Source organism: Colossoma macropomum, unplaced genomic scaffold (genome assembly GCF_904425465.1).
Source record: "Colossoma macropomum unplaced genomic scaffold, Colossoma_macropomum, whole genome shotgun sequence".
In the NCBI taxonomy this organism is placed as follows: Eukaryota; Metazoa; Chordata; class Actinopteri; order Characiformes; family Serrasalmidae; genus Colossoma; species Colossoma macropomum.
Genome location: NW_023494808.1, coordinates 1,237,254 through 1,295,502, shown reverse-complemented (window position 1 = coordinate 1,295,502; position 58,249 = coordinate 1,237,254). Strand labels below are relative to the sequence as shown.

General features: G+C 38.4%; 1 protein-coding gene across 1 annotated transcript; it reads left to right on the top strand.

Annotated features, from left to right (window-relative positions):
* Positions 1 to 8,049: 8,049 nt before the first annotated feature.
* On the top strand, positions 8,050 to 57,533 carry LOC118798245 (myosin-1B-like). The gene is made up of 46 exons (XM_036557645.1): positions 8,050 to 8,196; positions 8,911 to 8,948; positions 9,067 to 9,091; positions 10,037 to 10,105; positions 10,216 to 10,305; positions 10,953 to 11,021; positions 11,767 to 11,850; positions 14,041 to 14,142; positions 14,266 to 14,349; positions 16,307 to 16,372; positions 17,547 to 17,633; positions 17,740 to 17,817; positions 20,317 to 20,403; positions 21,113 to 21,193; positions 21,830 to 21,919; positions 23,361 to 23,423; positions 24,047 to 24,109; positions 28,771 to 28,818; positions 28,916 to 28,999; positions 30,127 to 30,213; positions 30,780 to 30,860; positions 31,175 to 31,237; positions 32,410 to 32,499; positions 32,758 to 32,847; positions 34,714 to 34,803; positions 34,914 to 35,003; positions 35,695 to 35,784; positions 36,487 to 36,549; positions 36,650 to 36,700; positions 37,466 to 37,525; positions 38,315 to 38,392; positions 39,455 to 39,541; positions 41,004 to 41,084; positions 41,193 to 41,261; positions 42,987 to 43,076; positions 43,201 to 43,272; positions 45,296 to 45,385; positions 47,607 to 47,696; positions 48,154 to 48,243; positions 50,555 to 50,617; positions 51,087 to 51,149; positions 51,839 to 51,985; positions 52,073 to 52,144; positions 53,404 to 53,475; positions 53,656 to 53,679; positions 56,849 to 57,533. Exons 1-46 carry the CDS (start codon positions 8,121 to 8,123, stop codon positions 57,406 to 57,408), a joined length of 3,987 nt encoding a protein of 1,328 aa, XP_036413538.1. The 5' UTR covers positions 8,050 to 8,120; the 3' UTR covers positions 57,409 to 57,533.
* Positions 57,534 to 58,249: the final 716 nt, after the last annotated feature.

Below are 58,249 nucleotides of genomic sequence, written 5' to 3'. Positions count from 1 at the left end.
TGTGTGATTGGTTCATTTTGGTTCATTTTTTTTTCGTGACTGCTTTGACTTATTACACTACTTAGCTTTTCAAGTTTTATTATGGCAGGAAAGGATTGTTGTGGACAAAAAAAGTGCTTTTCTTCGAGTGTTTACATCCAAGGAAAATAGTAAAAAGCAGCAAATGGATGGAGCTGCTGCCTACCATTTTGCAAACCTGCACACAGAAAAGTGATGTATCAGGAGCCGTTACTCCAAGGAAGCTAACCACCACCTTGGTGGCTGAAACTATACCTTGGGGAAGACCCTGCCTGCAGCAATGAGGCAAGTAGGACAATCCAAAGTCCTTGTAGGAAAGTATTTCCACTTAGCAGCTTTGCCACTCATACAAGACCAGACACTTATCTCTTTGAATGGGGCGAAACCTATGAACCTGAAACTGAAAGCAGCATTAATGTTTCGAAAGGGTGGGATGTCCCAGTAAACAGATGCCATGCTGAGCATTATAAGATATGCCATTCATTTTTTCAACCAGTGAACTGTCTTCTTCTACTTTATAATATCTTTGGATGCTGTTTCATCCTGTTATCTCTTACAGGTTGAACCATAAACAGAGGAGGCTATTTGTCACTGTTCAAGTCTAGATTGTGGGTACTATAGGCCGGTCAGCGTCCTTAATTTAGAATATAAATTATTCACTTCAATTTTAGCACGAAGAATAGAGAAGTTTTTGCCAAACCTAATTTTAGACCAGACAGGATTTATACAACAGAGACAAACACAGGACAACATAAGGAGAGCCCTACATATAATGAGATACATAACCAAAACAAACTTGAGGCAATGTTAATTAGTTTAGATGCCGAGAAGGCATTCGATTCGGTTAGGTGGTCCTTTTTATGTAAAGTTCTAAAAAAGTTTGTCTTCCATCCTGCATTCATTAAAATAATCCAAACGATACACAACAAGCCCAGTGCAAGAATTAAAATAAATGGAGACCTCTCAAGCTCATTTGTGTTAGAACGAGGAACTAGACAAGGGTGCCCAATTTCGCCTTTGTTATTCTCTTTATTTATTGAACTTTTCAAATAATTAGACAGACCAGAGAAATTAAGATATTAAGGTATTTGGTATCGAACAAAAACTTGCATTATTTGCAGATGATGTTTTGGTGTACCTAGGGCAGCCCACTCAGTCGTTCCTGACACTGATGAATACATCGGAAGAGTATGGGGCTCTTTCAGGATATAAACTCAATATACAAAAGACTCAAGTGATTACATTAAATTATGTCCCCCCTAAAAGTCTCAGGGATGCATATCAGCTCAATTGGCAGTCAAATGAAATAAAGTATTTGGGAGAGTTTTTACCAAAAGAATTGTCAGATTTCAAGTAAACTATGGTCCCTTAAGTATTACAATAAAGGCAGATATGCAAAGATGGAAGCTTACCTCACCCTAATCAAGAGGGTAGAAACAATCAAAATGAATGTAGTACCTCGATTACTTTATCTTTTTCAAAGTCTACCAGTAGAGATATCAGATCAGCAATTTAGAGAATGGGACAAATAGATTTCCCAGTTTATTTGGCAGGGGCGTAAACCTAGAATTAAGTATATCACACTACAGCAGGGAAAAGAAAAAGGAGGAATCTCCCTCCCCTGCCTGCGTGATTACCTTTATGCTTCAATTAAGGCCTTTAATATGGAGTAGTGAGCACTATACAGCAAGATGGAAGGACATTGAAAATGCATTGGCAGTAAGTTTCCCATTGCAAGCTATGATAGCTGATAGAACATTAATGAAACAGCTTTTGGACAAGGAGAATCCCTGGATCAATCTAACAATGAAAATTTGGGAAAGGATAATTACTTTATGTGGGATACAAGATTCAATAAGACTGCTGAAACGGTGTGCCTATGATAGTAATTTCCCCATAATAAAGAAGACAAAGGCTTTAAAGTATGGGTAGGGAAGGGTCTTATAACAGACATTACCTTTCTGCATAAAGGAGTACTCCGGTCATTCCAGTCTTTAAAGGGAAGATTATGGATTGGAACAGAAAGATTTTTATAGATATCTTCAAGTACGATGTTACTTCAATCGTCCTGAGACAGGACTCCTCAAAATGATTTGGTCAACTATTAGATTAGGTACTTGTTCTAAAATTCTCTAGGATTTGTAAAGAACTCCTTCTTTGTAGGAAGGATAATACAATTTATATTAAAGAAAAGTGGGAGAAGGAGGGGAAAATATCTCTGTCTGAGGATGATTGGGAAAAAATATGTCAGCTTCAGTGGGCAACAGCAAGTTCCTTAACGTGGGGAGAAAGTTTGCTGGAAAAATGTCCTTCGATTCTTTATTACGCCTGTGCAGAAACAACATCAAGGTTCAGGATCTGACTGCTGGAGAACGTGTAATTCAGCCAATGCAAATCATTTCCATATCTTTTGGTAATGTACGGTTATGTCTGGGTATTGGAAAGCTATCCATCAGGCTCTCTGTACTATATTTCAGATTAATATACCCTTTGACTTTGGTTTTCTTCATCTGGGAGATCATTCTTTAGACTTAGGTCAAAATGAAAAGAAATTATTGGCCTTGCTGGCTGCAAGTAAGAAAGCAATCACTAGAAAATGGCTGTCTGTTGAACCTCCTCAACTGGTTGACTGGTATGACATTGTTCATGAAATTTATATTATGGAAAAGCTAACTTATTCCTTAAGAATTCAGATTGGCAAATTCTGTCAGATTCGGTCTAAGTGGCAAGTATATAAAAGACCCCGGCGCCCAGAACTTATGTAGGTTTTTTTAATGACCTACTTTTTATTTCCTCTCCTCTTAATTAAAGAACATGCTTCACCTTTTGTAATGTAAATAGTTTTTGTAAGGAGCTAATTTGAAGGGAAAGTAAAACATTTTCATGTTTTTTAGGTGGTAACCCCCCCGTTTTTTATTTATTTATGTATTTATTTTTTAAATTTATTTATTCATTTATTTATTTATTTATTTCCCTTTTTTCTTTATAATGATTATTGATCTGGATGGTATTATCAAAATATGCTTACCATAAGAAAAGCAAAGACTAGAAAAAGAGGTTTGTGTGTATGTATATAATTATGTTTTTATGCGTATAAGTATATAAAAGTATACAAACATTGAAAGCAAAACACCTGAATAGGCCCATAATGGAACTGTCCTTAGACAACCATAACTGTGGTGCTAATTGATAATTGTCATTTGGTATTTTCTTCTATGTTCTGTTCAACCTCAGTGTTCACCGGTTTGTCTGTCGCATCCACTTAAGTCCTAAAGAGTCTTCTTGTTTTATCCGGTTGCAACTTTTGAAACAGCCGAGGCTGAATTGTCTTAACGATAACGTAGTATAACAAATGCATGTTAATGCAAGTGGTTCCTTTATTTTTGTTCTAGATGTGGCTGTGTCATTAGGCTGTTGTGACATTGCACCCTATCTGTAGTCAGATCAATGCAAAGTGTGCCATGTATTTCTCCTTTTTCTTACTGCTTGTGCACAAAAGAATGAAACTGTCAAATGTGAAATTCCGGGCACAAGTCAGCACAATTACACCTGTGCAATGTTTTTTTGGAGCAGTGCCTTTGAAGAAACACTGAACCTTTAAGTACCTTCAAAGAACTATTTTTCTAAATGACACCATTTAGGAACCTTTATTTTTAGGAGTGTAATTCAAGTAGGTATGTAAAATAGCACTCATAACTGACATACACTTCCGAATTTTCAATCAATTAAAATTCACTCTATCAAGTAAATATAAGTTATAAAAGTACTGCAGTATTTTGTCCACGTTTTTAATACATCTGAAGGATCAAGAGACTATCAAACCAATCCTTCACCTGAATTAAGGGCAGGCTCGAGCACAGGCATTCTGGGTGGGAAGGACTCGAGAGAGGAAAAGGGCAACCTGGTCTGAGTAACAATTAACCAGCCCAAAGTTTTATTACACACTTCTGTAATCTAAGGGTAGCTCACCCGATTTGCATTAACGTCCCTGTAGTTACTGCATAATAAGCCTTAGTATGTAATAAGCCTGAGATTTTAAGGGCTTAACTTACATTTTTAATTTTAGTCTCAAGTAGTGTGGTAAGACCGTGCAGAATATTGAACACTGCACTCCAGTTAAGGGGCGGTAACGTCCTAACTGCCGACATTGATTATTCAGTATAACATCCCTTTCCAGAATGTGGTTTTCTTGCTTTATCAGTGGGTAGTGAGGGATGTATCCATGATATGTCAGAGTTTTGGAGGTGAAATCTCCACTGGCAGTGGTACAGCCCCCAAGGATTGCCCAAGAGCACTTTAATTTGTGGAACCTGAGCCAAACCACGAGCTCTATATTTTGGGACAAACACCTTGCCTCCCCTCGCTGAAACAAATCATGAAAATTATCATATACAACACACTATAGAGCTAAAAGTGGAGACCTAAACATCACACTTATATGAGCTTGTTGGTCATACTCCAAAACCAAGGCCTTTTAAAACCTTAATGTGGAGTTGCCCTGAAAAACAGCTCGAGGCCATCATCCCTCCTCTACCAAACTTTACTGTTGGCACTCTGCATTCCAGTAGGTAATGTTCTCCTGACATCCACCAAATTCAGATTCATCATCAGACTGACAGATAGAGAAGCTGATTGGTCACTCCAAAGAACACGTTTCCACTGCTCCAGAGTCCAGTGGTGGCGCTCTACACCACTCCAGCCGACGCTTGGCAGTGGGCATAGTGATCTTAGGCTTGTGTGCAGCTGTTCAGCCATAAAAACCCATTTCATGAAGCTCCGGACATACAGTTCTTGTGCAGATGTTGTTTCCAGAGGCAGTTTTGAACTCTGTAGTAAGTGATGCAACAGAGGAGAGAGAGACACTTTTATGTGCTTTGCGATTCGGTACATAGTTCACTGAACTTTTCAGTACTACCCATTCTTTTGCCAGTGTTTGGAGACTGCAAGGCTATGTCTGACTAAATGTTTAGAGTAGGGGTGCCACCAAAAATTTTCATATAAAAATAGTCAGAAGTGACTTTTGGTTTTTAGTCGAAAATGAAGAAAGCTAAGGCTAAAAAAGAAAAAAATTAAATCAATTTAACAAATAATCTGAATGTAATGAAAATGAGAAATAGTGATTAAAACTGTGTCTTCGCCTTCCTGCGCAGGGCAGCACAGAAGCATTTAATAATAATAATAATAATAATAATAATTATAATAATAATTTTATTTACATAGCACTTTTCATGCCAGTGGCAGTTCAAAGTGCTTTACAGACAGGTGATAAAACATAGTTATAGAAAAGATCATTAGTACTTAATTAGAATCAGAAGAAGATTAAATTACAAGATAAAAACCACGAGACATTCAGTTTTAGTTGAATGCTAATTTAAAGAGATACGTTTTTAGGTGCTTCTTAAAAGTGAGCTCTGAGCTTGACTGTCTATTAAAAGGTGGAACTGAGCTCCACAGTTTAGAAGCAGAATAACTGAAAGAGTCTCTCCATGTTTTCTGTATTTTACAGAGGGTGTCTGTAGAAGGCCACTGTCTGCAGATCTTAGATTACGTGCCGGAACATAAACAGACAGACACTCTGTGATGTAAGCAGGTGCTTTAAGGTTGTTTTGAGCTTTAAAGACTGGTAGCAGAACTTTAAAATCTATCCTGAATGATCCAGACAGCCAGTGCAGCTCTTTCAAAACGGGACTGATCTGATCTCTCTGTGTTGTTTTTGTTAGGATGCTGCTGCGTTTTGTACGGGTTGTAAGGGATGTGTAGTTTTCTTAGGAAGTCCAGTCAGAAGATCATTACAGTGATCAACTCTGCTGTAACAAACGCATGAACGAGTTTCTCTGCGTCGCTCTGAGAGAGAAAAGGCCGAACTTTAGCGATATTTCTATAAAAGCTACTTTAGTGTCTGTGTTTACATGTGGGGTAAAACAGAGCTCAGAGTCTAAGATCACAGCAAGGTTTCGTACTTCAGGTTTGGTAGATGAAGCTAAAGAACCAAGTTTCTCAAAAATCATTTTCTCTGAGTTTCTGTACCAACAATCAGTAAGTCAGTTTTTTCATGATTTAATTGTAGAAAATTTTGCGACATCCACTGAGAAATATCTGACACACAGCTGGTTAGTCTGTCTACAGAGTCTTGATCTCCGGAAGGAATAGTAATGTATAACTGGGTGTCGTCAGCATAGCTATGAAAATTTATACTATTCTTCCTAATAACATCACTTAGAGGTAGCATGTACAAAGAGAAAAGCAAAGGCCCTAAGACTGAACCTTGGGGGACTCCACAAGAAATGGCAAATCGTTTTGATGAATGATTTCCGAATGAAACTCTGCCTATTATTTAAATATGAGAGGCCGACCCAGTATTCAAGATGCTGGAGTAAAATCTTGTGGTCAATGGTATTTACTTTGAGATGTCTCACTATTGAATCTCCAATTATAATAACACTCTCCTGACTCTCTCTCCGAGGCACTGAAACAGGCGACGAGCTGAGGGCTTCGAACCGGTTACTGGAGGTGAAGCTCGGTGGAGGAGGAATTGGTGAAAACCTTCTCTTTCCCCGGTCACGCTGGTGTTCCCAGCCCTGCTCTGGCACAGGCGTGAAGGCGGGCAATCCTGGTGTTAAATGTGGTAGTAGTGATCCATCCGGTGGAGTAGAAGTTGCTGCCGGGCTTGGTCTTGAAACAACCGTGTAGGACGCGTCCCGGGTTGCTTCCAAACGGGTTTTCCACTCGTGGAGCTCGGTCTGGCGCTTTAGGAGAGCCCTGATCTGCTGATCCAACTGCAGCAGCTCCCTGCTCAGCGTCCGGAGCTCGTGTTCAGTGGCAGCCGCCATTTTGTCGGCGTCCAAACAGAGAAATAAGGGTTAATTAGAACTGAAAACAAAAAACAACGTTGTAAGGGTAACGCAATAAGACACAGAATAGGTATTTAGTTAAAGCAGGTAACCAGAAGGGTTTAAACAGTTTGATCAACAGTGAAACAGAAACACGCCCCACTGCAGCTGTATTCTATACACTATTTAATTTCATGCTTTTGTCAGAAGTTTTATCAGAATTACCACTGTAAATTCCAAAGCAATAAAATGATAAATTATATATTAGAGAACCTCATGTTTCGGTTTTTATTTTTTAACTGAAAGTTTCCTAAAGTCCCAATTTCCCAAAACTGATGAAACCCAAGACTGAGGTTCCCAAAATTGAGGAACCCAAGACTGAGGTCCCCAAAATTGAGCGACCCAAGACTGAGGTTCCCAAAATTGAGGAAACCCAAGACCGATGTGCCCAAAATTGAGGAACCCAAGACTGAGGTCCCCAAAATTGAGAAAACCCAAGACTGAGGTTCCCAAAATTGAGGAACCCAAGACTGAGGTCCCCAAAATTGAGGAAACCCAAGACTGAGGTCCCCAAAATTGAGGAAACCCAAGACCGATGTGCCCAAAATTGAGGAACCCAAGACTGAGGTCCCCAAAATTGAGGAAACCCAAGACTGAGGTTCCCTAAATTGAGGAAATGCAAGGCTAAGGAACCCAAGACTGAGGATACCCAAAACTGAAGGACCCAAGACTGAGGAAACCCAAGACAGAGGTCACCAAGACTGAGTTTCCCAAAATTGAGGATACCCAAAACTGAAGGACCCAAGACTGAGGTCACCAAAATGAAGGAAACCCAAGACTGAGGCCCTAAACCTGAGGAAACCCAAAACTGAGGTCCTCAAATTTAAGGAAACTCAAGACTGAGGAGACCCAAAACTGATGTCCCCAAAATTGAGGAAACCTAATACTGAGGACCCCAGGATTGAGGCATCCCAAGACAGAGGGCCATGTGACTGAGGTCCCCAAGACTGAGGAACCTAAGAGACTGAGATCCGTTTTAGCTTTATGGAGCGTTAACTGTGTTGCTGACAGAAGATGACCTTGCAGAGCTAAGTCATCCAACAGTAAAGTGAGAATTGTGAAAGAGGTGAGAGGCTACAGCATTGCTCAGAAACAGAATGACATGATTGTGTAAGACGGCAGGGTTGGGGGCAGTGCAGGCACTTGGTGCAGTACAAAAGCCGAGGAGCTGATCTCGGTGGTGCAGAAAATCGAGAGTTATTCAAGGATGCAATGATGGGCTACGTTCAGCTGCTTCTGCTCTGCTCTCTGTGGTCCTCCTCCATCTTTACCTCCTTGGGCATCAGTGGTAAGACTAGTATAACACTTTATGCACAGAGATCTGCTTTGAAAGTAACGGTTTGAAGGAACTACTAACTGTGTAATATTCATGTTTATCAAAGTATCTTTTCCTTAAGTATGTAGAACAGGTTTTGCCTAAATAATGATTTGACAGTTTTATTTTTCAAACTAAAAGCTTGCAGCCATGTACACAGAACACATTTTATGTTTTATTTATGTTAGATTCCACAAATAAACAGTAACTGTGTAATAAAATCCACAGACGCATGTTTTCTGTAAAGGAAGTGTTTACTTATTTACACTTAGAAAAACAACAACATAAAATTTGACGCCCATACTTCTGCATGAAACTGTATATTGGAACATCTTTTGGCAAGTGATGGTTTAGGCTTTGTTGTTGTTCCTCAGGAAGGACTTTTATTATTTGTCCTTTCAGTTTTTGGTTGGTAAAATTGGTAAAATTCTTTTTTTTTAATATATATTTAAAAATGTACTCATTTAATAAAAACAAAATGAAAACCTACACATCCCAAACTTTCAGCAGGCAGTGCATGGTTAGTTGAGAAGAAGGTGCAGGTGAAAAGTTGGCAGAATATTAGCTCATATTAGCATATTAGAAACTGCCTGTTTCTCATAGAGATTAGTTCTTTTTTGTGTAGTATCATACTGGCTTTCAGAAATGAATTTGGTTTATTTTATTTAATTTCTATTTTTTTTTCAGTCCCTCGATCTCCACAGACTAAAGAAGATGCTGCAGAGGTAAAACTGCTACAGATTACTGCAGTGAAATAATGTTCTATAAATGTTCTATAAATGTTCTATAAACAGTCAAACTTAACGCAACTTTTTTGTTTCTTTTTTCTTAATCATATCACAGTCTACATACATACACACCTGTAAAGGTGAGTAGGTCACATTTAAATTCAATATGACCCAGAATTTAGTTGCATGGTTTTGCTGTGGCTTTGAGTGCAAAAGTTAGCACAAATAAAGTTGGATGGTCCATGAAATGCTGCCGTTTCCAGTGAGGTTGATGAAACCATTGGTTCCTACAGGAACAAAAACAAACAGTGGTACTTCTGCTGGCAGTGCTCCAGTTATGTTTACAGTACAGGTTTATGAAGAATTTCAAAAAGATAATTAAACGTAAAGGTCTTACCTGCAGCTCCACTAACTGGTAAGGTTAGCCTAGAACCGGTTGTATAAATGATTTCGTGCACTCATCCAGAACCTGGCAGGTCTGAAAAAAATGATGCCGAAATTGAATTATTGCCTGCGCACGAAATTTCAAATCTCTGCACCAAATTTTTTTTAGTTATGAATTTTTATTTTTTTATAAATTTTATGAATCAGGTTCCAAATCACATCTTAGAATATTGAGTTTAAAAGTGTCTGAACAATAACCTTTCATTGGAAATCAGCTGGTTTTACATATGAATTTCAACAAGAAGTCTAGTTTATTGGATCATCTTCAAAACTAATTGTTCTGTCAACTCTCAAAATTACGATAACGAACTTAGTTTTCATTTTGAATTCCTACATTTCTGTCAAATCTGTGAATTATTAGTTTCTGTGTGCAGTATTTGAAGCTAAAATTACTTCACAACTAAGTTCGTCAGAGGCCTTTTTGACAATACATTTTCTAAAAACTCTATATTTTCTCCTGATCTTTTTTAGGATGTAAGATGTGATTTAGAGTCTGCTGAAACAATCGTTAACAATTCATCAACCTTAAATTTCGACATTTTTCGTTGATTTTTTCCGTGTAAACCTGCCAGGCCCTGTTTGACGTGCAGTGGCTCAGACGTTGTGTTTGAGTGTCCTAACAGTGCTGCTCTCTGCTGCAGGTATAGAACTGCAGCTGAGAGACTGCAACGAGAGACTGACGGAGAAGAGTCTGTACGCCACTAATGCCGGTGAGCCGCTTCATAATGTCCTAACACTGCATTCTTAAATCGTTTGTAATGATACTGAAGTTGGACTGAACTAAGAAAGCTGAGTCTGATCTGCTCCATCTCATCTCCAGACAAAGAAATCTTTGACCTGAAGAGGCAGCTGAGACAGTGCAGACTGTCATGCAAGGGTGCAGCTCAGGCGGCCGAAATGCAGATTGCAGGTAAGACTTCACTCTGTGTGTATGTATATAAAAAATGGTAACTTTACAGGAGAAGGAAAAAACCTACTTTACTTTTAATGTAAGTCAGTGGACCCAGAATAGGTCTGAATAGACATTTATACTATATATACTATACATACATACTATATACATGTGTATATGTGCATTTAAAAAGTAATACTGTTATTTTAATATTATGTAATAAGGTTTCATCGGTCAATTCCAAAATGTAATTATTGAAATACTGCACCACAATTTCTCAGTGATAAATTCCATCTTAAATACTGAGTTTGACTGCTTACAGAAAGACTGAGCTGAGCTGAAATATTAACCAGATATAAACACAACGATAATATTTCATCAGTCAACTGGTCTCATATATAAATTCCCATTAAATTACAACGCCTCAACAATGAAATGTGATATAAAATGTATCAGTAATTAGTGTGTCTTATATTATTATTATTATTATTATTATTAATAATAATAATCATGTTATGTCAGGAGAGCAGCTGTCATTTCCAGATAATGTAAGATGAATAAATAAGCTGTTAGAACAGCAGTGCAGTGGGTTTGTCTTATGGCTGATGATACACACTGCTCTGTTCTGTGTATGTTCTCCTGAGTGGTTCTGTTTGTGTGTAAAGCTCTTCATGCTCAGCTGGAAAGTCTGCTGAAACAACTCGGAGATACAGCAGCAGGTCCTGCTAAAGACGGTACGTAGAACGTCATCATGTGTCTGTGTTTCCATGCTGTAGTAACTGAGTCAGTTAACCTTCTGATGGACCCTGGAGCTGCAGGTGCTCACGGTCCCCACTGAGTAAATCAGTGACACACAATACGTCACAGTGGGGTTCCCTCCGGACTGATGTGGACACATTCCACAGGCTATAGTAAGCAGAACAACACAGCAGAACCGATGAGTAACGGCACTGCAGATCAGACGACTGGCAGCTTCCCAAAACTCAAACACTTTGTTTTTAATGAACCACCGCTGACTTTTGGCACTGCTCACTGCCTCTGAGCGCCACTCTTCATCCTAGAGCACTTCAATCTAGGACCAAACCACACAAAACACAGTACACACTTAAAAGAAATTGTTCTTGATGTTATAAATGTGTTACGTAGACACTCTTCAAGTAAAGTGTTGCCATATTTTTTTGTCCCATGAAATCTTTTATCTTCAACCTTTATCTTTCACCTAGTATTGAAAGTTGTTTCTGCCAAATTTAGTTTTTATGTAGTATTCCTAATTTTTTTAAATAAAAAAGTGATGAAATATTAATGTCTGCATTAAGTATTTGAAGCTACACTTTGAGTTCAAAGTGGCTTGACTAAATCTAGATTCACTTCAGAGATTTTTATGACTCTATATTTCCTCAAAAGCAGCTAATCCTGATAAACAGAATGCACAGTTCTACACATTTCAAGAGTGTTTTAACCCTGAGTTTGTTCTCTTAGTCTTAGTCATTCTCCAGAAGTACGTTGACATAAAGAAGCTGGAGTTGAATGTCACCATGGAGACAGAACCAGCCAAGCTTGCAGGTATGCACTAACAGTACATGAATGAAGAGTCAGTATTAGGCTGGCCTCTTCTCACAGGGTACCCTGGATATTCAGGTTTTTGGGCTGGTCCTACACTGGGACACCTCAGCCCTGAATATTCAACCCAGAACAAACCAACAAAGCAGTATCCGACAAACACCACAAGACCCCAACAAACACCTAACCCCAACGAACCCCAACAAACCCCTAACAAACACAAACAAAAATCATGGTGTTTGGTGGAGAAGGATTTTGTTTGGTGGGGAATGTTGGTGTTTGTTGTAGAATACTGTTGTCTAGTGGAGAATGATTTTGTTTGGTGGGGAACGTTGGTGTTTGTTGTAGAATACTGTTGTCTAGTGGAGAATGATGGCATTTTTTGTAGAATGTCCATGTTTGTTGAAAAATGTTGGTGTCTAGTGTAGCATGTTGGTGTTTGTTGGTGAGTGTTGGTGTTTATTGGAGAACATTGGAATTTGTTGGATAGTGTTTGTGTTGGAAGGTGTTTGTCAGAGAGTGAAGGTGTTTGTTGGAGAGTGAAGGTGTTGGAAGGTGTTTGTTGGAGAGTGAAGGTGTTTGTTGGAGAATGAAGGTGATTGTTGGTGAGTGTTGGTGTTTGTTGGAGAGTGAAGGTGTTTGTTGGTAAGTGTTGGTGTTGGAGAGTTTTGGTGTTTGTTAGAGAGTGTTGGTGTTTGTTGGTGAGTGTTGGTGTTTGCTGGTGAGTGTTGGTGTTTGTTGGAGAGTGAAGGTGTTTGTTGGTAAGTGTTGGTGTTTGTTGGTGAGTGTTGGTGTTTGCTGGTGAGTGTTGGTGTTTGTTGGAGAGTTTTGGTGTTTTTTGGAGAGTGAAGGTGGTTATTGGAGAGTGATGGTGTTGGTGAGTGTTGGTGTTTGCTGGTGAGTGTTGGAGAGTGAAGGTGTTTGTTGGTGAGTGTTGGTGTTTGCTGGTGAGTGTTGGTGTTTGCTGGTGAGTGTTGGTGTTTGTTGGAGAGTTTTCGTGTTTGTTGGAGAGTGTTGGTGTTGGAAGGTGTTTTTTGATGGAGAGTGTTGGTGTTGGAAGGTGTTTGTTGGAGAGTGAAGGTGTTTGTTAGGGAGTGTTAATGTTTGTTGGTGTTTGCTGGTGAGTGTTGCTGTTTGTTGGAGAGTTTTAGTGTTTGTTAGAGAGTGAAGGTGGTTATGGGAGAGTAATGGTGTATGTTGGTGAGTGTTGGTGTTTTCTGGAGAGTGATGGTGTTTGTTGGTGAGTGTTGGTGTTTGCTGGTGAGTGAAGGTGTTTGTTGGAGAGTTTTGGTGTTTGTTGGTGAGTGTTTGTGTTTGTTGAAGAGTGAAGGTGTTTGTTGGTAAGTGTTGGTGTTTGTTGGAGAGTTTTGGTGTTTGTTGGTGAGTGTTTGTTGGAGAGTGAAGGTGTTTGTTGGTAAGTGTTGGTGTTTGCTGGTGAGTGTTGGTGTTTGTTGGAGAGTGTTGGTGTTTGTTGGAGAGTGATGGTGTTTGTTGAAGAATGAAGGTCTTTGCTGGAGAGTTTTCATGTTGGAGAGTGATGGTGTTTGTTAGTGAGTGTTGGTGATTGTTGGTGAGTGTTGGTGTTTGTTGAAGAATGAAGGTGTTTGTTGGAGAGTGATGGTGTTGGAAGGTGTTTGTTGGAGAGTGAAGGAGTTTGTTGGAGAGTGAAGGTGTTTGTTGGAGAGTGTTGGTGCTTGTTGGAGAGTTTTGGTGTTTGTTGGTGAGTGAAGGTGTTTGTTGGAGAGTGTTGGTGTTTGTTGTAGAGTGATGGTGTTTGCTGGTGAGTGTTGGTGTTTGTTGGAGAGTGTTGGTGTTTGTTGTAGAGTGAAGGTGTTTGTTAGTGTTGGTGTTTGTTGGAGAGTGAAGGTGTTTGGAGAGTTAAGGTGTTTGTTGGAGAGTGTTGGTGTTTGTTGGAGTGTTGCTGTTTGTTGGAGAGTGAAGGTGTTTGGAGAGTGTTGGTGTTTGCCGGTGAGTGTTGGTGTTAGAGAGTTTTGGTGTTTGTTGGAGAGTGTTGCTGTTTGTTGGTGAGTGTTGGTGTTTGTTGGAAAGTGAAGGTGTTTGTTGGACAGTGAAGGTGTTTGTTGGAGAGTGTTGGTGTTTGTTGGAGTGTTGCTGTTTGTTGGAAAGTGAAGGTGTTTGGAGAGTTAAGGTGTTTGTTGGAGAGTTAAGGTTTGTCCCCATTTCCTCTTTCAGCCCTTCAAGAAAAGCTGAAGAAAACACAAGAAGAGCTGAATAAATTGATGGGAAGTCTGAGTCCATCAAATTGCAAAGACGGCAGTGGCAGCGGCAGCTTAAGTACGGATCACTGTCTGTCCCTCTCTCTCTCTCTCTCTCTCTCTCTCTCTCTCTCTCTCTCTCTCTCTCTCTGTGTGTTACGGTAGGGCTGCTTCTACTCTTCCTCTCTCTTTTTTTGAGCAGTTGCAGAGATAAGTAAGCTGCAAGCGGAGATTGATAAACTGCAGAAAGGAAGTGGAGGTCCTGCACAGTCAGCACAAATCAAGGGTTTGTAAAATGACACATAATTTGTTTTATGTTCAAAAGATATTCTTTTTTATAATGAACTGTTTTTTTCCTTATGTATATATGATTTATTTTCCAAAAAGTGTATAGTAAATTGTTGGGATGCACAATGATATCACAATAATATTAGTATTGTCAGATACTTTGCTTAAAAAAAGACAAAGTCAAAGACTAAAATATCAGCATTTTATTCATTTTACTGCATTTAACGTGAAGTTTAAATAAATAATAGTTTCTCAATAAGAATATTTCTGGTACACATAGTCTAAAGAGCTGTCTAGTACATATTAATACTGCAAAATGTCCATATAGTTGAAGCAAGTTTGTCAAACCTGTGTCATTAGGTTATATAAATGCGTAGGCGATGTTGTGGGATTTTATTTGGTTTTGATCAATCTTAATATGCAGCACAGGTCAAATAATTCCCTATTACTGAAGGCCAACTGACTGACCAGCTCAGATTTGCTTATTTTCAACCTGCATCTTCTTTAACTGAGATAGAAGCAGGTTTTGTTTTAATAATTGCTTTAAACTGAATATTACACAAAAGGATATAAACTTGAAGTCGAACCTTTGGTCTGGTGTTTTAGATTCGTTTAAATAGGGCTGGGCGATCAATTGAATTTTATTTTTAGTTACGATTTTGACCACCAGTCAAAATAATTGAGATAAATTGATTATTGCGCCGCATTGTGTCCCATTGATGCTTTCACTTGTCTTGTGATATAAATCCAGCTTTAAATCCAACCTCTTTCCTTTACAGTGGTGCACTTTCACCCCTCCCTAAAAGCCCAAACTCATCTCATTTATTTTCGTTTCATTTTTTTATTGATTACTTTTATTTATGTTTAGTAGTTTGTGAAAATGCACTACAACAGAGTTTGATCTTATTCATTTATTTTTATTTATTATTCCTAATAAATTTTTAGATTTATTTTATTACATTTATTATTATTTATTAATATTGTAGATGTATGAATATTTAAATATTTTTATTTGTTATTTATAATTTTTTATAAATAATTTATCATTTATTTTTCATTTGTTTTTCTGTGGAATTATATTTAAAGTTCAAAGAAATCCACTGTTAAAATGACAAGTTTTTTTTTAAAGATAAAGAAATGCATGATGTTTCCAAAGTTAGTGAGTAATAAATAGTCATGATCTCAATATATATCATATACCAATACCAAAATATACCTATACAATTGTAATTATGATTTTTGCCATAATCAAGCTGCTCCCTGTTTAACCACTAAACTAAAGATGCAGCAATGAATCTTTGCCATGTTATGGCTTTTTTTGGGTATATTTCCACAAATTTGGTCCTCAATATCTCCGCACTGAAGTGTATCAGATCCTTCAAATTTTGGTACTTAGTACTCATTGCACAGTACTTTTTTTCCAATTAGGTATTGGTTTCAAAGTAGCACAGCCGTCTCATTTATGAACTGTTAAAATTGAAAACAGGGTCAAATACATCTAATTTCACAAGACATATTTTTCTCAACAAGCCAAAAATGGCATAAAGTATGTTCTATTTTGGTGGTTAAACATGCTTTAAACCAAAGAGTAATTCCTAAAAGAATTCCTGCTACTAGCATCAAAATTTCAAAAGTTATCACTTAATTTTTTTCACTAGAGCAGATTTTAAAGCAAAAAATATAACTCAATTGTCAAAGCCTCTGTATCTCAGAAACTAATGAAGACACAAGCCTAAAATTCGAGACATTGTCTGTCGGCCACAGTGACATTGTTTCCTGAAAGTATTGAGCAAATCTGAGATGGTGAGAATGGAAATTTGTTTTCAAATCGGGTTATTTTTGGTAGAATAAACTATAAATTTCACAGCAATGACATATAGATCCTGAAGTATTACATACGCAAGATATAACAAGATTTTTCCTTGGTCTAACTGTTTTCTATCATACTGAATTAGCTTTACAGAAACAGCTGGAGGAGAAGCTCAAACAACTGAACGCTGGTGATGGTTCCTCCAAACAAGGTAGGTTTGGTTTAGAGAAATGCAGACCAGAGCTTCAGGCCACACTGTAAACATCTTTCCTGTAAATCTTGATCCGGTTAAGAACAGTGTGAACACTAAGCCTGTTTAGAATACACTCAAAACAAACCAACAGGGTTGTTTGACCTGTGGAGATTAAATAAATGACGTGTGTTATTTTTAAATAACTGGTTAATGTAAGATGGACCGAAAAAGTATATTTCAGTGAATGAAAACTGTTTAGGTGGATCTAAAGAGAATTTTACACCAATAAAACCCAAATAAACTGCACTGAAATGTTTCAGATTTGTTCCATCAGCAGCTGAACTTTACGTTGAGATAACAAAGTGTGTGTGTACTGACTGATTGGATTGAATGGAAATGTGTGGCGTAATTAAATTAAGTTCAAAAAGTACAAATACATCAAGAGCTGACTGAGGTACATACTTACGTTCAGATCTGACAGGTCAAGATACGATTTTTCACAAAGTTGTATTACAGAACCAAATCTGATCTTAATTTAGAAATTGTATCTTATTTTACATCTTATCTCCAGTTAGGAAATCTTAACCTACTCGATCAAAGTCAACAATCAACTGTCATGTCTGTTACATAGCAACTAAGTGTAAACACACCGAACCAGTTACTGACACGATCTGGTTTTCTGCAGTTATCAGATTATTAAGTGTAAACACACCGAACCAGTTACTGACACAATCTGATTTTCTGCAGTTATCAGATTATTAAGTGTAAACACACCGAACCAGTTACTGACATGGTCTGATTTTTTGCAGTTATGAGATTATTAAATGTAAACACTCTGAACAAGTTACTGACACAATCTGATTTTCTGCAGTTATCAGATTATTACGTGTAAGCACGCTGAACGTGTTACTGACACAATCTGATTTTCTGCAGTTATCAGATTATTACGTGTAAGCACGCTGAACGTGTTACTGACACAATCTGATTTTCTGCAGTTATCAGATTATTGAGTGCATGTAAATGCGTTCAATATATAAGGAAGTTGATGGAGAAAAATAAAAATAATCGAACAGTAATAATTGAGATGAAAGGTTTGGTCCTGACAACGACGATATTATTCTGTGACGATAACGTTTATATAGTCAGAACATGTTCGGCTCCTCGTCTTATATGTGTTAATGTTTCATTTCAGTCGTGGAGATCATCAGACAACAAGAGGACTTAAAAGTCCTTCAGAGCAAACTGGCTGACCTGCTGAAGGCACAAGAAGAGTTTAAGGGTAACTTATTAGTGTTTTCACCACTTTTGTAGCTTTAAAACATGTTATTGTTCAGTTTTGCATTGTTATTGTGTTTATAGCCTGATGTGTTTGGTATGATTTACAGCCCTTCAGGCACGTCTGAGAGATCTGACGTTCCTGCTGTCCGATCTGAAAGAAGAGAAGGAGAAAGGCAAAGCAGTTGGTGAGTGGACATGGCATCAGTTTGGTCGTCTGTATGTTTCTTTAAATGGGTCAAATCTGAGAGCAGCGCAATTACCAGACATTATTGTCCTGTTACGATTAGTCTACATTCCTGCTTAATTGAATGTTTGAGGTGTAAACAGAGAGATTCAGAGTGGTTTGGTGTGAAATGGTCCAGATGTCTTTACAGTGGTGGTGATAGGAAACCAGGGGTCGCCATGACTACAACACAAATATAGACATTTTATTTACTGTCCAGAACCACCAGTGAACCTACACGAGTCTTCTGAGTTTATATGGAATGTTGATGATGGAAAATAGTGGAAAATCTGAAATAATAAGTTTTCTTTGGGGACTATTTTGCCTCACAGTGCCCTGCATGTATCCCTCCACCATGAATGGAGTTTAAGTTCTCTAAACTATCATAAAACAGTGTCTCAGTCATCAGGCAGTGAATTCATAACCATTTCATGTAGGAACTTTCGGTGAGGGAGCTTTTAGAGGGGGACGTCTGGTTCCTATCACCACCACTGTGAACAGATCTGACACGGTAAGTTTTTGTAGAACCACGTCAGACCACTCTGAATGACTTTGTTTACATGTCCCACATTAATTATGCGTAAATCTAAGGATATCCCGAGATATGAAAGATAGTAACCATTAAACCTTAAGGGCTTTAACCCTTAAATACAGCCGCCTGTACATTCCTCGGTGATTTATAAGCTCACCAGACAAAAAATTGGTCACTTGTGACTGAAACGTACCTAATAGTGTGTCAAAATCTCCACAAGCACAAACAAAAGCTGCGGCCTGGCCTGGACTGGACAATTTTCCTGATGTAGGTGACATCAATGTTCAGCCACTCTTGCATGAAAGAATCACACAGTTCAGCCAGATTTCGTGGAGCCTTCCTGGCGTCTTACTCGTTGCTCCAGGTTGTTCCACAGATTTTCAAGAGGATTCAAATCTGGTGATTTTGTGGGCCAGTTTAGATGTGTGAACACTCCTGAATGTTCATCATGCCAATCAGTCATGTTTGCTTCAATAAGATGATGAGGAAAAGGCAAAACCTGGTTGTCCAGCAGCTCAGTGTTGGCACTGTGGGTCAAATTTACAGTCACCTCAACCAAACAACCCATTTCTGCATAATTAAAACACCCCAGATCATCACAGTGCTCCTCCAGCTTGAACCACACCTCCACACAGTCCTCATTGAAGACTACCTGAGGTCTACGATGAACACAACACCGAGCGTCACTCACACACAGGCAGAAACCAGATTCATCTGAGCAGATAACACGTTTCCAGTCAAGAACAGTCCAGTTTTTGTGTCTCTTCGTCCACTGTAACCAGCAACTCTGTGAGCAGAAGTGACCAAAGGCCTCTTGCATGTCACTCTGCTCCATATGTTTATGGTATGCAGTTCCCCGCGGAGAGGTCTTAAGGCAATTGGTTGTGAAGAATCTGTGTTGACTTCTAGAAGCAATTCTTGCCTGGAAACAAAGTGATTTTTGTAGCGATGTTTATCTACAACCTGTTAAAAACACCCTGGCAGTCATTGTCCCTCAGTTTCATCTTTAAGCTACAAATAGACTGGGATTTTTGCCATTGCTGGTCAACCCGTATGACCGTACGCTTCGATACACCTGCAAATTCAGCTACGTTCTTCACACTGTGGCCTTTGACATGCCCAAATGTAATCACTCTTTTTTCCCAGTCATTAACATCTGTTTTGTGACGCATTTTCCACACATCGAATGAGACATTCACTGCACTGTACCACCTTTTCTCAATCTATGAATCTCGTCACACACCCTGCAGGTATTTATAGCCCGATCACCCTTGTGCGCAGGAGCCTGAAGTTACTGCCACCTTAATCAAACAAGGTGACACATTTTTTTGTCCGGAGAGCTTATCTAACACAAACTGATAAACTGACTTGATGGTGAAACCTGCCAAAATATCTGATTGACAATTGAAAGCTAATAAAATAAAATACTTTGTGCAACACTTTGACACTTACCTGTGAAAGCAGAATGCCGTGGATTGCAGCAGCCGTGCGTTTAAGGGTTAAAATTCCCATTTAGTGTCAGTAATACATTGTGTTGATATGGTGATGGCTGCTTCTTTTTCTTTCTATGAGTAACTTCAACAGCAGTAACATTTTGACACATTTTCATCGTATTTTACCAATGAAATGACTTTAAATCGTGTTTTAAGAGTATTATCATGAGATTGTTCAACCCATTTCCAGACATTGCTCTACGTTTCAAGTCATAGTGTTTTCAAGAAATAATGTTTGAAACAACCAAAACTATTCAGTTTTACTGCTGTAAAATACTTAATCAAGGACAAAAACTGTAAAAATAAGTGTATAAATCACATAATAGTCCTACAGCAATCATAATGAGAAATAATAATGAGAAATATTCCACATACTGACTTGAATTTAAGATGATTTCAGTCAAGAATGCTATTATAACCGCTTCTTTTTCCACAGATAATGAGATCGCGGCTACGGAGAGAGAGATTTTGGCAGTAAAGGGCCAGTTGGAGGTTCTAAACCGCAGCCTGTCTCAGAAGGGAGGTGCGACACTGGAATTAATCTGTTTGAACTGATGTTAATGCAGTGAGCTAGAGCCCAGAAAAGCTGGTTCTAATACTGGAGAACTGCACCTGATAGCAAATTAATTAATTAATTAATACCCCTCTCTTTCTGTTGACATGTAAATCCTGATATTGTGATAAATGTACTCACTAAATGCTAGATAATGTACTGTAGTGTAAAGTTTATGGTACATTCAGGTGCTTCACTGAAGGGTACACACTTAAAGATGGTTTATTAAGGGGTCTTTAGTAAATAAAATGGCTCTATATAGAACTATGAGCACTCAGAGAACCCTTTGCATGGTTAAAGGATTCTCTGCATCGTGGAAGTGTTCTTCAAATTGATGGAGAATGTGTTGTATATGGTTCTGTATAGCAAGGTTTCTTCCGTTGTGTCAAGCTTGGCATCATAACAATAGAAGAACCCTTTTTGGTGCTATATGGAACCCTTTTCAAAAATGTTCTATATAGAACCCTATACAGCACATTCTCCATCAATCTGAAGAACCTTTTATGATGCAGAGAGCCCTTTAATAGAGTAAAGGGTTCTTTGAGTGTTCATGGATCTATATAGAACCATTTTCTGTGCTAAAGAACCCTTGAAGAACCATCTTTTTTATGACTGTAGTTTACCAGGACTACAGCTTTAACATGTAGAGCTGACATCTGTACGTTCGTACGTCCCTCAGATCTGGAGAAACAGCTCTCGGAAAAGAGAAAGCAGATAGAGGACAAAATCGGCGGACTGAAGAATAGCAACCAGGATCTGCGTGAGTTTCTCAGATGAAACATTTTAACTTTCTTACATGAGGAAATCAAACACTGGTGGCCCTTTTCTTTACAAGCACTGAAATTAGTTCAGATGGTTATGGAAAAAACATCAGCTGTCAATTAAAAATTGAGTAAATTTATTTTTATTTATCTATTTCTCTAAATTCTATCATTCAATAGATCAGCTCAATTTACAAAGCTGATAATTTATTATTGCTGTCAAACATTAATTATACATTTCTAAATATTCCTGTATGACACTCACTGGTGATTTGTGACTTTTATTTTCTGGTAGGAACTTTTTTGTGGATTTTTCTGTAGTCCTAGCAATAAACTAAATGTCATGGCATAGCCACTCCCTAAAAACCAGGTTACCGTGTCTGAAAAAGAGTTTTAAAGAACCCTCATATAATGGATAGCTTCTATATCCTTTTTAGGGTTCCTCCTAGAACCTTTATATCATGCAAAGGTGACTGACTCTTTACACTCACACATCTCATTTTAATAAGGAAGCATCCACTGAAAGTTTTTTGGGAACCAAAAGTGGTTCTATCACTACTTTTAATGTTGTTTGTTTTCCAATGTTTGTTATTTGTGACTTGACTTTGACTTTGACTTGTTTGGTTTTCCTTCAGTTGCCAGAATCCTGAGTCTTCAGTTGGAGCTTCAGGAGACTCAGATTCGCGCACAAGCAGAGAAGGCGGCAGCAGAATTTCAAATAGAAGGTGGGCTGCTCCTTATTATACTTACAGGAATACTTAATTTGAACAATTCAGAGGCTCCATTTGTATGGACTTCCATTGTTTTCCCTACATATTTTAGTTTTAGCTTATTGAGGCCTTAAGGCATTTCATTATAGGCTCCGTAGCTCTGCCTGTGCTTCCCCGGGAGGAGGAAGGGTGTATGAGGCAGGAGAGACAGTTTGCATCAAGAATTTTACTATGTAATTTGCGCACAAAGTACAGCATAAACCGAACAAAAACAAAAACAAAAGCAAAGCTGGCCACCTTGCTGTGGCTTCCTGCACGACTTTTCAGGCCTTTTCAGCTCCTCTGTTCATTCTGTTGCTGCTGCTCTCCTCCCTCCTCCCAGATCACCTCCCTCGCCTCGCAGCTTGACCACCGTGAGGCATGGCACATTGGCCTCGGAGACAGAGTTCAGGACTCGGACGGCGTCTTCATGCCACTAGTGCAGGGGTCGCAACCCAAATGTTAAGAGGAGCCATTTTGTCCTTTGAACAAAAATCAAACCAACTTGGGAGCCACAATATTTTATGTCCATTTCACCATTTTGGCTGTAAACATGTCTCAGTATCTCCTAGTATAGGATAAAAGTATAAACAAAAACACAGGGTTACTTTGCTCTGCTTTAATCTTTAACTCAGCTATAACTGCTTTTCTCGCATCTCTGGCAGGAAACTTTTCCTCAAAAGTAGATCAGTTTCTTGTAAAATGTTTCTCAACGTTTGATTTTTACGAGGCTGAAGTCGCTTCTCATTCGCCAGCTTCTTGTTCTAATTTTTCCGTTCCACCTTAAATGGTGCCTGAGGCACCAGAATGTAACTGCTGCACCATTTAAGGCGGAATGGAAAAATTCGAACAAGAAGCTGGTGAAAGAGAAACTGACTTCAGCTTCATGACCTTTTAGGGTTTGACAGTTTCTCATTGCAGATTAAATGTATCAGGAAACCAGCTGGAGTGATTATAAACATAAATAAGTCCATTCGTCTCCAAATTATCAATGCTTGTCTTAAATCTCTCTCTTTGCCGTTTTGTTAGCTACTAGCTAGGCGAGACTGTTGTCTGTGTTGCTATGGTGACCAGCAGTCTGCGCTGATCTTCAGGGTTAAAGGGTGAATTAGCAGTTCTACAGTAACTCCAGAGTTTAAGACCATTTATTGTTAAACTGTGTTGAACGATCAGCAGAGCTTTATTTTACTGTAAAGGAGGATTATTTTATTTTTACCTACTAATCTGATTCAGCTGTGGAGCCACAACAGGGCAGTAAATGAGCCACATGTTGCCGACCCCTGCTTTAGTGGCTGTCGTCGGTCTTCCACTCACTCTGTCCTCCTCCTGCTGTCAGTTGGGTGAGACTCGGGTGCCGAGTTAGTTTCATCAACTAATCAATACGTTATTCATTCCACCTTCAACTCTGTCTTCCTAGATCTTCAGAAGCTGGTGAGAATGAAAGAAGAGAGGATTACCAAGCTGCTGGGCAGGAACCGGTGTAAGACAGTCCTCTTTGTGTTGGTTTGGAATCCCGTCAGGCAGTTCCTTTAAAGTGGTGCTCACCAACCGGGGTCCTGGAGAACCACCTTCATGCAGAGTGACAGGACGGTTATGATCTCTCGTATGGCTGTGGCATCAGCGAGGATCAAACTCACAACTGCTTAACGTTAGGGCTACCATTTACGCGAAGACCCCTTCTTTAAAAATTGCAATGAATATCCATTTACAGTGTAATTAGGAGAGTCAGTACTAGTCCAGCCAATGTGAAATTAGTGAAGGCATTAATAGTTCAAAAGTTATGGCTTATTATACAAGGCACTTATTTTAAGGCACACGTCCACCTTTTAAGCCTCCATATCTAAGAAACTAATGAAGATACAACCTTGGCATTTTGTACACTATCTACTAGAAATGATCACATGATTTTTTGAATGTATTAATCTGAGATGATCAGGATCTTCAAATCTGTTGAGTTGAGTTGGATTTATGCTCCATGAAAATCTACATTATTATATAATCAAGCAAAAGATGAGAGATATGGTGTGGGACAGTGTCCTGTAGTCTAACTAAAACGACATACGTAGTCAGAGCTGATGATAGTGAGACGTTTCTTTCTTCTAGATTTGGAGACGAAGCTGGAGGACCTTAGCGCGGTGTGTGATGACCTCCAGGCTTCCTATGACCGTGAGATGTTTTTCCTCCTTTGATGCTCTTAATCATGCCAGATTCAAACATCCATGTTTATTTTTTGTTTATTTGTTTATTTGTTTATTTTTAGGATCCCCATTAGCTGCTATTGTGATAGCTGCTATTCTTCCTAGGGTCCAATAGACACATCATACATAGCGAAAATAGTGCGGTAACAATTAACAATACCAGTCATACAAAACACAAGAGTAAAAAATCAAGAAAAACAAAAAAAAAGACTGAGAGAGAAGAAAAAAATACAAAGTAGACAATATAACCATAACATAACATAAGAAAGACGATTGAAAACTGAAAAATCACACTGAAGAAAATATCATGTGTATATTTACAAAAACTTTAGTGACTATATTCTGGTAAATATCTACATTCCTGCCCACCGTAGTGTTGTTCCATCTGTCAAGGACCTACCTACTGAGCTGATCTCTAAATTTGTTAAATAGTATTTTTTATCAGTTTGTTAAACATTATTTTACCCTCAATTCTAAGCAGTGAGACTGGTAGGGAATTCCTTCCCATTTATGGCTCTATAAATCACTGTTCCACACATGTAGTTAGTTTTCTGGGTAATTTGAAATAATTTTTTGTCGTACATCTTGTTTTATTAGTTTCTCTACCTTTTACTTGCTCCAGTTGATTAAATAGATCTGTTGGATATTTTTGTTCATAAGTATTTTTAATAAGTCGAGTAAGAATCGTCTTCCACCCGTCTTCAACCTTTAACCATTCAGGTTTATAATGCATTTTATTAATGTTGGTTCTATGTGGACATTGTAATGTAATTCTTGCTGCATTATTTTCAGTTTTGTCAGATGTTTCCTTGCTGGATTTGACCAGATTGGAGCACAATACTCTAAATTACACAGTGCCAGTGATTCTGACACTAGTTTTAGTGACCTCGGTGTTAAAAATGCTGCACGTCTACTTATAACTGATAAGACATTTCCCATTTTTTAAATTATGTTCTCAGTATGTTTTATGTTACACCTGTATTTAATGTTAACTTTGGTTCTCCTTTCAGTGATGATTTGGACCCGATTATTATACTTTTCTGTAAATTTAGTATCAGTTGATTGCCTTCAATCCAGTTCACCACCATCTTTAATTCTTCCTCCAGCATTTTTGAAAGATCCTTTACTGTGTGGGGAAGCTGACGCACAAGATTATACGTTTCAGTTTTATTCTGATTCATTTAAAATTATTTGAACAGGATTAGGGATTATTTCACACACATAACACATCCTGGCTACACATGAAAACTGTTTCCAGCTCCTACCATTTATGAACAATATAGTTTCAAGTTTATTTGTCATTTGCACAACATGTCAGGACATTCATGCATTGAAATGCTTGTGGTGAGGCTCAGATAGTCACTCTACAGAAAGTAAACAAAGTAAAAGGAAAATGTAAAAAACAAAGTGAAATATATTAAATAAACACAAAATATAGAGAAATAAACACAAAATATACACAAAATATGGAGACAATATACATTTTAAAGTGACTTAAGTGACTCAGTGTTATTGTTTTTAAAGTGACTTAGTGTTAAAGTGTTATTGTCCATATCAGAGATATGATATAATAATAATGCTGACAGAGTGACTGAGTGAGATGGTAGTTGTTGAAGGACCCACAGCTTCACAGCTCGTTCAGAAGCCTGACAGCCTGTGGGTAGAAACTGTTCATTAGCCGGGTTGTTCCAGCCTGGATGCTGCGGAATCTCCTGCCTGATGGCAGGATGGTGAACAGGCCGTGTGCTGGATGACGCTGTCTGACCGGATCTGTTTGATCTTCCTGAGGCAGCGGGACTGGTAGTCGTCCTGTAAGGCTGGTGGTTTGTTGCCTATGATGGCTTCTGCCGTCCTCACCACTCCTTTAAGGGCCTTGCGGTCGCAGGCGGTGCAGCTGCTGTACCAGACAGTGATGCAGCCTGTGAGGATGCTCTCTGGATGGTGCATCTGTAGAAGTTGGTGAGGATCTGAGGTGGCAGACCAAACTTCCTGAGCCTACGCAGGAAGAAAGACGCTGACGGGCAGATCTCACAGTAGTGTTGGTGTGGAGGGACCAGGTGAGGTCATCAGTGAGGTGTACGCCAAGGAACTTCACACTGCTGACTCTCCACTTCGTCTCCATTGATGAACAGGGGAGAGTGACCACCCCTCTGCCGCCTCCTGTAGTCCACTATCATCTCCTTCGTTTTGCTGATGTTGAGACAGAGGTTGCTGTCGTGGCTCCACTCTGACAGAGCGCTGACCTCGTCTCTGTAGGCTGTTTCATCTCCATCAGTGATGAGGCCTAGGATGGTCTATATAGCCAAAAGCAGAATGAGGGCAAGTGTTACCACTTACACGCACCCTCCCCTGTCTCAAAATGAATAGCAGCCATGTTGATGAGCTCTATATGCTTTTAGTTTACGTTATATGACAGCACTAGTGGATCTGGCCGGCTTCAAAACGCTCAGTAATGTTAGCTTAAATTCTACAATGTGTGAAACTGAAGGTGGAAGTGCTGTATTATTGAAGCAAAGCCGTGCAGTAGACGTGTTTTGAAAGTCTGACCGAGCTTCTTGCCATTGAAAGTTTGGCCAAAGCTTTCCTGACTAGTTTTGAGTACTGACCAGTTTTCATGGGACAAATCTCAATTTTTGGTGGGCTGTCCCCAGAAATGTCCCCGCTTTTAACAGTGAATTAAAAACACAGAGGAAGGTCCTAAGAAAGCTGGCAGCAAAGCAGACTTCTCACACTGTGCTTGTTTTGGCCAGCAGAGGGTGGTGCTGCTGCTGCTCTCTACTGACCACTTTCTCACCTAGTTTTAAAGAACACTGCTGTGTAAAACTCCGCAAGAAGCTCGCAAGTATCATAAAATGCTGCAAGATACATTTTGAATTTGTATTAACTGTAATTTCCATCATTTAATCCACTCAGAGGAGCATAATGGTTGAAAAATATCAAACCAATTGTTTAAAAAATTTTAGCAGTCAAGAGCTACAGGTGATGGAGGAAGAAACAGCCAACAGGAAAAATCCTCTTTAGAAAATAAGATAATTTTGTGACGACAATGGAAAACAAGAGACGAGGATGAGGAGCAGCAGAGGCAGCACTGAGTTTGATAAATTTATATGCTCAACTCGTCACTACAGCCTGAGACGAGTGGGAGTCTGTCATAAGATTGTGATATAAGGGGGGCAGTCGTGGGCTGGAGGTTAGGGAACCAGCCCTGTGATCGGAAGGTCGCCGGTTTGATCCCCTGAGCCGGCAGTACGTGGCTGAAGTGCCCTTGAGCAAAACACCTAACCCCCAACTGCTCCCTGGGCGCTGTGGATAGGGCTGCCCACCTCCCTGGGAAAGTGCGCTCACTGCCCCCTAGTGTGTGTGTTCACTAGTGTGTATGTGGTGTTTCACTGCATGGATGGGTTAAATACGGAGGTCTAATTCCTCTGTGTGCAAAACACAGTTGGCTAAAAGGTTCTTTTTCAAGAATAACACATGTTCACAGAATTATTCTTAGAAAAAAGTTAAGAAAAAATAAGAGAATTTTTATCTTATTTATTGTATTTATTCTTATATTATTTGCATTCATGATAAAATTATTTAAATGGTATAAGAAGAGTCTTCAAGGTGATTCTGGATAAATATCTGTCAGTATTCATAGAAGAGGTTCCTATAGGAGCACGAGAAGATGACCGAAAGTGCATTCGACTGGACTCTAACTAAATGAGTGGTAAACCTGTTTAGATGGTCACTGATAGAATGTCAGTGTGGGAAACATTATAAGGAAAAATCTGGACACAAGACTCTGATGTCATGCCCCAATCGAATCCTACCACTCACGGTGGACACTGAGTGTTGTCTAAAGCTCTTATAATTAACCTGCACCTAATAATTATTCTATTTCATATCCTTAAAAAACACTTTAGAAGCTGGCTTTGGTTGAAAATAGAAAAGGCTTCAATCTCTGGAAATCCAGTGCCAAACGATGTACAGAGTTCCCATTTTTATACAGGTTTTAGGGGTGATGAGGTAATCACCCCTCCCTCTTTAAACATTCCATTACCTGGTTGCCCACCATTATATCCAAAAAATGTTCCCCATTTTTGGGTACAATTAGGTCCAAACGAAATATGTTTTTATTTATTTATTTTTTAAGAAATGTATCTCCTGTTGAACGTAGCGCCAGCTTACACCACAAAGTCCTTACACACTTCTATAACGCTTACCACTGCTGTCGGAACAAAACCTTGTATCCCCAAAATAGTAACTTTACAGGAGAAGGAAAAAAGTCATTTTGGGCCGTTTCTTTTGATCAGATCATCGAAAATTCATGAAATTTACACACAATGTAAAGGAAAACAGGCATTTTCAAATTATGTCAAAAACTGAGTAACAACAAAAATGGGTTTTATTCCAACAGCAGTGATAAACATCTGGCCTACTTCTGACTAAAGTTCAAAAGTTCACTTACAGGCCTCTGCTTGGAGTTTTCTGGTGTTTTCTATACAGACTGTTTGGTAGTTTCCTACATATACCTGTAACTGATAGGAGAATGATGTACTCTTTAACCATATATTGGGAATATTTTCAATTTACTCCGATATTTTCGATTTACTCCATCACTGATATTCTGTTTGATATGTTTTCCAGAACTGTCGTCTCAAATTGAAATCCTGCCAGTAGAGAACCTTAAAAAAAGTAAGCGAAGCGTGGCTTGACTTCTTGAATGTTTATCGATTGGGAGAGAATCCTGTGATTTGGTGAATCTGAAATTCTGCTCGAATTCTCACCGCAGTTATGGAGATCAAGTCGCTGAGCAACGAGATAGACAGCTTAAGGAGCCGGATCGCCGGCGAGACGTCTGAGTCCAAGATTAAAGGTGTGCTGTTCCACACTCACAGTAACAAACCCAAAAGAGCTGCTTTCTTAAAGGGGAATTCTGCTGGAATTTCCTGCATAATGCAGTGCTTTACTGTGGTGGTGAAGGGAACCAGGGCATTCAAATACAACCATAACAGAAAAAGTTTTCACAGCTCTGGTCAGTTTACATGTGCACAGTGTCTGTTTATTTAACCCTCTATTCCATGAATTATTACTTCAAGATGCTAAAATTGTTTTATTGTGTTTTTTTTTATTTAAAATTGCTTAAAGGATGAAAATATTTGAACAAGAAAAAAATACACACATATATATATATATATATATATTTTAAGTGGGGCATTTGGCATTTTATTGAAAAGAGGACCAAACAAATCCAACTTATATTTCATAAAATGTACGTCCCAATATTTACAAATATTAGAAATTAATACAATTTTAATTGGTAATTGGATTGTATGGTAATAACAACATCATGTGATGTCATAAAGTATTTGTGTTTTTAAAGTAAAAGACCCCCTTTCCCCAATTAAATAGGAAAACACAGATTTTATTTTGCTGCTTTTTAGTCAAATTTAGATAACATAATTGCTGCCATAAGGCAACACCGTGTAGTAGAGGGTTAATATATTAGGGGGGGAAATCAAACATAAAATAAAGATCTACCTTATCTTTCGCACAGGCCACATTTTACGTTTTATTTTTTTTTCTAATTTGATAAATTAAGCTAGTAAACAGTAACTGTGTATGAAAACGTACAGAAGTATATTCTCTGTAGAGGATGTGTAGCTTATTTATGCTCAAGACCTATTCAGAGGGGATTCGTTCTCCATGGGGAGGTGGGTGATGCCAGTTCACCTCAGGATGTCTGTAATGTTTATGACCAATTCACACGTAATAGGAAATGTCAGTATAAATGACAGAGATAGAATTTCTGATTTACGCACCGCCTTCAATCCAGAAAAGAGCAGAAAAGACGTTACAACATTTCATTTAGCTGTTATTTCGTTTACTCTGACCTTTTACCTTCCTGTCTGAATGCAGTGCGTCATTAGCATCGCCGTTAGCTGGAAATTCACAACATGCTAAGTCTCTGTTTGTGTGCTGGTTAATGTGGGTTTCATGCAGAGCTCCAGAAACTGCTGCAAGACAAGATCAATCAGCTCAACACAAAGAAGCGAGAACTGCAGCAGAATGATCCAGACGCTGGCAAGTGTACGTAGAACAGAACACTCCACTCTGCACTTAAGTAGCATTTTAAGTCTTTCCTCTGAATCCATTACTATACTTAAGCACTATTTTCAGTGTTTGTAGTGAATTTACTGTTATACTTAAGTATTGTTTTAAGTATTTGTACTGAATTTTCTACTGTACTTAAGTTCCATTTTAAGTATTTGTACTCCGTTCCCTACTATGCTTAAGTAAACTTTTTAAATCTTTGTTCTAAATTCACTATTACATTTAAGCATTGTTTGAAGTATTTGTTCTGAATTCACTGCTCTACATAAGCATGATTTTTAAGTATTTGTACTGAATTTACTATTAAATTTAAGTACCATTTTAAGTATTTTTCTGAAGTTTGTATTTGTATGATTTTTCCTGAATTCACTTATATACTTAAGCATTTGTACTAAATTAACTACCGTATTTAAGTACAGTTTTAAGTATTCATCCAGTACTTCAGAACTATTTTTATTGTTAGTTCAGAATCCACTACTAAAGTCCCTTTTCAAGTATTTGGGCTGAATTTGCTGGTACGTTTGTCTGTCTGTTCTGGTCAGTTCTGGCCATACTAGATAAGATGGAAGAGATCCAGAAGCTGCAGGGGGTCGCGAACCTGGAAAATTTGGACCAAGTCCGCGGTGAGTCTCTCTAACACGTCTTAAAGGAGAATTCCGGTCTAACTTTCCCGTTTTAATATACAGCCCCACAAAACATTCGCAATGATGATGACAATCACAGATTCACACTGGTATTGACAAGACTGGCACGATATTAATATGTACTGATATCAACAGATTCATACTGATTGACTCTGACATTAATATAAACTGATTTTGACAATTCACGCTGATTTATTCAGCTCTAATCTGAAAATCTGCATTATGTGGGTTTTTAATCAATTACATATGAAGAGAAATATAATCTTTAATAAATATTGCATATGTTTTTTTAGCTCTGCAGCAGGACCTGCTCAAACAGATCAACGAACTGAGCGACTCCAGTCCTGTTAAACTGGGTGAGTTTTCAGAATCAGGACAGAAAGACAGACATAAGTCTGTTCACACATCTGATTCACAGACACACAGATGGAAGGATGGATGGATGGATGGATGGATGGATGGATGGATATATGGATGAGTAGATGGATGGATGGATGGATGAATGGATGCATAGATGGATGGATGGATGGATGGATGGATGAGTAGATGGATGGATGGATGGATGGATGAATGGATGGATAGATGGATGGATGGATGAATGGATGCGTAGATGGATGGATGGATAGATGGATGAGTAGATGGATGGATGGATGGATGGATGCATGGATGGATGGATAGATGAATGGATGGATGGATGGATGAATGGATGCATGGATGGATGGATGGATGGATGAATGGATGCGTAGATGGATGGATGGATGGATGGATAGATGGATGAGTAGATGGATGGATGGATGGATGGATGCATGGATGGATGAATGGATGCGTAGATGGATGCATGGATGGATAGATGCATGGATGGATGGATGGATGAATGGATGCGTAGATGGATGGATGGATGGATAGATGGATGAGTGGATGGATGGATGGATGGATGAATGGATGCGTAGATGGATGGATGGATGATAGATGGATGAGTAGATGGATGGATGGATGAATGGATGCATGGATGGATCGATGGATGAATGGATGCGTAGATGGATGGATGGAATGGATATATGGATGAGAAGATGGATGGATGGATGAATGGATGGATAGATGGATGGATAGATGGATGAGTAGATGGATGGATGGATGGATGGATGCATGGATGGATGGATGGATGAATGGATGCGTAGATGGATGGATGGAATGGATATATGGATGAGAAGATGGATGGATGGATGAATGGATGGATAGATGGATGGATAGATGGATGAGTAGATGGATGGATGCATGGATGGATAGATGGATGGATATATGGATGAGTAGATGGATGGATGGATGGATGGATGGATGCGTAGATGGATGGATGGATGGATGGATGAATAGACGGATGGATGGACAGATGGAAGAGAAAACCCGGTGACACATGAAAGATCCTGTAAATAGCAGCAGGTTTTTGCAGTGTTGATGTGGAACGTGTTCTGTCTGCGTTTCTCAAAGCCGTCTCTCTTGTCCACTCTGTCCCGTTCCTCTCCGTCCTCAGTGCTGAAGAACATGGCCCTGCTGGCGGACGTAAACTGGATAAAGAGGCTGATCAGCTCCGTCACACAGCAGTCGCAGAACCAGATCGCAGGTGTGTTCATCTCCTCAAACGACCGGCCGCTTAAAGAGGCTCCAGAAAGCGTGTAGATGTCTGAGCCACCCTGGAAACGGGGTTAGATTCACTGTGTCCGGAAACGAACGGTTAAATGGAGTCAGTTCACTGGTTTGGACCGTCAGCGTGGCTGTGGTGTGAGATGGAGAGCGCTGACGGGCGTCTGCGCTGTAGTATGATGTATGATGTTTGATCATTATAGGTTTGGTTTGTGCCAACAGTTCTGATTTGTTATAGCTCTGCAAGAGCAGCTGAAGAAGAAGGAGGAGCTGCTGAACAAAAAGACAGCAGAACTGGCCAGTTCTGGGGACCAAGTGGGTCGACTGAGTGAGTATTCAGATTCACCATATACTCTCAAAACCGCACAGACCGTTTCCATTCTGCATCTGTTCTTCTTCTCCAAAAAAGGAAAATTGATATCTGTGTTGTGAATTTGTTTGAAGATCAAAGTTTCCAGATTTTTCCTCCAGAAATCACACAGATTTATTCATTTCCATCAGCAGCTCCTGATTTTACATAATGACGTATTGATTAGATAAAGCAGGTACTGGATGATAACTACAGATGACACGGACCTTCCTCGAGGAGAGAGCAGGAAACGGATAAACAATCACACTGACACACATTGTATTAATATTACTGGTGTTTATTGTAATGTCAGTGTTTTTCTGGGGGGATAAACACTTACTGACCCGATAAACAGCTTTTTAAATCTCATTTTCTCAGGTGCTGAAAACTTTTGCCAGAAATCACCAGCATAAAGGTTCTCTGGTCATTACTGCTCCTCATCCTGTCCATCCAGAACGGCAGTGCTGGTCTGATTATACACTGTGAGCCTGAGGAACTGAGCCTTTTGAGCCAGTTTCAGGTGCAGATCAGACCCTGTGTTTTATACACAACAGGCACACAAGCTTAGGAGATAAATACGACGATGTATAATTCATAGTGGTTACTGAATAATTCATAGTGGTTACTGAATAATTCATAGCAGATACTGAATAATTCATAGCAGATACTGAATAATTCATTGCAGATACTGAATAATTCATAGCAAATACTGAATAATTCATTGCAGATACTGAATAATTCATAGTAGATACTGAATAAGTCATAGTAGATACTGAATAATTCATTGCAGATACTGAATAATTCATAGCAGATACTGAATAACTTATAGCAGATACTGAATAACTTATAGCAGATACTGAATAATTCATAGCAGATACTGAATAATTCATAGCAGATACTGAATAACTTATAGCAGATACTGAATAATTCATTGCAGATACTGAATAATTCATAGTAGATACTGAATAATTCATTGCAGATACTGAATAATTCATAGCAGATACTGAATAATTCATAGCAGATACTGAATAACTTATAGCAGATACTGAATAATTCATTGCAGATACTGAATAATTCATAGTAGATACTGAATAAGTCATAGTAGATACTGAATAATTCATTGCAGATACTGAATAATTCATAGTAGATACTGAATAAGTCATAGCAGATATTGAATAATTCATAGTAGATACTGAATAAGTCATAGTAGATACTGAATAATTCATTGCAGATACTGAATAATTCATAGTAGATACTGAATAAGTCATAGCAGATACTGAATAATTCATAGTAGATACTGAATAAGTCATAGTAGATACTGAATAATTCATTGCAGATACTGAATAATTCATAGTAGATACTGAATAAGTCATAGCAGATACTGAATAATTCATAGTAGATACTGAATAAGTCATAGTAGATACTGAATAATTCATAGTAGATACTGAATAAGTCATAGCAGATACTGAATAATTCATAGTAGATACTGAATAAGTCATAGCAGATATTGAATAATTTATTGCAGATACTGAATAATTCTTAGTAGATACTGAAAAATTCATAGTGTTTCCTAAAAAGGAAACAAATCATTTAATTATTCATAGTGGATGTTGAATAATTTGCAGAAACACAATGATTTCTGGGTAAGTTCTGCTGATGAAGTCTACACTAACGTTCACTCTCCCTCAGCCGTCCAGCAGCCCCTCTTAAACTCTTCAGCTAACAGAGTCGTAACGGAGCTGCACTGGAGATTCCCGTACGGGAAATAACGAGGGCAGATAGACGAGGTGTTAAAATGGAGGATGAGTATGATTTCTTACTCTTCTTAAACTGTTTGGTTTCCAGACAAGGAGATCTCCAATCTGAAGGAGGAGTTGAAGAAGCTGAAGGAAAAACTGGCGAACGTGGAGCTTTCTTCAGCCGCCCGAGTGCGAGGTACCTCACACCACGCCTCATTACTGTCACAGAAAGGTTCATACTAGTTCTACAAAGACAGAAAAAGGTCACTGAGAAGATTCTGACATTTCTGTCACCTTCTATGGCAGACCTGGAGAATCAGCTGGACAAGAGCACACAGGAGCTGGACAAGGTCAACAAGGCCCTGAGCGAAAAGGACGCTGAATTAGCAAAGAAGGGTGAGAGCAATGAAGCTAAGTGCAGTGTGTGCTTTAGATGTGATCTGTATTGAGTAATTCACTGTAAATACTGAGTAATTCATTGCAGATACTGAATAATTCATTGCAGATACTGAATAATTCATAGTAGATATTGAATAATTCATAGCAGATACTGAATAATTCATAGTAGATATTGAATAATTCATAGTAGATACTGAATAATTCATAGTAGATATTGAATAATTCATAGCAGATACTGAATAATTCATAGTAGATAATAAATAATTCATAGTAGATACTGAATAATTCATAGTAGATATTGAATAATTCATAGTAGATACTGAATAATTCATAGTAGATAATAAATAATTCATAGTAGATAATAAATAATTCATAGTAGATACTGAATAATTCATAGTAGATATTGAATAATTCATAGTAGATGCTGAATAATTCATAGTAGATACTGAATAATTCATAGTAGATGCTGAATAATTCATAGTAGATACTGAATAATTTGTAGTAGATGCTGAATAATTCGTAGTAGATGCTGAATAATTCGTAGCAGATATGGAATAATTCATTACTGGATGATATCCCTGCAGAAATGAACTCCTTACAGCACTGATGAACCTTCCTAAGGTAGTTATACTCTTTCAATAGAAGCAGTAAGAATAAACCTCCTTTAACATTTTTCTGTCCCTTACAGTGAAAGAAATCACCAAGCTGCTCGAGGACGTCAAACAAGCAAGGCTGGAAGCTGAAGCGGCGCGTCAGCAGGCAGCTAAAAAAATAAAAGGTGTGCTTCATTCATCCATCCATTAATCCTTCGTTTACTGAACAACTTAGTTTCCAGTTATTCATTCAGCCTAACTGTAGAACAGACTCAGTTTATATCACAATACCTACATTTAGAGTCGGTTATTCATTCAGCCTAATGAGAAACTGTAGAACAGACTCGGTTTATATCACAATACCTACATTTAGAGTCGGTTATTCATTCAGCCTAATGAGAAACTGTAGAACAGACTCAGTTTATATCACAATACCTACATTTAGAGTCAGTTATTCATTCAGCCTAATGAGAAACTGTAGAACAGTCTCAGTTTATATCACAATACCTACATTTAGTGTCAGTTATTCATTCAGCCTAATGAGAAACTGTAGAACAGTCTCAGTTTATATCACAATACCTACATTTAGTGTCAGTTATTCATTCAGCCTAATGAGAAACTGTAGAACAGACTCAGTTTATATCACAGTACCTACATTTAGAGTCAGTGGAACCTGGATAGATCAGTTCAAATGCTTTCAACTTCTCCCCTGACGAAGAGTGTATTCACAAATATTTGCTCATTATTGACTAAACAGTCTTTTTTTCTAGTCCAGTTACTCAATTCAAATGGTCATTAGCGAGAAACACTTGGTTTGTATGCATTTGATGATTTGTGGACATAAAAAAAAACATTTTTTTTTAAAAAGAAAATGTTTCCTTTTACAGATCTGAACGAACGTCTGCAAAAGAGCGAAGACGAAAAGTCTGAACTTGAAGCAGAAAACCAAAGTGAGTGATTCTTACTGTTACTGTTTTGCAAGCACATATTTATGTTAGACATGTTTTAATAAGAAATTATTTAATTATCTGGTTTATTTTACTTTATTAGAGCTGCAGCAGGACCTGAAGGAAGCAGAAAAGTGCCATAAAACTGTCACTGGTGAGATTAATCTTCTGCTTACAGCAGTTTAGCCCCGCCCATTCAGCTACAGCAGTTTAGCTCCACCATTCAGCTACAGCAGTTTAGCCCCACCATTCAGTCTACAGCAGTTTAGCTCCACCATTCAGTCTACAGCAGTTTAGCTCCACCATTCAGTCTACAGCAGTTTAGCTCCACCATTCAGCTACAGCAGTTTAGCCCCACCATTCAGTCTACAGCAGTTTAGCCCCACCCATTCAGTCTACAGCAGTTTAGCTCCACCATTCAGTCTACAGCAGTTTAGCTCCACCATTCAGTCTACAGCAGTTTAGCTCCACCATTCAGCTACAGCAGTTTAGCTCCACCATTCAGCTACAGCAGTTTAGCCCCACCATTCAGTCTACAGCAGTTTAGCTCCACCATTCAGCTACAGCAGTTTAGCCCCACCATTCAGCTACAGCAGTTTAGCCCCACCATTCAGTCTACAGCAGTTTAGCTCCACCATTCAGTCTACAGCAGTTTAGCTCCACCATTCAGTCTACAGCAGTTCAGCCCCTCCTACTCATGCTGAGGCACAACAGAGCTCGTGTGCATATATCTTAAAGGAACAGTAACAGAAAAGCCTGTTTAATTGTGAGGCATAAAGTGAGACTGAAAAATGGTCACGTAGAGAGAATTTTGGTACATCAAACCACACAAACGTTCTAAGTGAAGAAAAAATAAAATTGTAGGATTGCAGGTGTAGAATTCGGGCTCATGTCCTCTTAATCTGTTTGTGTGTTCTAGAGCTGCAGGCCGAGTACAAAGAAAAAATCTCAAACATGAATAACACCTTAGCCCGTCAAGGTGAGTGAAGGGTCTGTAAAGCTTTTTGATGTTTTTATAATCAACTTTTCTTCACACTGTAAAAACATGAAACTTTTCCTTTGATAGGGCCGTTCAAGGCCTTAAAGATTTTTATGGCGATAACTGAGCGTGAAGTTTGCTTCTTTAGCTTTACAGTGGAACTACGAGGCTAATGTAGCTAACAAGTAATGGAAGCTAATGCTAGCATGAATTAGCTTGGTGATAACTGCGCACCTGGAGGTGTTCAGTATATCGAATAAACTTGATTATGTGGTTTCTGACTCTATGATACCCTGTTATCTATAAACATGGACACAATTCACGCTTCAGGATGGCTGCTAATCTTTTTAGCTATGCTAACACACTTTAGCTCATGTTTATAGATAATAGTGTATCATACAGTGCAAGAAACCACATAATCAAGACTATTAGAAATACTGAACAGCTCCACATGGTTATCATCTCGACACTGAGGCAAGTGTGTGATAATTAAGGTATGCAGTTAGCACCATGCTAAGTGGCCTCACAGCTCCAGTGCTAAAACTAAAGACATAAACTCCAGACACCAAACAAGTCTTGGATGATCAACTGCAAACTGTAAATGAGATTTTTTTTGCTAAACTGTTGGTTTAATTCCAAAGCTGATCTGTTACACTCAGTCCTCAATGTTCTTTGTAAGGCACATTTAGCTGGAACAAATGTGAGATCAGAGTCGGATCAGCTCTTTGGTTTAACCCTTGTCTTCTTCCTGATTCATTTTGCCTCGTTTTGGTTTGTTTTGTTTTCTAGTTTTGACCATCCAGACTCTCTCAGTGGAAGTGGAAACTCTTAAGGAGAAGCTCAGGCAGTCGGTGGGAGACACTGAAGGTGCGTAAGGTTCTGTGCTGACTTTGTAAATGTGTTTTAGACCAAAGATCTTTCATTTATTTACAAAACCTAATCTGAAAAAGTTGGGACGGTATGTTCAGGTAAAATTAAGACTAAAAATGTAAATTATTTTTGACTTGAACTACGTGGAAAACGCATTATTTAATGTTTTACCTGAAATGAATTTTATTGTTTTTGCAAAATAAACAACGATTTCAATTTTAATACTTGCAACATATTTCAAAAAAGAGAACTGTGTTTAAAACAATTCAAAAGGCCCGTATCATGTAAAACAACTTCGTATTTCCAAAATGGTAACTTTACAGGAGAAGAAAAAAACATACTCTACTTTTAACGTAAGTCAACTGAACCAGACTTTTTTCCAAGCCATTTTGGGTTCTTTCGTTTCTTTTATTCCATTCTTCATGAAATTTAGACACAATTTAAAGAATAACAGGCACTTACAAATTAGGTGTGTGTGTGTATATATAACTCTTTTATTTAATTTGAGTCTATATTCAGCCTACAGCAGTTTAGCTCTGTCCATTCAATTACTGATTAATCACTGAAATTAACACATTGGGAAAAAAATAAAATGCTGCCTGTGCAAAAGTTATTCAGCAAATAAATAGAAATTTATTCCATTATAATTTGCAGAAAAATGTCCATATTTAACCAGACATATTAACTTTGAAATTCAGCAAAACATATATACATTAAAATTATATACAGTAATTTTATGTACAATAATAACTTGTACAATATGGATATGAATATTATAAAATAATGACTGTATGCCAAAATGTGTTTTTATTGTAAATATTCAAATTGATATTTCAAGAAATCTGTGAACAGCAATTGAATAAAAATGATAAGCATTATCGGTTTACACTGATATTGGTGACATTGATCTGCACCTTTGAAATTTGATTAATTTTGGATGTTCAGTTCATCATTGTGTACACAATTAACATTATTATTATTGTTGTTTTTATTGCTACTATTACTACTCCTAATAATAACAATAATGATAATAATAACTGACTCACTCTGTCTGTGAAGACTTGAGGAAGCAGCTGGAAGAGAAGAGCAGTGAGCTGGACAAGGTGAAAAAGGAGCTGCAGGAAGAGAAAGCGTACTCTTTTGATCGTAAGTGTGATTAAATTTGCTTGTAATTTGTAAAATAATAGACCATCATTTTAGATTCCAGGTAACTTTGTTTTACTTTGTTTAACTGGTATTATAATATCATTGATATTTTTCTCTTCATTGGCCTTTTTTCCATTTTATGTATTTTGTGTGATCCACATAATAAACTATGCCACCTTATTACTCTGTAACTGCTATGTATCAATGATTCTACTGAACTGGTATAAAGTCAGAGCTGAAACACATTCAACACACTAAAATTGTTCTGCTGTTAGTGACACTATACCTTAATTATGGTTATTTATTAATACTAATGATTGAATGTTCCATTTTGTCTCTACCACAACAATCATAACAACAAACATTACCAAATGTTTCAGTAGTGTCTGTTTCAGTAGTGACTGTTTCAGTAGTGACTGTTCCGGTGACAATTTTAGCTCATTTTGAGCTCAGAAACTCAGCCAGTACATGACCAGCAAACACAGCTTTGAACAGCTGTTCACACAGAAAATCATAATATTTTACATTAAAACACTGAAAACTGCAGAAAATATGACGATTCTTAATGTTCCACACTGATTTTCAGACTTTGGGACACATTCAGTTCAAAACAATGGGATCTAACTGCTCACCATGTGGCCATGAGGGACAGGGATGCAGCCTCACTTCCTGCTCTAAAAAGTAGGGGTGTGGCTAACATAAGGCTCCACCCACATACTAAAACTCTGTGTTTCGGTAGTGACATGAAAATATGAGACTGCATATTTCTGTTTAAAAATGAAACTCATGATAAATCTCAGTCTTTCAACTTCACTTTAAAAGAAATAAACAGCATTAAAAATAATAAAAAAAAAATGTAAGTATTATTTTCAGAAGTGTAAATTTAGGGGTTAGGGTTTGGGACAGATTCCTCCTAATAGAAAGAACCCTATAAATGATGATTTTGCATAAATTTAGCTTATTATTATCTCTATTAATGTGTTGGGTTTAAATAGATCAGAACACAATCCTTGTAAATATCTAAGATCTGAATATTTACCATTACATGATTAAAGGGTGCTTTGCATCATGAAATCGTTCTTCAGATCGATAGAAAATTTGCACAAATGTGCTATAGATGGTTATATGTAGAACATTTTGAAAATGGTTCTATATAGCACCCAAAAATGTTCTATTGTTACAAGCTTGACACAGCTTCTAACAATAGAAGAACGCTTTTAGGTGCTATACAGATTCATTTTCAAAAAGATTCTATATAGAACCATTTTCTTTACTAAAGAACCCATCTTTTTTAAAAGTGTTCTTTACAATTAACAAGTGAAATAACATAAAGGCAAGTAATCATAGCGCCTGTGGAGAGTTCTGGGTCAGTCTGACTGTTTGTGCAGCAGAGTTACAGCTAACAGGCATCCAGATAAACTGAAATGAACCAAAATAGTAAGTCAATATGCTTCTGTTTCAGTTATGAAATTGCTGGAGTCATTGCGGAGGCTGTCCAAGCAGCAGGAGCAGAGCATCGCGGAGTATCTGGCTGAGATTGGCCGTGAGTTAGTCCTCCAGTTCCCCCAGAAAGGGTCACTTCTAAATGGCTGATGTTGGTAAGATAAATAAGTATAACCAAGATTATACTGAAGATTGTGTCTGAACGCAGGGCTGGAGAAGGAAATCGAAGATTTGATGGCCACAGTGGCAACCACAGGAGATGACAAAGCGCAGCTGAGTGAGTTTCAGACCAAGCTTTGCACTTGGAGAACATGGAGTCCCCATAACTCAGCTTTAAAGGAAATTCAACTACAAAACACACACTGAGACCTTAAAATGTCCCCATAACTCAGGATTAATGGAAATTTAATATAAACACACGCTGAGACCTTAAAATGTCCCCATAACTCAGGATTAATGGAAATTTAATATAAACACACGCTGAGACCTTAAAATGTCCCCATAACTCAGGATTAATGGAAATTTAATATAAACACACGCTGAGACCTTAAAATGTCCCCATAACTCAGGATTAATGGAAATTTAATACAAACACACAATGAGACCTTAAAATGTTCCCATAACTCAGGATTAATGGACATTCAACCACAAAACACACACTGAGACCTTAAAATGTCCCCATAACTCAGCTTAAATGGACATTCAACTACAAAACACACACTGAGACCTTAAAATGTCCCCATAACTCAGCTTTAATGGACATTCAACTACAAAACACACTGAGACCTTAAAATGTCCCCATAACTCAGGATTAATGGACATTCAACCACAAAACACACACTGAGACCTTAAAATGTCCCCATAACTCAGCTTTAATGGACATTCAACTACAAAACACACACTGAGACCTTAAAATGTCCCCATAACTCAGCTTTAATGGACATTCAACTACAAAACACACACTGAGACCTTAAAATGTCCCCATAACTCAGGATTAATGGAAATTTAATACAAACACACAATGAGACCTTAAAATGTCCCCATAACTCAGGATTAATGGAAATTTAATACAAACACACAATGAGACCTTAAAATGTCCCCATAACTCAGGATTAATGGAAATTTAATATAAACACACAATGAGACCTTAAAATGTCCCCATAACTCAGCTTTAATGGACAATCAACTACAAAACACACGCTGAGACCTTAAAATGTCCCCATAACTCAGGATTAATGGAAATTTAATACAAACACACAATGAGACCTTAAAATGTCCCCATAACTCAGGATTAATGGAAATTTAATATAAACACACGCTGAGACCTTAAAATGTCCCCATAACTCAGCTTTAATGGACAATCAACTACAAAACACACGCTGAGACCTTAAAATGTCCCCATAACTTAGCTTTAATGGACAATCAACTACAAAACACACGCTGAGACCTTAAAATGTCCCATAACTCAGCTTTAATGGACAATCAACTACAAAACACACGCTGAGACCTTCAAATTTCCCCATAACTCAGCTTAAATGGACATTTAGCTGCAAAACACACATCAAGACCTAAAAATGTCCCCATAACTCAGCTTTAATGGATATTCAATGACAAAAACCACAGTGAGACACAGCAGGAAATGATTTCAAACTCTCTAAAACGTCTGTGAGCTTGCTTTGAAGACCAAACCTTTGCAATATCAAATACAAAGCACAGATGGAGGAGACGTTACTGGTGAGTCTGAGGTTGGACCCGAGTGGTGTCCAGTTTTGGCTTGTTGAAAGATATGTACAGCGCCCTGCATGTACCGCTCCTCCAAGAATGGATTTAAAAACGCATTTTAGACCCAAACCTTCTCAAACCCTTCAGTTTTGTCAACGTCTCGGACATGAGGTGCCACATCTGTTTCACCTGACGTCATTTTACGTCTGCGTTTACTCTTGCATTGCTTTATTGTTTGCAGTTAAAGTCTGTCTTAATCTGTCTTTCTTTCCTCATCCAGCCATCCTGGTGATCACTTTGAAGGAACAGCTGGCCAGTTTGGAAAAAGTGAAAGCACAGGTAGAGAAAGAAGCCTCAGAGAAGATTGCAGGTCAGTTCCAGTTGTGTAAATCTCTTTCTTAAGATAGTAGTTCAAAACAGGTCTTACATTTGCTGTATTAATGCTAAACTGTGCTGAAAGAAAAGTAGAATTGAAGTGTTGTTTGTTTTTTAAGCCCTGGAGAAGGACGTCGAGGAGAAGAGCAAAGAAATCCAATATCTGAAGAACTACAACTGCGAAGACATAAGTAAGTCTCCAATACTGTAATGATAACCTGCTATGTGGTTGATTCATGCAGCACAAGATCTTTGGTGTTATTTTTGATTGTTTTGGCAATTTGGCATTGTTTAAGCCCATTTTCTCAATTTTGATGCAAAACATTTCTTTTTTAAAAAGTATGATTGAACTTCATAAAAAAACGTCACATTTGAAGATAATTTTTGCACATTGGCGCACCGGATTAAGATTACCACGAAAACTAAAACTACCTCTGCCAACTAAAAGCAACTGCTAGCTTTAACTGCATTTAGATGACAACAGAATCCAAACTGAACTGAAAAAAGTTTACAGAAAAGACAGTAAAATGATGGCGAATGTATGAAGCTGAAGTTGACTTTTTCGCCAGCAGCTTCTTATTAAAATTTTCCGTTCCACCTTAAATGGAAACATTTCAGCACCAGACTGCTGCACCATTTAAAGTGGGACGGCAAATTCAAATAGGAAGCTGGGGAACTTCAGCCTCATGGTGAATGTTGCTCTTGGTTTACCTATAGAAGCTTTTAAAATCAGTCAGATAGAGGGCTGTGTGAGGAAAATGGTCAGTTCACCTGGTGAGTTTCTCCAGTAAGACTGGAGTTTAAGTGCTGAGTGAGGGCGCATTGAATTGATACTGTTGACGCGTCGCTTGTTTCCAGCTCATGGAGGTGAACTTGAGCTCTAAATGCTTCTTTTTTCTTCCGAAATAAAATAAGACATCTGACGACACTGCTATACATCAGATTTACGGCAGGAAGCGAATCCATTCACATGGAAAGTGACTGAGAGTCCCGTCTGCAGTCTGACTCTCCATACTCCTTCTTTGAGTCTTGAGTCTTTCAAAGTCATGAGGCTCAAGTCAAAGTCTGTGTCATTGGTGTTTGAGTCAAAGTTGAGTCGTTGTTGTTCGAGTTAGAGTTTGTGTCATTGGTGCTCGAGTCAAAGTCTGAGTGATTGGTGTTCGAGTGAAAGTCAGAGTCATTGGTGTTCGAGTAAAAGTCAGTCATAGGGTGTTCGACTAAAAGTCAGAGGCATTGGTGTTTGAGTCAAAGTCTGTTTTATTGGTGTTCAAGTCAAAGTCGAGTCATTGTTGTTCGAGTAGAAGTCAGAGTCATTGGTATTTGAGTCAAAGTCAGTCATTGGTGTTTGAGTCAAAGTCAAGTTATTGGTGTTTGAGTCAAAGTCCGAGTAATTGGTGGTCAGTTAAAGTCATGTCATTTGTGTTCAGGTCAAAGTCGTCATTGGTGTTTGAGTCAAAGTCAGAGTCATTGGTGTTCGAGTCAAAGTCAGTCATTGATGTTTGAGTCAAAGTCTGTTTCATTGGTGTTCGAGTCAAAGTCGAGTCATTGGTGTTCGAGTCAAAGTCGAGTCATTGGTGTTCGAGTCAAAGTCATTGGTGTTTCAGTCAAAGTCAAGTTATTGGTGTTTGAGTTGAAGTCTGTGTTTCATTGGTGAGTCGAGGTCAAAGTCTGCGTGACTGCTGTTTCAGTCAAAGTCAAGTCATTGGTGTTCGAGTCAAAGTTGAGTCATTGGTGTTCGAGTCAAAGTCGAGTCATTGGTGTTTGAGTTGAAGTCAAGTTATTGGTGTTTGAGTACAAAGTCTGAGTAACTGGTGGTCAGGTCAAAGTCTGTGTGACTGCTGTTTCAGTCAAAGTCAAGTCACTGGTGTTCGAGTCAAAGTCGAGTCATTGGTGTTCAAATCAAAGTCGAGTCATTGGTGTTTGAGTCAAAGTCAGAGTCATCGGTGTTTGAGTCAAAGTCGAGTTGCAAGTCTTTCTCAATTTTGTCGAGTCTCGGGTCTCAAGTCAGACTCAGGTCCAAGTCATATGACTCAAGTCCACGTCTCTGTTTAATGACAGTTTTGGCTGGAAAGTAAACAGATGAAGGTGGTTTCTGACTTTTGCGCAGTGCCGTGTCGTCACAAAATCTGAATAAGATCCGAAATTTTATACTTACACTGAAATATTTTCTAAGAATGGACAGAAAGTGACCTCAGTGTTTTTCTGACTGCACAGAGAAGCAGATGGAGCAGCTTCGGAGGGATTTGCAGGCTAAAGAGCAGGAACTGGACAAGCTGAAGAAATCCAGAGATGATGAGGTCAGAGGTGAGTGACCAGGCCGAAAGAGAACACCACACATTACTCAGTAATGTCCATATCTGAAATAGAACAAGTCCTTTAATCCATACATTTCTGAGTGCAAATCTGAAGAATTTTTTTAATCGATCAAATCATGACTGAAAAATGTATCACTTCATTTGTCTTGGGTCACTATTGATTTTTAACAGAGCAATAGAATTTTATTACCAACGTAAGTATGACAGTGACATATAAGAAAAAAAAAGAAACAATAAAAAATTCTGATTTTATTATGAATAAATAATAAAAAGCAAACCAATAATCCAAAATTTATTATGATTTTTTTTAATCGACATAATAAAAAATGAAAGTAAATCCAAATTTTATTATAATTGAAAATATGGAATGTACTAATTATAACAAATTAAAGTATTAAAAGTGACACAATAATAAAAAACAATCCAATAGAAAATGAAAAATTTATTATGAAAAAAACTAAGTTAAAACAAACAAATAAATTGAAATAATAATAAAAAATGAACCAACAGAAAATCCTACTTTATTAAGAAAGGTAATAAAATTGATACAATAATAAAAAAACATCAATAGAAAATTCAAAATTTATTATAAAAATAAATCAATAGAAAAATACACATTTTATTAGAATTGAAGATATGAAATGTACTACTTTTATAATAAACACCAAACCAGTAGAAAATGCAAAATTCATATACATAAAAGTATTAAAATTGACACAATAATGAAAATAAACCAATAGAAAATCCAAAATATACTCTGAAAAAAAAAATAAAATTGACATCATAATAAAATGAATCAACAGAACATCCAAATGTATTATAAATAAAGGTATTAAAATTGATTCAATAATAAAAAACAAACCGAAAGAAAAATACTAATTTTCTTATAAATGAAGGTATGAAAATGACACACTAACAAAAAACAGAAATTCCCAATTTTATTGTGAAAAGAAGTATGAAAATTACTTGTAGTCAATTTAAAATATCTAAAAAATCAGATGTTTATCCAAGACATAACTATTCATAATAAGCGTTACACATTTATTAAATATGAGGGTTAATATATAATGTGGGGGTCTTTGTTGTTTCACTGCAGTAAATCTGAAAGGAAACAGTTCGTGCTTCTCCTGTAGCTCAGCAGCAACTCTGCAGACGAGCGCTCCTTTAGTTTTTTAGTGTCCTCGTCTACTGGAGTTGACCCTCTGGGCTCTGAGGTCATTTTCTGGATTTGTTCATCTCTTCTTAAACTCTCCTCTAAAGGCTCTTCATATATCATGATCCTCATATGTTTCATATCTAAATGCTCCGTTATCTTCATCACTACTTTCCAAAACCGCTGCAGCAGCTTCAGCAGCTGTAAACTCTCTGCACACCATTTCACATGAGTCTCCGATGTGGACTGAATGAAGAATGAAGGGTTTCCGGCGTGATGGTCAGACCTTAGTGATTTCCTGAGTGTCCATTGGTCAGTTTCACACAGAATGTAGACGGACACACCAATTCACCAGTTCCACACGGTGAGAGGCAGATGACGTGTATCTCAGCCCCTCTTCATAGGCTCATAACTCCGGACACGAACCTCAGAGACTCGAGGCTCGGCTTGGACTCTCACCTCAGAGACTCAGCTCAGACAGTCACCTCAGAGACTTAAGTCTCGACTCTGACTCTCACATTAGAGACTCAAGGCTCGACTTCAGAGATTTGAGACTTGACTCGGATTCTCACCTCAATGACTTGACCCCAGACTCTCACCTCAGAGACCCGAGACTCAACTCAGACTCTCACCTCAGAGACTCAGCTAAGACAGTCAACTCAGAGACTTAAGTCTTGACTCAGACTCTCACCTCAGAGACCCGAGACTCAACTCATACTTTCACCTCAGAGACTCGACTGAGACTCTCACCTCTGAGACTCCAGAGTCAACTCAGATGCAAACCTCAGAGACTCAACTCTGACTCGAATCTCAGCGACTCGAGACTCAACTCAGATTCTCACCTCAGAGACTCGACTCAGACTCTCACCACCTTGACTCGAGTCTCGAACTGGACCCTCACCTCAGTGACTTGACTCTGACACAAACCTTAGAGAAACAGACAAAGAAACCGAGGATTTGATTCACGGGCGCGTTCCGGGACTAAACCCAAGATCCTGTATTCATCAGAAATCTAGTAAACTGTTGAGCACATGTTGTTGTTTTTGTTTTCTGTTAGAGCTGCAAAAGAAGATTACGAAGTTGACTAATGATCTGGGGCTCATCACAGACAAACTGAAGGAGAAAGATGCGGAGAATGCAGAACTGAGTAAGAGAATATAATATTTTTTACTTTCTTTGTTTTTGACCAGTAAACTACACAATAATTGTATCATTTTTGCTTCTTTATGTATTATGTTGAATGTTTTCCTCCATTCATCCTTTTTCACCCCCTGTTTCGGCCCTCTTCTCTGCCCTCCCTTCATCTTAATAATAATAATAATAATAATAATAATAATCATAATAATAATAGATCAATTATTAATAATATTAATAAAACTATAATTATTGATATTATTATTATTATTATTAATAATAATAATATTATTGGTCGTTGTAGTAGTAGTAATATCATTCTTATGATTTTTAGGTGTTATTCTGTTGTAGTAGGACTGTTTTCACCATTGGCATTGATATCAGGACTATGGTAGTATCGTACAGGCAAAATAAAAGTCCCTGTGTGATGTTAGAATGCTGGTGTTAATGTGTTCGTTTCTCTGTTGCAGTTAAGCAAGCGGCTGATTTGGGGGAACAGCTGAAAGAAGCTGCAAGAGGACAAGAAAACCTTAAACAAACCATGCAGAAACAAATCGACGGTACAGTTTTTATGTTGTCACTGGAAACATGGTTAGCTAGTTAGCTAGCCTTATTTGGTTTTTTTTTCAACAGTTAGTTTACAATGTAGGCAGATGTTTAATGCTTAATTAACATTATACGTCATTTGAAAGCGAACATAATGCAGCCAGCAGTTACAGATGTCGTTGTGTTCAAATGCAGTTAAAACCCGGATGATTTGCTAGTTGGTGAAGCAAGTCAGCTGCCCTGATCTATTCTGGTGTCTTCATTGCATTTTCATTAAAATGTACAAACCTAATGGTTACAAATGTGATCATGAAGTACTTTTAGTCAGGAATGTCGAAGATGTGCTACCTGCTAACATTAGCTAGCTAGCTAACCCTATTCTGGTAGTTTTCTAAGAAACTGTAAAAATGTCAGATTTGATTGATGACCAAACAGATTTCTATGGCCCAATCTAAGAAAAAACAAAGAATTACCCATCATTCGCCGCCACTCTTTCCTCCGTCATGATGGAAGGGTCAGGGTCAGTAATAAGCCAGAAACTCCGTAAGGTGAGGCAAGCTTATTGATATAACACCTTTCAAACACTGCAGACATTCAAAGTGCTTTACAAATGAGAAAATACAAAGATAATTCAAAGTAAAATTGAAAAAGTAACAAAGTAAAGGAGAATGGAAATTAATTATGATTATGATATGATAAATATGATTAAAACATGATGAAAACAATAGATATAAAAGTGAAGAAATACATCTTTAAATTAAAAATCAATTTAAAATTCAATTATGTTACTAAAATATAAGCGTCAGTAACAAACCAAAAACCCCATAACTTATTAGATTTGCATTTGTTCATGTGCAACTTTTAGATTGAGAATTTGTACAAACCCAATTCCAAAAAAAAGTTGGGAAAGTAGGTAAAACACAAGATATTTAATGCTTTATCTTATCAGCTTAATTATTTGTTGTAAATATACATTCATTCTGAAATTGATGCCTGCAACACGCTCCAAAAAAGCTATTTAAGACTAGGAACATAGTGAAGTGTTCAAAAAAACACTTTGGTGTGAACTGAGCGTCCAGGAAAGGCTGAGTCTTTTATGAATGAGGATGGCTAGTGGCTCAGTTCTTTGCCTCAAAATGCACTAGTGAACAATCCACCAGTTCAAAAATAACGATCCTCAACATTGCAAGGAACTCCATCTTCTACAGTGCATATCATTAAAAGATGCAGGGAATCTGGAGAAATCTCTGTGCTTATAGGAAAAGGCCTAAAACCACAACTAAATGCCCATGACCTTGGGCCCCTCAGATGGCACTGCATTAAAACCCAGCATGCACTGTGATGATATCACCACATGGGCTCAGGAATATTTGACAAACCATTGTCAATAAACACCGTCTGTCACTGCATCCACACATGCAGGTTAAGACTATCCTAAGACTATCCCACATATCAACAATGTCCAGAAACGCCGCCGACTTCTCTGGGCTCAAGCTCATCTGAAATGGACTGATGCTCAGTGGAGTCAAACTTTTAGATTGTTTATGGAACTAATGGACGCTGTGTTCTCCAGGCCAAAGAAGAAAAGCACCATCCAGATTGTTACCAGTATAAAAGTTCAAAATCTGGCATCTGAACACATACTGGAGCAACCTATGCTGCCTTTTAGATGCCGTCTTTTTCAGGGATGTCTATGTTTCAGCATTTCAGCATGACAACACCAAAAAACATTCTGCATGGCTGTGTAATCAGAGAGTGCAGATTCTAGACTGAACTGCCTGTCTCCTATTAAAAACATGAGCACATCATTAAGCTCAGAATAAGACAACGAAGGCTCTGTATGATTAAACAGCTGAAGACTTTTATAAGAGAATTATAATTTTTTAAATATAACAAAAAATTAACTTTAAAACTGGTTTCTGTCTTCAGTCCTCAGATGATTATTAAGTGCTGTTTAAAGGAAAGGTGATGTAACATAGAGGTAAACATGCTCCCTGTCCCAACTTTTTGGAATGTGTTGCAGTCATTAAACTAGGAACGGGCATATCGCTGCTGTCAGTCAATTTTCAGTTTTGACATAATTTGAACATGCGTGTTGTCCTATACATTGTATGTAAAAAGACGTGAAAAAAAGTCTGGTCCCATTTTGGAGATACGAGGTTTTGTTCAGACAACAACAATATATTTATAAAAGACAATGTAGTTTAGAAGATAAAACATCAAATATTGTGTTTTGTTTTTGTAGCATTTTCAATTTAATACAGGTCAAACAGAGTTTACTGATCACTGATAGAAAGACAAACCTGTTTATTATTTTTCATACAGATCTTAAAGAGCAGCTGGGGGCCAAGCAGAAGGAAGTTTCAGATCTGAAGAACAGTATTGCAGGTAAGACGTTTGGCCTTCAGGTCACTGGACTTATCTGTAAACTAAATTTTAGTGGAACATGTGTCCTGCTTTGGTTATGAATGACCATCATAGGCACCTCCCACATATGTGTTTCATATTATGTTATAATTTAAGTGATAATTTAGCAAAAAATCTAATTGAATACATTTCAGAGATGTAGTTTTGGCAGATATTATATATATATATATATATATATATATATATATATATATATTCTATATATTCTATATATTCTATTTATATCATGATCTTCTATATATATATATAGAGAAGGTCATGTTTGCTGTTCCATTACTTGTTATCCAACATCTGACTGAACTTCGGATTGATGACGTTTGGGATAAGGGAGGAAACTTGGGCTAAGCTTTCACTTTAATGTTCTACCGTAACTCACCTGAGGTGAGATACTGCAGCTTTTAAATCTGTTTGTTTATGATCCTCCATACAGACCTTCAAGAACAAGTGAAGAACAGGGAGAAGAAAGTGTCTGAACTTCAGAAGAACAATGCAGGTACGATATTTATATCCCTTGACTTGGCCAGTGAATGGAAGCACAAGGTGGGTGTTTCTAATGAAGTGGCCAGTGAGTGGCACACAGGATGGGTGTTTCTAATGAAGTGGCCAGTGAGTGGAAGCCCAAGGTGGGTGTTTCTAATAAAGTGGCCAGTCAGTGGAAGCACAGGATGGGTGTTTCTAATAAAGTGTCCAGTCAGTTGAAGCGCAAGGTAGGTGTTTCTAATAAAGTGGCCAGTTAGTGGAAGCACAGTGTGGGTGTTTCCAATAAAGTGGTCAGTGAGTGGAAGCACAAGATGGGTGTTTCCAATAAAGTGGCCAGTGAGTGGAAGCACAGTGTGGGTGTTTCTAATGAAGTGGCCAGTGAGTGGAAGCACAGGATGGGTGTTTCCAATAAAGTGGCCAGTGAGTGGAAGTGCAGTGTGGGTGTTTCTAACGAAGTGGCCAGTTAGTGGAAGCACAAGGTGGGTGTTTCTAATAAAGTGGCCAGTGAGTGGAAGCAAAAGGTGGGTGTTTCTAATAAAGTGGCCAATTAGTGGAAACACACGGTGCGTGTTTCTAATAAAGTGGCCAGTGAGTGGAACACAGGGTGGGTGTTTCTAATAAGGTGGTCAGTGAGTGGAACCATGGGGTGGGTGTTTCTAATAAAGTGGCCAGTCAGTGTTGATCATTGGGTCTGTTCTTCAGCTCTAAATGAGGAACTGGCCAGGAAACAGGACAAGCTGGCCCAAGCAGAGCAGGATGTGAAGGATAAAGAGGCGACCATCACCGGCCTGAAAAACGAGCTCTCCAAGAAGAACCAGGATCTCGCCACAGAACAAGACAAAAACAAAGGTACTTAAACCTGGTTCTACTGACGGAAACACTAAACATTATTATTGAAATCATGGAATAAAACAAATAATGTTGTGCTTGTTGTAGTTGTGCTGAAGGAGAACGAGCGGCTGAGGGACCAGGTGACGACGATAAACGACAGACTGCAGGACATGCAAAGTGAGAAAATTATTTGAATGTTGTAGCTGGTCAGCAGGGGGCAGCACTGAGATCAGTCACATTCCAGCGCACCTGATTGTGTTGAGTGGAACGTTGAGGTCAGGCTTCGGTTCTTTATGTGTCTTCAGTAACGTTCCACTGAACACAGAATCAGCGGCTCTGGAAAGAGACTGGGCATCTCAGTGTCGACCCCTACTGACCAAGCCCAATACAGAGGTGTAACAATACATGAGGGTTGAGGTTCAATTTGATTTTTGATTCTGATTCTTAAGAGCTCTATGGTTCTACACAGAACGATTTGTCTCATATAAATTAAAGTTCTTCAATAGAACCTTTTCAGCACCTAAATCATTTAGAAAATGATTTTAGCTGAATTAAATCAACTGGTCAATAAATTTGATATTTGATGATTCCTTGAATCATTTCTAAAAGAACTGCTATTTAATCAAATTAAATCACGACTAAATTTGAGAATTCATGATTGAATTCTTCCCTAAAGATTAATATTTGAATCAAATCAAATCAGGTAAGTTTGGGATTTCATGATTCATCGAATCATTTCTTAAAGAATTGTAATTGAATCAAAACAAATTATAGTGAATTTTGACATATCGTGATTAATTGAATCATTTAATAAACAGTCATATTTGAATTTAATCAAGTTGTGGTTAAACTTAAGATTTCCTGATTAATTAAACTGCTTCCTAAATATTCATAATTGAACCAAATCAAAGCAGTTAAGTTTGAGATTTTGATCAAAATTGAATCAAAACAAATCAAATTTGGCCTTTCATGATACATCAAGTCTTTTCTAAAGGAATAGTAACTGAATTGAATCAATCTGTGGTAAAATAATTTCATGATCCATTGAATCGTTTCATAAATACGTATGTCATATTTGAACTGAATCAGTTAGTTTCCTAAAGATTCATAATTGAATTCAATTCAATTAAACAATCACATTTGAATTGAATCAAATCGTGGTTAAATTTGAGATTTTATGATTTACTGAATCAATTCTTACAGAATTGTAATTGAATCAAATCAAATCATGGCAAAAATGTAATTGCTTCTCCAAGAATCATAACTGATTCATTTAATTGCTTCACAAAGAATCATTATTGAACTGAATCTAACTGTGGTTAAATTGAGATTTAATGATTCCTTGAATCACAGTTGAATCAAACTGAATCATTCTGATATTTACGGCCCTGCAGACCGCGTTTAACTCTCGTCTCTCCGTGTTCTCGTCACTGTAGAGGTGTCGGAGGAGAACGATCAGCTGAAGAAGAAGCTTAAGGAGGTGGAAGACAAACTGAAGGTGCTGCAAGGTGAGAACGTGTTTGAATCTTTGACTTTAATGGAGTTTTAGCACTGAACACGTCAGATCTACCCATTTCAGTAGCAGCTGAGCTTTAGAACCCTGATCTGGTTCAGAAATGTTCCGGTGCTGCTGTGTTCCCCTCAGACTGACTAATCCTGCTTTCTTCTTCTGTTTTTCACCTGAACAGATAAAGACCCTCCCATCACTGTGGGTAAGTCTGTTTATAGTTTACATCACAGTTTCATCACACTGTGCACTCTTATGTTACTGTGGCAGTTAAAACGCTCAGTCCTGAAGGGGGCGCTAGAGGACAAACCCGAGAGGATCAACTGTTATTCCGACAGCCTCAGCAGCTAAACGTGGACAGTAGAGGAGAGTGAGCTGCTTTAGCTCCTCTGCTGGAACACGCTGGGCGGTAAGAGACCGCTTGGACAGGCTTGGCTGTCATTATAGCGCCCCCTGCTGGAACACTCAGAATGCAGCTTGTGCTTGCATTGAGTTATGCAATGCATTGTGACACATTTTTGAACTCAACTGTGCGCGAAACTTGGTCTGTGTAGCTCAAAGCGTCTGCGTTTGCATTGACCCAGGTAACTACTGACCAACCCACAAACACCCACTACTCTTCTTTGGGCAAGGAGGGGTCATCACCTGGCTCACACACATAGATGCCGTATCGTCTGTTCTTCTCTATCTGAGGCGATACGTCTGCGCGTCCGCCATGTTGGAGAGGTCAGGATTTGCTTGTAAACAAATACAGGTTTATTGAGAGATGATGAGTCTCAGGATTAAATCGGCCACAACTTCCTTATCACTCAACCGATTTTTTCATCTGTTTTGTTATAATCCTCAGACTATATTTGACTATAATTTCCTGATTCCTTTAAACAGTCATATTTGAATTTAAACAAGTTGTGGTTAAATTTAAGATTTCATATATAAATGAACTGATTCCTAAAGACTCATAATTGAATCAAACCAAACCAGGTAAGTTTGAGATTTTGAATCAAAAATGAATCAAAGCAATCATAGTTGAATTTGGCCTTTCATGATTTATCAAATCATTTCTAAAAGAATATTAACTGAATTGAATCTAAGTGAACATTTCATGGTCAATTGAACTGTATTTAAAATAATCACAAATTAGTTTGAGATTTCATGATTAATTAAATTGTTTCCTAAATATTCATAATTGAATCAATCATAACTCAGTTTGAGATTTTATGATTCACTGAATCATTTCTTGAATCACAGATTAATCTAGGCTGCACGGACCGCACCCAGTAGCTTTTATTTCTTTAATAACTGATCGTGCTAATTAGCGTCCGGACCAGCAGGAAAGTATTCAGTCTGCACCTGATGCTAAAACCGAGTTTAGTTCAAGCTTCATTAGAAACAGTTTCACTTACATCAGCATCCATCAGTCACCTCAAATCTTAATGCATATAAAAATTCAAACCCAAAACACTGTGAGATGGACGGGGCTTAAGTTGGTTTCCTATTAGCCTTCTTGTTCGAATTTTCCCACTGCATCTCAAATGTTGCAGCCTCAGGACCCAGAATGTAGCTACTGCACCATTTAAGGTGGAAAGGAAAATTAAAAAATTCCGATATGTTCCCGTCCTCGCAGCTCCAGTGTGAAACTTTATCTTCATCTTCTTTTCCTGCTTGGTCCAGCTAGGGTTGCGGTTGCAATAGAGAAAGCAGAGAAGCCCAGGCAACCCTGTCCCCCCAAATTTCCTCCAGCTCATTCTGGGAGACTTTGAGCTGCTCCCAGACCAATCTGGAGATACAATCCCTCCAGTGGGTCCTAGGACGACCCCTTGTCCCAGTAGGTCGGGCCTGGTAAACCCCCACTGGGAGGCGTCCAGGGGCATCCTGATCAGACGCCCGAACCACCTCAACTGGTTCCTCTCAGTGTGGAGGAGTAGCAGCTCTACTCTGAGCTCCTCACCCTGTCAAGTACACTCTTAAATAACATGATTCTTCAAGGGTTCTTTAGTAAAGAAAATGGTTCTATATAGAGCCATGAACTCCCGAAGACCCCTTTACATGAAGTATTTCTTTGCATCATGAAATGGTTCTTCAGATTGATGGAGACTGTGCTGTAGATGGTTCTACACAGCACCATTTTCTATTGTTCTTCTAATATTATGCTGTTGAGCTTTTAACAGTAGAAAAACTCTTTTGGGTGCTACATAGAAACATTTTCAAAAAGGTTCTATATAGAATCATCTATAGCACATTCATGCACATTCTGTCAATCTGAAGAACCTTTTCATGATGCATAGAACCCTTTAATTATGCAAAGAGTTCTTTGAGGGTTCATGGTTCTTTATAGAACCATTTTATTTACTAAAGAACACTTAAAAAGCATGTTTAAGAGTGAAGAACTCTTGGCATAATTAAAAGGTTCTTTGCATTTGCTGCAGATGGTTCTATATAGAACCTATTTGAAAAGGATTCTGTATAGCACCAAAAAGGGTTCTGCTGTTGTTACAAGCTTGACATCATCATAACAGAAGAGACCTTTTCAAAAAGGTTCTATATAGAACCATATACATGCAAAGAACCATTTAATCATGCAAAGAGTTCTTTGAGTGTTCATGGTTCTATATAGAACCATTTTCTTTACTAAAGAGCTTGTGAAGAACCATCTTTTTTAAGAGCGTAGCCCAGCCTGCAAAGAAAGCTCATTTCTGCCGCTTGTACCCATGATCTCATTCTTTAGGTCATTACCCAAAGCTCATGACCGCAGGAGAGGGTCGGGATGTCTCAGAAATAAAGGTACTAAACTGTCTCTAGGTCAGTTCCCCTCTTGTCACTGGGGTGGAACCCTCAAGGCTCCATCTCAGTACCTTTAGTCAGGGAACATAACTGAACCATAATCCACTGAAATGATATGTTCTAAGCTGTACTGACTCCACACACCCCGTCTCGTCTCCAGGCTTTTATTTTACTGTTCTGTTTAAAACATTCGCTTATGAAAAGGTACAAATACGAACTTTTCACCTGGAAAAACTTATTTAAGGTTCACAGTCAGACCTTAAAACCACTGTTGGAGCTTTGAGGGAACATTTACACTGTTTGTACCTTGATGAACAAAAAATGTACCTGAACAGAACCTTTATTTCTAACAGTGTACAGTCCGGTACAGTGACCGCATTACTGTTGCTGTCTGTCCCAGCCTGCGGCTGATCTCTCCCTCCCTTTAACCAATACTCGTCACCAAGACTCGAGATACTTAAACTCCTCCTTACCTGTAAAACCAAAGAAACAAACTTCAGACCTGCCTTGCCTGATCAGCTGTACTTGGGTGTGCATGTGGGAAGCTGGGAAAACATTCCTCTAACCGTTTTTTAACCCTGTCTTTTGTCCAGTCTCTCCAGTGTTAGATCCGGACACAGCGCACCGCAGGCTCTACCTGTCCGACGACGGAAAGACAGTGAGGGGCGGCGACTTCCCCCGGCTTGTTCTGAACGGTCCCAAGCGCTACGATTCCGCCCTGGCGGCTGTGGCGACAACGGGCTACAACTCCGGGAAGCTCTACTGGGAGATCCAAGTGGGGACCCGGGCCTGTTTCGTGGTGGGCGTGGCCAAAGAATCGGCTCAGAGGAAAGGCGAACTGAGTTATGGACCCCAAAACGGTTACTGGGGCATTCTGAGGAGGAGGGACGGCAAGTACCTGGCCCTCACTGATCCTTACACGTTTCTCATGATGCCCGTAAAACCGACTGCGATCGGGGTTCTGCTGAACTTCAAAAAGAAAGAGCTAGCCTTTTATAGCCCCCAGTCCAGGATGCCTCTCTACACCTTCCAGGACAACGTCTTCACAGAGAATCTGTATCCGTACATAGAGACGTGCACCGACCAGAATGCGGAAGAACCCTCCATCGTCATCTCCAAGGCTCCGTCCGTCTCCTGGCTGGAGGACAAATGAGCTTTACGCTGCTTCTGCTCTCAAATGCTAAGCTTCATGTGGCAGTTAAAGCTTTATGTGACAGTTAATCGCCCCAGTGTGATTTTTCACTGTATTTTCTGAAATAAACTCAACGCTCAAACGCATTCTTTGTGTTGTGGTTGTTGTTTTTTTGTTGGTTATGAGCATCAAACAAATATAATTTTCATTTTTTAATAAACTGAAAAGATGCAGCACACTAAGCAAGCTGCTAATTACTGAGCACTAACAATGCTGTCCAGGCCTCATCCTCATGTTGTAAACCAAACCAGCAGTTCTTTTCCACTGATACTGACCACGTTGACCATGACTGTATGCTGGTCGTGTGTTGCTGGGCACTTTGTTATTATATACATATACATATATATACACACACTGATCAGGCATAACATTATGCCCACCTCCTTGTTTCTACGCTCATTGTCCATTTTAACAGCTCCACTTACTATATAGGTGCACTTTGTAGTTCTATAGTTACAGACTGTAGTCCATCTGTTTCTCTGATACTTTGTTAGCCCCCTTTTACCCTGTTCTTCAGTGGTCAGGACCCCCATGGACCCTCACAGAGCAGGTACTATTTGGGTGGTGGATCATTCTCAGCACTGCAGTAACACTGACGTGGTGGTGGTGTGTTAGTGTGTGTTGCGCTGGTCTGAGTGGATGAGACACAGCAGTGCTGCTGGAGTATTTAAACACCTCAGTGTCACTGCTGGACTGAGAATAGTCCACCAACCAAAAATATCCAGCCAACAGCGTCCTGTGACCACTGATGAAGGACTGGAGGATGACCAACACAAACTGTGCAGTAGCAGATGAGCTATCG

What these genes read in the sequence shown, in the direction of transcription:
- LOC118798245 (XM_036557645.1), top strand. Translation starts at nt 8,121, where the DNA reads ATGATGGGCTACGTTCAGCTGCTTCTGCTCTGCTCTCTGTGGTCCTCC. An exon ending in CCTCCAGGCTTCCTATGACC is followed by an intron (nt 24,110 to 28,770) that starts GTGAGATGTTTT and finishes TATGTTTTCCAG; the next exon opens with AACTGTCGTCTCAAATTGAA. An exon ending in TGATCCAGACGCTGGCAAGT is followed by an intron (nt 30,214 to 30,779) that starts GTACGTAGAACA and finishes TGTTCTGGTCAG; the next exon opens with TTCTGGCCATACTAGATAAG.